This window comes from Ascaphus truei, chromosome 1, assembly GCF_040206685.1.
Source record: "Ascaphus truei isolate aAscTru1 chromosome 1, aAscTru1.hap1, whole genome shotgun sequence".
In the NCBI taxonomy this organism is placed as follows: domain Eukaryota; kingdom Metazoa; phylum Chordata; class Amphibia; order Anura; family Ascaphidae; genus Ascaphus; species Ascaphus truei.
Genome location: NC_134483.1, coordinates 434,761,996 through 434,834,084, shown reverse-complemented (window position 1 = coordinate 434,834,084; position 72,089 = coordinate 434,761,996). Strand labels below are relative to the sequence as shown.

At 43.7% G+C, this 72,089-nt stretch overlaps 2 protein-coding genes across 3 annotated transcripts in view; one reads left to right on the top strand and one right to left on the bottom strand.

Moving 5' to 3' along the window:
- Positions 1-16,090, top strand: part of LARP1B (La ribonucleoprotein 1B) — a 55,831-nt gene extending 39,741 nt beyond the window's left edge. Inside the window, exons 9-19 of one of the 2 annotated variants that reach the window (XM_075615424.1) lie at positions 260-437; positions 4,679-4,851; positions 7,363-7,740; positions 8,495-8,612; positions 9,658-9,827; positions 10,180-10,286; positions 11,708-11,868; positions 12,834-12,978; positions 13,608-13,717; positions 13,805-13,932; positions 14,520-16,090. In XM_075615424.1, the coding sequence (XP_075471539.1) occupies positions 260-437; positions 4,679-4,851; positions 7,363-7,740; positions 8,495-8,612; positions 9,658-9,827; positions 10,180-10,286; positions 11,708-11,868; positions 12,834-12,978; positions 13,608-13,717; positions 13,805-13,932; positions 14,520-14,771 (1,920 nt within the window). In that variant the 3' untranslated portion in view covers positions 14,772-16,090. The remainder of the gene's footprint in view (positions 1-259; positions 438-4,678; positions 4,852-7,362; positions 7,741-8,494; positions 8,613-9,657; positions 9,828-10,179; positions 10,287-11,707; positions 11,869-12,833; positions 12,979-13,607; positions 13,718-13,804; positions 13,933-14,519) is intronic. The other variant, XR_012803960.1, reaches the window with a different exon arrangement.
- A 4,466-nt stretch (positions 16,091-20,556) lies between these two features.
- Positions 20,557-50,167, bottom strand: PGRMC2 (progesterone receptor membrane component 2). The gene is made up of 3 exons (XM_075615438.1): positions 49,518-50,167; positions 24,667-24,822; positions 20,557-22,867 (listed from the first exon to the last, which is right to left on the bottom strand). Exons 1-3 carry the CDS (start codon positions 49,849-49,851, stop codon positions 22,770-22,772), a joined length of 588 nt encoding a protein of 195 aa, XP_075471553.1. The 5' UTR covers positions 49,852-50,167; the 3' UTR covers positions 20,557-22,769.
- Between the last annotated feature and the right edge of the window lie 21,922 nt (positions 50,168-72,089).

The following is a 72,089-nucleotide window of genomic DNA, read 5'->3' as shown; positions in this document are numbered from 1 at the left end:
AAAGCCTTGTTCTAGTTTATCAGTTCCTATAGTCATTGTTATATCTCTGTTGAGTTTTTATTCATCTCTTATTTTTATTTTCAAATGCTGTGTACTGCTTTATTTTACATTCAATTTCACGTGGTCATTGCATGTCATGCCTGATGCAGCATGTTTTATTTATTGCATAGATATTGCACTGTAAAATCTTCAAGTATCAAGTGTTTTTAGTAGGGTCCTGCAGGCATTCATATACTGAATTAAAGTGTTCTTATTTCAGGCCTTAAAAGACAGTACAGTTGTGGTAATAATAGACCAAAAGATGAGGCCAAGAATGGATCCAGAGAAATGGCCAATTCCTGGTGCACCTGCACTTAGCGTTGCACACACTGACTTTTCTCAGTTCATCGAGTGTCCAGAATTTATTCCTGGAAAAGCATTGGAATCTCACAACACAGGTAGTACATATTGTTTTGCACCGCCTTCGGCTGAAACAGATACCAGTTTCAAGTATCCATAATATTCTGTTTCTCAAGTAAAGGGGTCTAATAAGAATTAACAAGCCATGCTCTCATATTTACCAAGTAACATCTTGAGGAGCTAATTATTTTCAATTATAAGCGAAAGCAGTAAAATTCCGGGCATTACTGAAATCCCTGCTCTCTGATTGGTCAGAATTCCGGGCATTATTCATTCAGTAATGCCCGGAATTTTTGACAACTTGCCAACTCGCATCAAAGCAGAGATGCAGGGGCTGGCGCTGAGAAAGAAACCGGCAAGTTTAAATCTTAACTGCAGCACCTCAGCTCCTCTCCTCACTGAGCACACTGAACACCGCAGCACAAGCAGCCTCTCTCCCCCCCCTCTCTCTCTCACAGCTGCTAGTGCTGTCAGAAGCTGCTGTGTCCCAACTGGTAACTTTGTTGCTTGCAACAAAGTAATATTTCTCACCACATCTATTGTCTGTGCTACTGTAAGGTAATTTGTATTTCATTTTATTTAGTTGTAGTTAATATCACAGTCCCCCCACTTCTCTCCCACATCCCCCCTCCACCCACCTCTCCCCCTCCATTCCCCCCCTCACCTCTTTTCTCCCCTCACGTCTCTCTCTCCCCCTCACGTCTCTCTCTCCCCCTCACGTCTCTCTCTCTCCCCCCTCACATCTCTCTCCCCCCTCACCTCTCTCCCCCCTCACCTCTCTCTCTCCCCCTCACTCCCCCCCTCACCTCACTCCCCCCTCACCTCACTCCCCCCTCACCTCACTCCCCCCCTCACCTCACTCCCCCCCTCACCTCTCTCTCCCTCCTCACCTCTCTCCCTCCTCACCTCTCTCTCTCCCATCTCACCTCTCTCTCTCCCTCCTCACCTCTCTTCCCCCCCTCACCTCTCTCTTCCCCCCCTCACCTCTCTCTTCCCCCCTCACCTCCCTCTTACCCCTCGCCTCTCTCCCCCCACCACCACTTCTCTCTTCCCCCCCCTCCTCCACCTTTTTTCCCCCCTCACTTCTCTCTTCCCCCTCACCTCTCTTCCCCCTCACCTCTCTTCCCACTCACCTCTCTTCCCCCTCACCTCTCTTCCCCCTCACCCCTCTAAACCCCCACTGCCCTCCCTCTTCTCGCCCCTCGCCTCCCTCTTCCCCCCCCCTCGCCTCCCTCTTCCCCTGCCTCGCCTCCCTCTTCCCCCCCCTCGCCTCCCTCTTCCCCCCCCCTCGCCTCCCTCTTCCCCCCCCTCGCCTCCCTCTTCCCCCCCTCGCCTCCCTCTTCCCCCCCTCGCCTCCCTCTTCCCCCCCTCGCCTCCCTCTTCCCCCCCTCGCCTCCCTCTTCCCCCCCCTCGCCTCCCTCTTCCCCCCCCTCGCCTCCCTCTTCCCCCCCCTCGCCTCCCTCTTCCCCCCCCTCGCCTCCCTCTTCCCCCCCTCGCCTCCCTCTTCCCCCCCTCGCCTCCCTCTTCCCCCCTCGCCTCCCTCTTACCCCCCCTCGCCTCCCTCTTACCCCCCCCTCGCCTCCCTCTTACCCCCCCTCGCCTCCCTCTTACCCCCCCTCACCCATCTCCCCCCACCACCACTTCTCTCTTCCCCCCCTCCTTCACTGCTCTCTTCCCCCCCCTCCTTCACTTCTCTCTTCCCCCCCCCTCCTTTACTTCTCTCTTCCCCCCCCTTCACTTCTCTCTCCCCCCTCCTTCTACACCTCTCTTCCCCCCCCCCCCCCTACACCTCTCTCTCTCTCTCTCGCCCCTCAGCCCTCTCATCTTCTACTTTATTACTTTTTCCTACACAGGTGTACATACACTGATAAAAATCAATGACTACAAAAATGTATCTTTTTTTATGAAAAATTAAAAAAATAGCCTACATTTAGCCTATAATAGTAATAATCCCCTCAGAACAGGGCATTACTGGCCAATAATGCCCTGGCTTCGCCTCGGGCCTTCAACTCTTCCAGCCAGGGCATTATTGGCCAGTAATGCCCTGTTCTGAGGGGATTATTACTTAAGTGCAGTCTTTTGCATTGGTGTTTTACAGTAGGCATGTGATATTACTCCTTTATGCTGTTGAATAAAATTGAGTTTCCACTATTGGCAGGGCACACATTGGCAATCAGCTGTTTTGGCTAATATCCGTAGGTGGCCAATGAAAAATGCACTGATGATGGAAGGGAGAGATCGGAAGAGCTTTTTCTTGTAGGCATCAAAATCAAATTAGAAGAACACTTCGATTTTGTGATGTCCAAAAAATGTGTGCAGAGAGAGAGACTTGTAAAGCAGGCCGAATTCAAGAACATGGCACATTTAGTAAAAGAACATTGTGGTGGGAGTGGGGAGGAACCAGCACTTATCAGCGAGTCATTTGTGCATCCTTCCAGTTGCTGTGACTGAACCTATGCTAAATCATGTGTGTAGGGACTGACCAGGGCTGCACTGAGAGCAATGCAGGCGATTTATATAGGGAATAATATTTTGCTTAATTAACTTTGTAGCTAATTTTAGTGGGTTTTGCTATGCTCTTATGGATGACCAAGAAATAATGAAGAGCTGTGTTTTATTTAATCAGTTTCATTAATCACACCCACCCTCGGTGGTATTGAAAGCAGCATTTCACGTTTTATCCAGGTTTCATAAACCTTGGCTTATACTGCTACAAATACGTGCGTATTTTATTGGATCACATAAGACCCTCGATACAAAAGTAACGCACCGATGCGTTTCGGGCTAGCACGCTCTTTATCAAGGGTGTGATAAAGGGCGTGCTAGCCCAAAACGCGTAGGTGCATTACTTTTGTATCGAGGGTTTTATGTGATCCAATAAAATTAATGTAATTTTACCTATGTGAGCCTCCTCCTTATATATTTTTGGCAGTGCTCTGCCTTGTTCCTATTTTTGCCTGTTCTTCAGAAGTACAGTGTAATCCACAGTATATTGTGTGGCACTGTCAAGGTCACACAAGTGATTCATTAGAGCTGGTTGCGGTATATTGCGACTTGGCTCTTCCTCTAGCTTCACATAAGTTTTATTCTGTTTTAAGTGTGTGAGAAAAGGTACATTAAATGCATTCAGCTTACAGATGTTACAAATACTTGCCTCACATTTAGTTTGTGGAGCTTCTTCTGGAAGTATTTAAACAGCAAGTGGAAAAAGAAAAATCCCCTCCTCTAGCCTTAAGCAAATAAGCATGTAATTGCTGCTCACTTTCATCTTCTAAAAGAACATAACATCGTAAATCCTAAAATGCTGCTTTTGTGCATTAAAGGAGCAATCCAAGCAATATCCTACATGTGTTTTTTTTTAATCGGTTCTGTAGTTTTAGATAATACCTCTCCCCATTTCTTTTTTTAAATTCAACTCTTAAGGCCATTTTTAATGAGTTTTAATATAAGAATAATCATTTGATTTCTATAGAAGGTTTTAAACACTTTCCCAGCAATGCAATGATAATTTGTTGCCAATATTCCCAGCAGTTTGAGCTGCAAACTGTAACAATAGATAATGTCACCTAAGCAATATAAGAATACATTGTTGCTGCTGAGTTAGGCTGCGATTATAGTGGTGCTGGGCGCCGCCAAAACAAATTAATGTTGTCCAATCAGCGCACACATATTGCACGCGTCCAAGCGCGCAATTTTTTGAAAATACATTTGTAATTGTTCTTGGCGCGCGAGCGGCGAACCGCTCACATGACGCCACGCCTCCGTCGCCTCCCAATGCCTCCAGTGCAGGTTGTGTGTGCGCGTGACATCATGCGGTCGCACGCCTGACGCCAGTATAATCACGGAATTACACTGACTGAAGGACTGATTGAAACTGAAAAGCAGCTATTGTGTGAACCTGGGGAAGCAGGATCTTTGCTGGTCGATCATGGGAGAATGAATTGATCGGCAGCTTAGGCAATTTCATTTTCAATAAATGTAATCAAAGGCTGTATATATTAAAAAAAAAAAAGTTTTTTATTTAGTTTAAGATGCTTGGATTGCTTCTTTAAATAAGATGCTTCTCCATTGTATGGTTTTTGTGGACAATGGTTATATGGCATCAGAGGCATGTAGAAACATTTTGGATTTATTAATTGCTTTAGATTTGTTGAAATTGTCATTGTAATTTTGTATTTTGGAGGTTCCTCAAATCCCATAATTTCTGTAATTTCTAGAAGTGTATTCATTTTAGTGGCTATTTACTTACTAAACTAAAATCTCGTCCTCACAATTTTAGAGTCTGCACCAAATTCTCCAAGGCAAGGAAGCTCTCTCTTTCAGGGTGGAAGCAAAGAGCCAAGCAATTTACAAACCATGTCAAAAGGCCTCTCCACAAGCTTGCCAGAGCTGGAATTTGAGGCGTGGATAGAAGTTAAAAGGAGACATCGGACATCCCCTGTCAAACCAAAAGTAATGTGGCCACTAAAAAAATATTTGCGTTTTGTTTATTGTAATAGTTTGAATTTTGATCAAATATATGAGCGCACCCGTATTGCTTACAGATTCCATTCCAATATTGCTGTCTTGTAGTTGCTGAAAAATTGCAGGTGGGTAATATAGTGAGGACTTAGTGATAAATAAAGCGTAATCTGCACTAATCCAAAGAAAACTCTGGGTACATCCAACATTTGATTTGTGCATTTCATGTAAAATGGATGAAATCTGGTTCATAAAACGGTACACCAGTTAATATCCAGCCAGAAGAGCGCATGGATAATTGCTCCGCATTAAACTTTGGCTGCAATTTTTTGCATGTGTTTAATAGACAACTTGAATTAAGTAAACCATCGACATTTTAGCCAATAGTCTACCAGAACTACACAAATTTAAATAAACTGACCAACAACAAATAACCAAAGTATTTTATCTAAACAAGGTTTATCACACACAAATAGATCATAAACATCAGTTTTCTCTACATTTTCCTACATTACATGTTGCTTAACCACGTTGACCCGAGGACCTCTTGCCTCCCGAGGTAATAACATCTGAAGTGCCTGCCGGTAAATGACTTCACCTGGGCACAGAAAATGTTTAAAGGTCACTCTGATCAATAGTAACATAATTCCTTCTGGCTTCCTATTGGTCCGCATGACATGGACCTTTAAATAGCAATGAGATACCGACATAACCTTCACATGTGAGTATCTCGGATAGAAGGGGGTCCCTGGAGTTAAAATTAACGTGAACCCCCTGTTTCGCCCGCATGTGTTTAATAATAATAAATATATATATAATTTTATTATCATTATTAACACACGCGAGCGAAACGGGGTTCACGGGACCCCCTTCTATCCGAGATACTTACATGTGATGGTTATGTCGGTATCTCATTGCTATTTAAAGGTCCATGTTATGCGGACCAATAGGAAGACAGAAGGGATTATGTATTAGGAATTAGGAATATATAAAAAAAACTTTTCCCAATCTTGAAATTGGTCAAAATTGACCGTGTAATCCTGCAGCTGGAGTAGAGATGGGGTTATCCTGACCCCCAGATTCTAGTTTCTCCTGTTCTCATACATGAGGTTACAATCTCCGTCTGACTCCTTTTTCACATATATATATATATATGGTGTGTTTGGATTCTGAGCTTACTGGGGCTGTGTGCATTTGCGAGCTTGGTTCATAGCCTAGTGTTAGCTTCGCCTGCACTGTGGAGAAGTCACTTGACTCGGGCACCAACAATTGGGAGTGTAAGCTCTCACAGGCACAAACTCCTGGTGCCTGCAAAGTTCTATATACCGCACTGTGTGCACTGTCCGCTCCATTTGAGGGAAAATATATCAATATTAACCTGTTTCCGTGTGCTATAAAAACATGTTAGATGATTTGAATTTACCCTCTGCTCATTCGTTAAACTGGGTCTGCCTTGACGTGGCTTGCAGGCTTACGATGCTTTGGCCAAAGGGCTAAACTAAATGACCCTTTTTCAAGAGAATATATAAGTATTTTACTGTGTTTTTTTTGTCATATTGGATGTAGCATTGGGCTTCTCTGTCGCTTGTTGTATACATTTGCCACGCTCAATAGCTCTCCTTTTTGACACTTTTATATACATATATATTTTGTGAGGGCTCAAGGTTTCCTAAAATGAGTTTGCTGGGGTTCTGTGTGTTGTTTGTTAACTTATGTTCAGCTGTCTCAGCTGTTGGAGGTTAGTGGCTCCTCCTTCCAAGGGTTTAAGCCCGCCCCACTTCCCAAGTCAGCAGGTCTTTTTCATTCTACTGGATATAGATCCAATATTGGTCTTTCTCCCTCCTATTAGAGGTACATGAGAACTTTAATTCTAATAGAGGTATATTAGTATGTTATCTGGTAGTGTTAGGACCTGCAAATTGGGTCTGCCTTGACGTGGCTTGCAGGCTTACGATACTTTGCCCAAAGGGTTAAACTAAATTACCCTTTTTCAAGAGAATATATATATAAGTATTTTACTGTGTATTTTTGTCATATTGGATGTAGCATTTATACTTTTCTGTCGCTTGTTGTATTTATTAAAGTTTGAAATACTGTACAAATTGTTTAAGGCCATAGAACTTCTTGTTGGCTTCATTGTGCAATATAAAATTGAACTAGACAATAGCTTTTCCTGAACGATGATTGCATGTGTTACCTTATTTTTAACTGTACAATGCAATCAATCACTATTGTTCAGTTAGAAATACAGTTATTCATGTATGAAGAGTTCTGAGAATTGTAATAAAAATTCTTTTTGTTGTAAGTTGATGGACTATTTTGATGACATCATAGAATCATTTGTGATGTATGAAGCCAAAGGGGAGAAATTCTGACAGGGAAAAAATGCTCTCTCGTAGAATTAATGTCATTTACCACTACTGTTTTCTGACAATGGTATTGTTGTGTAATCTCCATTACACGTTTTTTTTTATATAAGTTCTATTTCCTCTTTCTATAAAGGAAGAGGAGATTCCCACCCCTCATTCAATCCCCAAACCACAAGTATCTGAAGAAAAAGAACAAGAGCAAGAAGAGTTGGACTTCATGTTTGATGAAGAGATTCAGCACATGCAAGGTCGCAAAAACACCTTCACGGACTGGTCGGACGACGACAACGACTCCGATAATGAAATTGATGACAAAGACCTAAATAAGATTTTAATTGTGACACAGACACCGCCTCATCTGAGAAAACATCCCGGTGGAGATCGCACTGGAAATCATATCTCTCGGGCAAAAATGACTTCTGAACTTGGCAAGGTTATTAATGATGGACTTTACTATTATGAGCAGGATCTATGGATGGTTGAAGGTGAACAAGAATATCTAACAACAAAGGTATGCTTGTTATTAAATTGGACAGCCTCTTTCTATTAGGAATATGTATATTTCAACATACAGTATCATTGGAGAATGCATAGACAAAACTATTAGGTACTATACATGTAGCTCAATGTACTTTAAGCACCGGGAATTAATAACTGAATTGTTCCTGGAAAAGTGTAGGTTGTCTTTGAATGGACCAACATGAGTTTTTCAGATACTAAATTATAGTTTGTATACCTTCAAATCTTTATGGTAACTTTACCTACACTATTAATTGTTGATAAATATAAGATTATTAGATAAATGTTGGCGGGTTTGTGAAATGACATGTTTGTGACGTGAGTCCATGATCAAATGGTGAAGGGTCTGCGCATTAAACCGCAAAACCACATTGGAGACAAAGCATGAGATTACAGAATGAACTATTGAGTTTTGTAAATATTGCCATCCACATAAAAAGAAATCCAGGAAAATGTATTTATTGGAGGGGTCTGTTTTGTGTAAGCAGGTCTTGTCTATTTATTTTTTTAAGTTAATTTAGACTGTCGTGCTAATGTGGTAAATGTTCCTTTCAAATCTGTGCAACGCAAGGAATAATATGGAACCAGGATTTCCACAGACAAAGTCCTACTTTATGTAATAAATTGTAATGTAGCCAACATCTTGACCTAAGGTAAAGGCGCATGCTATCCTTGTCTGCTGATTGGACGCTTTACATGTGCATTGCAGATCTTTAGTCACGTTTATCTTTTCTTTTCAACATCAGCAAGAAATAGAAAATTTCAGGAAGCTGAATGTAATCAGTAAAGAAGAGTTTGACAACCTCGTACCGGAGTCCCAAGTTCTTGCAGAGTCTCCACCAAGCTTCCCTAATTGCCAACAAGGTAGACACTGGTGTTCACATGTTAGTTTTCAGCAGAATCTCTCGCTTTATATGGTCACCATTTTAATGTATGGAGATAAATACTTATATTTCTTGTGTTCTAAAAAAACAACATATTTGGCTTTTATACATTCGAATTTCTGCCCTTTTAGTTTCTGTTCATTCAAAGGAGTTCTAGCAGATCTTTGTTTGTTTTTCCCTCTTGGCTATGATAGTCTGTCTGACAGACAACAGATTGCTGCAGGTGCCTGTTTGTAGTTGCAGAGGTCGGATCAATTAAACAAAAGTAGTTTCCGAATACAGAGTGGAGCTTTGGCAGCTCTGGGTGGGGATACAAACAGTGATGTGACTTTAAAGACAAACCAGCATAGAACAGCCAAAATAATAGGGCATTAAAAAGTCAAATGTTTTCTATTGTTGCGGAATATTTTCACCAAAAAAGCCTTTTTCTCTACACCATTATTATTCCCTTTGTCTCTAGTGTCCCTATCATTGTATTTAAAAAGGTTTTTTATATTTTCCATCAATTGGATCTCTTTAGGTTTTGTTGTTTTTCTCCCCCCCATCCTAAACGTTTGTTTGATTTGTGTTTAATGTTCCCAGTAGAGGAATTGCTGCCACTTTTTGCACTTGGGCTATAAGGGGTTAAGAAGATTTAAAATATGAAACAAGCCAAGGAAAGCATTTTCACATTTGAGATGCCTCTGTAAAATGAACATGTGAGCACTGTTGGCCTGTCCTCTTGAAACTGCTTACAAAAAGGGCACAAGTCATTATGAAATAATAGCTGCATGCCTAATCTATCACAACAATGTTTCCCTTGTATCAAGTTTTGTAATAAAACTTCCTGTATTTCATTTTTACACATTTAACGAGATTGTTTCCATGATTATTTCCTTTTCCAAATCATAAGCCAAATTGTCTTTGGTATGTCTGCTGTAGCCAATTCTTGGTTAGGTAGCACTGTATATGAAACATAAGGAGAGAAAAGAATTAGATGTTGGGAAAGCCTAAAAGATTTATATCTGACCATTGGTTCTTTCCAGATGCCACAGCCTCTGTGATTTCACGCTCCCTTCCAACCGATGTGCCGAACTCGCCAATGGCTTACCCTCCAAGAACACCAAAAACACCTCGTACTCCACGCTTGCAAGATCCCAGCAAAACACCAAGGTTTTACCCTGTTGTGAAAGAAGCAAAATCCATTGATATGCAGGTAAAGTTTACAGTCCATGTGCATTTCATTTAACCTCATGTTTAGCGATTTGTTTTAGCTGTTCATTGTATAAAGCAACGAAAGAAATGTAACCAATTATCCTCCTGTATAGCATTTGTTTTGACAAGCTATGTCTTGACCTTGCTTTGAGCACTAGAGGATGTGTATAATGTATACATCTGGTAGTCACAACACGGCTGTGACTTCACATGACTTCATAATGCTTTTAAGAATAATGGGAAACTGTAGGAGTTTTTTTTCTTTTTCCCCTCCTTAATCTTGTCAGCTGGACAGACGTGATTCCCATGGCCTGTTGTAATAAAATAATCAAACATCACTTCTTTAATTGCAGACTCCAAGAAAGCGGAAAACCCGACACAGTTCAAATCCACCTCTGGAGTGTCATGTTGGTTGGGTGATGGATTCCAGAGAACACAGACCTCGAACCTCCTCAGTCAGGTGAGCCTGTACTTGAGCAGGGTGTAAATGGTGGACTTTTCTGATGTCAAAGAACTGGGGGAGATGGAGAATTTGGGTAACTAATTAAAAAAAGATTCTAAAAACACTTGGGATTATCAAAAAGTTAAAAGAAACAATCCCATGTCAACTTGAATTTACAAAGAGTCTCTACAAGAAGACTCCGCCTTTTCTTATCACCATAACCTAGAATGCTGTTAGACGGAAGGATCTAGCTATGTGCCATAATCGGCTTTCAGGGACACACATTTGGGGTATTCTGGTTCGAGCAAAAAACATTATAGTGTGGGGAAGGTGTACTATACATTTTGTAAGCATACATTTATAGATGACACAGACTTTGGTGTATTTAGTTTGTAGCTTATTTAAAGGTACAATGAATAAGATACTTGTATTTTGTACATTGGTATGTTTTATGGACTGGAACAAGGCTGAATTTCAGTTAATTCTTACCCAAAGGGTTTTTGAACATGGTAGAAAAAGTATTATTGCAGCCTGTATACAAGATGCAGCCCTTTTTTGAAGACCAATCAATAGCAGTGACATGTTTAATGGGAATGTTTCAATGTATTTACTAGCATATTTGTTTTCAGATAATTTGCAAACCTGTTCAGTAGCAAACGGCCCTCCCCAACATAATTCATTGTCTGGTTGACTGTTGCAGTAAACTACATTTTCTCTTTCTATTTCCACATGTATCCGAAAACAGGGTCTCTGAGCTTCAGCAAAAATGAGATTTGCAATTTATAGAAGCTTGTTTAAATGTGAAATTGCAGCTTTGTTGTTAAGACTTTAGCAGCTATTTTGGGAAGGACAAAAAAAAAAAAAGTAAACCTTTTTGATGTTACCTAGACGTTTTCCAGAATAACTAAACACAGGAAGACTTTGGGTTAAGTGATCCAAATGCTCACTATTTGCACAAACAACTGTGCTGATTGTTTGAATCATTGATCTGTTGTTCCTAAAACTGCAGTACATGGTTTTTCTTTTCCCTATAATTCCAAATGTGGAACTTTGTGATCCCTTCTGTTTTTTTTTTTCTAATCATCCTCGCATGATTAGGACAAGAAGCAGCATTTTCTAGACGTAGCTTAACATAGCAAAGGGCACAGAGGTTGAGCTAGCTTTATTTTTCTGTGGAGTAAAAATACTCCTCTAAAAATTCTAGATAAATACATGGAGGGAGAGATTACGCACGCGTCTCCTGTTTAAAATATTTACTAATACTTTTAAGACACTTTTTTGTTTCGATGCATACATTGGACTGCACATTTTAAATCTCCCCTTTCCAAGTTGAAGCTTCTTGTCGCAATGTATGTAATATTTCTGTATGTGATATGATCACTAGTTTAAAACAGGTGTTGTTTCCTTTGTGTCCATTTACAAAATCATTTGTTTTGCAGCAGTTCAAATGCTTCCCCCTCAGAAAGTGCCCCACTTGTAGGAAGCTATAGCTGCACGCCTAACTCTCTGCCAAAGTTTCAACATCCGTCTCATGAACTTTTAAAAGAAAATGGATTTACACAGCAAGTGTACCACAAATATCGGCGGAGGTGCCTGAATGGTAAGAAGGAAACAAACTTGTAGAGTTATGCCTTTTAGTGGTCCTGTAAGAAAAGAAATATGATGTAAGTTGGCTGAGATTAGACCTTTCTAATGGACTGACATAAGAGGTCTTCATAAATGAAATTATAGTTGTAAACACCATAGGTCTTCATGTACTGTATACTGTTTCTGTGTACTTGTTCTTCATGTGTTCTTGTAAGTGACCACAAAAGCTCGTGTTCAGATATGGCAATATCAATATGCAATAATGTGATTTGAACATCGATTAAAAGATGGTACTTTTCCTGACCTATTCATTCAGTAAGTAACCAAAAACGGCAAAGCCAATTCAGATGCTAAAACTATGCACAAAGGGGGAAAAAAAATCTTCGTTATAGAGAACAGAAAGTTAGCTTCCCTGTGTGGACACCTGACACCTTCCATCTACTGAAAATGTATATTGTAGCTATGCAATCAAATTGTTTATTGCATAGCAGATCAGATGCATTGTAATGAACTCCAACCCTCTCAATACTGTTACTGAGATAGGGAAATATTTTTGTTCTACAAGTGACCTATCAGATGACCTTGTATGTTCGTCAGGCCAGTAGTCGGTCACCTTTGTCTCTCCAGCGGTCAGACAAAGGAGCTTCCCCTTCATTTACTGATTTTTGTTATTTGTTAACCATGTAAGACTTGAGCTCCCCCAAAAGACAGATGACTGAATAACAGCTCTTTACGGATTTGGTGTTGCATTCTATTTTAAATTGTAGAAGAGTGCCTGCTGAATTATATACACCGTTTACCCACTGACAGTTATTGGTAGTAGAATCTATAAACATCGAATAACACTAGTGTAATTTTTTTTAGAGTTAATCAATTTGTTTGATTGAAGCCCAAATTACTGGTTATATTAGTCTTACTATACTTAAAATTGGCAAATGCTGATTTGGATCCAACAGATTTCTTTTTTCCTATCCTCAGAGAGAAAACGATTAGGGATCGGGCAGTCCCCAGAGATGAACACGCTCTTCCGTTTCTGGTCCTTCTTTCTCCGAGATCACTTTAACAAAAAAATGTATGAGGAGTTTAAACAGCTTGCAGTGGAAGAAGCCAAAGTCAACTACAGGTAAGAGATTTTACTGTACAGGTTTAGTCCCAGTACATTTCCCTGCCCTGGATCTCGGTGTTTAACATTTCTTGCTGCTTACCTTGAACACTGCCTTTGTATGGTCAATTTTGTTATGAAATAAACACAAAAACAATACGCTTGTACAATGCTGAACCAAATGTCAGATCTGGAGTGAGCAATTCAGAAGGTGCTTCACCGGCACAGCCAATTTTTCTAGGCCAAGTTACAAAGCACCCAGTGATCCATGTGTTTACATAATATCGGCACTCGGTGAATCAAATGTTTTTACAATGTACGATGATTAAAACTGACAATTTATTAAGGACTGTCCTCCAAATGGTACTAAAGGTTGATATTAACACACACAAGACGGCAGCTTTCTATAAGCACATCCGTCTTTTTGGAACATTTGAGCAAGTTAAATACATATAAAAACATTTGTTTGGCAAATGGTTTGTATGCATTTTCCTACCTCGCAGTCAATTTTTTTTATACTGGACACCATCGATGCTTTGAAATCTCTTAAACAGAAGATGAAAAAAGCATCATGTGAACTAGACTGTGTCAGCATCGCACCACTTAACACTAGTAATTTCCTTATCTGGTTTTCAATATGTCACTTCTAGGTATGGGTTGGAGTGCCTATTCCGGTTTTATAGCTATGGACTGGAAAATAAATTCAGACCAGAGATATTCAAGGACTTCCAGAATGAAACTATACAGGATTATGAAGCTGGTAATGTATTAACCTAGAGATGGGGAAAAGATTTAACATTTTGGTTTCTTTCTCTGATTTGATCATCTTTATTTCCTGTACAATTAGGTCAGCTTTATGGGCTGGAGAAGTTCTGGGCCTACCTGAAGTACTCACAAACTAAGAACGTGCCTGTTGACCCCAAATTACAGAACTACCTATACAGGTTTAAGAGGCTTGAAGACTTTAGAGTCGATGTAAGTTTGAATTGTTAATACAGTGATTTACAATACATAGCAAAGTCTCCTTATACAGGTTTATTTTTGCCTTCATTACATTGAATACATTTCTGCACATTTCCAACATTGGCCACATCCTCACAAGTTGTTATACTCCGAATACTTTTGCAACAGGTCTGTATTTGTAACCTGTTCCTCATGTCACTCTGCCCAGTGTGAATTAATAGTTTGTAGAATTGAGAAATGCTCAGCATCTTTTCTCTCAGCTTTCTGAATCATGATGGATGCGGCACGATATAAAAAATGTACAATGCACCACCTGCAAAAAATAAATAAGCTGTTCCTGCAAAGAACCCATTTTGGAAAATTGCATGGTGAAAATTTCCAAAGTAAATCATAACCAAACATTGTGATAGTTTTGCAACACTATGAAAAGGATGTGCAACAAAGCATCTTGGAAAAAAAAAAAAAATATATATATATATATATATATATTTATATATATATATATATATCTGCTTTACCGCTACTGAATTATCCAGAAGCACATTTATTCTAATGCATTTCTGGTCCCTCAAGTACATTGTGTTCTGAATGTGTTACAGCCTCCAATTGCCGAGGAATCTGGACCGAAGAGACACACCTCCACTTCTGCAAGTGAGGACACGGGCCGCCAAAGGCATCGTTCAGGTTCCTCTAAGACGACCCATACTACTAAACCCTCAGCTACCAGCCATTCTCGGGTTCCTTCAGACTTTCCTCCCAAAGTGAAGACGTTGCCGGCAAAACCCAGTGGCAACTCCACGCAGGACTGTGCTGCCTCAAACCAGCCCATAGCAGGGCTGCTGGAGAAATAGACTCATGAACGTTTTACTAACCAATTTTACAGCAGTATTGAAGCTCAAGGAACCTCAGAGGCAACTGTGAAGGCTTTAACACCAAAAGCAAGGAATGCATTTTCTGTTTTGACAGCCAAGTTTAAAAATGTGTCCACCCATTTCTGATGTGATGCATCTTTTGTTGGGATCTTCCTGAGGTGTGGTTTACAAAATTAACATTCCTAAAGAATATGCAAAAAAAAAAAAAAAAAACTGGATGCCTTAAATTTTAACATAGCTTGAGAAATAATTTTCTCTAAAAGTTTGTGCTTCCTCCACCTACTATCATTACCAACTAGTATATATAATTATAAAAATAAACAATCATTTGATGCTTAGAAATGTATGCTAATACTGTAGTAAAGATTCTGTGTAGTAGAAGTCTCCCATCCACCTTAACCTTGCATTTTAAAGTTTTTGTAGCTATACTAGGTTAGGCATAGGCTGCTTCCCACAGACTGTTGTAAGAGTTCTTGGTAAACCACAGCTAATCAAACTCTTGGGGTTTTTTTTTTTTTTTTTATGACTTCAGCAGATGTATATCGGGGTTCTGTGTGAATATTTACTAGGAAAATGCTTGCACTGTTTAAACATTTAACATCTTTCATTGAGTGGAAGCAGGTAAAAAAAAAAATTCATGTATTTTTGTGGATGTTCAAAAAAAAAAATGAAGTCTATTTTTTTACATTTCAAATGCATAGTCAACTGAAAATTATCATTTTTACACAAAATGGCATTTCAATCAATTCACTTTAACCTTTATTAAAAGCACATGTAAGACTTATTTAAAAAAAACAGTATTAATACATCTTTACTGTATTTTTGAGTAACTTTGTAAAAAGATTGTCTTAATTGTATCCCATTGTAATAGCAAATCAGTTTATTTTGTAAAGGTGGTTTTTTTTTTTTCTGACTCAATGATACCTGGAAAGGGATGTTAAATTCTCTGTATCCTGGCTTATGAGCATGAGGGAGCACCTACATTTACAGGATATCAGTATGGTACGTCATTTGTTTTTAACTTAGCAATAAACCTATTGACGTATCATTGTTTGGAAATGGGGAATCAAATTATCGTTCCATGTTAGCTGCATTATACTTCGTCTTCTGAAGATCTCGACTATTATATTTTTAACCCAAGCGTCTTCATACTCACTAAAATGATGCACATGTAAATTTGAATTTAAGCTGTATATACAGTAGTTACATGTAGGACTTTGCAATGTGTGCATATTATACAGTAGTGTAATTTGTGGCAAATTTTCTAAAAATAAAATATTTTATTTTATTTAAAACATGCCAAAGAAGTTGGGCATGTCTGTGAAGAGGTAGTGATTTTTTTTTGTTATGCACTTTATTGGCAATTTTGTTGGTGGCCTGGAATGATTTGAAGCAGGTTTGAAATTACCCTTCTTTAAACAGATTTAAAATAGATTTCCTTTTGTCAGGTAGCTTTCCTCTACATCAGCGGTGTGCAAACTGGGGGGGGGGGGGGGGGGGCATGCCCCCTGAAATTGTCTGCGTGGTTCCCGAAGGCCTCTAAACTGCACTTACCTTGGCTCAGGGTTGTGGTGATGTTGCCATGGCAACGTGACATTGTTGGCATGTTGAATGCCAGAGCCGAGGTAAGGGGCATGCCACGCGTGGAGAGGGGGACAGCCAGCAGGGGGGCGTAGGGAAAACAGATTGCGCACCCCTGGCTCTACATTATGCCCACTTACTATCCATTTATACAACCATGTTCCACCATGTTCTCAATTTTAGGATCTACTTAAAAGGTCACTGCTTACTTCTGTCATAAGTTCTCTCAATGATACTAAAATATGAATCTAGAACATTTTAGCTCTGCTTTTACAGTTAAAATGCCCGCTAAGCAGTAGTTCGGTGAAACTGCTCACATTTTAGACAGGTTATAATCAGCTAATTATAATGCCCTGGTTTGTAACCACTTTTCAGTGGCAAGGTAAGAACTTAGTCAAATAAATAATTAAATAAAAATAGACAGCCAAGTACTCTGAAAAATATCCACGGTTTACAAAAACATCAATTGAGATTGTGCTGGCCGATTTCAGTGTTATTCTTGCCTGGACACCTAATGGGTATAGCACTGTTAATCCAAATGCAAAATTTAGGCAACAATATAAGAATTAATGTGATTAATTCCTCAATTATAAATATCATTGCTACTTATTGTATCATTTGTAATCCTGTCTTAAATACAGTCCTGGTAGGCTCTACCTAGCCTAATCTGTTGCTTGGTTTAATTTATTTGTTCTAATGTATGTCCTAAACCATAATTACTGTTCCATCTCTCAGTAATGTATAGGTGGGAGGGAGGCCATGCACTGGTTATTTTCAACACACTACACACTCCTTCCAAAGGATCAGGGGAGCATAGGGCAGTAGCATATAAAAATGCAGAACAGGCAATAGTTCAAAAACATACAAAAATGTTTGCAGCAGGATCTGAAGAAATCTTATGGAATGATTACTCTAATTTTATAAAAATAAACTTGCATATTCACACAAATGGCGATGGGTCCTTGATGATCCAGGTGAAGGAATAGGATCTCAAGAGAAACGACAAATTGCAAATAAGATTTTCAGATCCTGCTGCCAGCATTGTTGTACTATTGCCTGTTTTTTCTGCCACCGCCCGCCCCCCTGATCTTTTGGAAGAATCTCATCTGTACCCAGGAACTTGGAAATTAGTTCCTTTTTGGGGGTTTGAGTGAAGGGTTTTGGGGTGTGTTCACATATCACTTTAAATATCTATTGACCTAATCACAGTAATTATTACCAAGTCACAATTAATTGTTTTACATTTTTCATATATTATTTAGGTTGGGCACTGCACACTAGAGTAACTTTACACAAATATACATTACAGTATATTCAGTGAATGTCAATACCTGGGAGCACCAAACTTAGACACTTGTTTCACATTGTCATCAACATAACCTGAGAACACTATTTGCATGTTTTAGATCTGTGAGTAAATGCATGTTATCAGAGGGAGTGTTTAGTGCAGCTGGTGCAATCATAAGCAAACTCTGGCCTAAACCGTTATATGGTAGCACGTGGAAAGGACGAATAAACATCTAATGCCTCAGAAAAATACACCGCTCTACCCAGCATTCAAGAGGCTCATTAGTGGACTAATTCAAATTACTTAGACCAGGAATGCGCAAAGATTTGGCCCTGCACTCCCCTGCCTGCTCAGTCCCAGTACTCGCGCCCCCCAGTATCCAGCATCAAATGACCCCGCAGTGTTATCTGATGTCACCATGGCAACGTGTCATCACATGACCGCAGGTCACCCGAAGTGATTGGAGAGAAGGTAAGTAACACCCAAGCCTTATGCACTCATCGGCATTTCATTTATTAAATGCTTTGGGAGAAGAGTGCCCTCTTTTCTCTGCCTTGCTCTTCTCCTCTCCCCCCCCAAAAAAAATACTCACGCCCCTGATTTAGACCACCAACAGTGCCACCACTAGCACTTAAAGCTGCAGTTCAGTCAATATCCTGCATGTGTTTTTTTTAATAAATCAGTTCTGTAGTAAGAAAAAATACTTTTAGCATTTTCTGTTTTAAAAAAAAAAACTTACAATAGAATACAAGAAAATTGGTCTTTCAAACAACCATTTGCTAAGGCACTGCCCCTTCATGTCCTGTCACAAGCTCTGGCACAACCCTTTGTCAGCCCTGCCCTCCCTCTTGCACATGTCAGTGAAGGAATGCTCATAAATATTCACAAGCATCCACTGAGTGACAGAAGCAGAGGAAAAACATATCCCATATCTAAAGATTTCGCCAATCAATACATGGAGAATGAATTGACTGGCAGCTATACAGTTCTTTAGGTAATTAGAGATTGCCCACATGAAACTATTGAATTAAAAAAAAAAAGACAACTGCAGCTTTAAACAGACCATGCAACAATAGCTGTCTGCTGAGCTTATGTCAGTGCCCACAGCAGAGTAGTTAAACTACTCTTACTAGTGGCCACAATCCCCTCTACCACCTACACCATCCATTGCAGAATTGTGGCAATATGGTATCGTGTGTACTGTTGTAGAGCACAGGACACTTTCTACAAAAATTAGTGCGCATTTTATGACATTGCTATGACAGCAATCTCCCCTAGGAAAAAAATAAAAGCCTGCTACATCCATTGCTTCATAATGCTCAGTAATCAGTACAGAAATTAAGCTAATCACGCAGATTTGCTGTATTCTGACGATACCACTTCTTCACTTACAACAGTAGGGTCTTTTGGAAAAGCAGTCATCCATCTCTGCTGCACGACTGCAAACTCTTTCCTCCCCCCCCCCCTTTTTTTTCTATTGCTAAATATTTTCTTTTCCTACTTTAAATTGCCATGCGGCCTATCCTGAATTGATTTAATTTTTATTAAGTGGGACAATTACTCGCCAAGGTATCACGAGGTCTGACACACTAGGAGTCCCTATTCCTGGTTCCACGTATCATGGGAGACGAAGCTCCCGTTTTTCTGCCCTGTCCTCAGATGCAAGGAAACCTTATACCCATGGTTCTACTGAGCCCCAATGTCTGAGGTAGACAGATAAATTGTTGCTAGCTTTGCAACACATTTGCATGTGTCCCTGGCATCTTCAACATGAAAGAGCGTATTGGCCAAAAAAAAAACCTGTATCAATGTTCCAGGCTTCTGCCACCATACACAGTGAAGACATACATATGCAGCGACTGCAGAAAGGAGTGGATAATACATGGTACATTTACTCTCTCCTCCCCCCCCTGAACACTAAATTATTACAGCCCATCATAGGTCTAGAATAGCAGTAGTGCATGATAAGGAGGATTGATGTGTGAGGCCGCGCTTAGTCCCAGCGACGCGAGGTTACGTCAAAACAAAGATTCAATACATGTCTGTGGGCTTATATTTAGGAACGGTGCAACGGCTTGGTCCCGATCGCTGGAAGTCAATTACATTTGATTTTTCAGCAACCACAGCGTTGCTGTAGCAAGGACTATTAAGTGCGGCCTAAAGCTGTGCTTATAGTGCCGGTGATGCCAACGTCACGCTGGTAGCTGGAAAAATGAAGTGACTTCCAGCGATTGCAACCAAGCCATCACATCGCTCCTACTATAAGCACACGCGACGACGTGGATACATTTATTTTGATGCAATGTTGCTGTCACTAAGCGCGGCCTTAAGAGTACTGGGGTTATTGCAGCAGCCACAGTACTACAGCTACTCTGAATAGTTAATATAGTATTATCACGTGAAATTCAGGGAGATAAACTGAAGATGACAAAAAGGGAAGAGTAATCCCAATACTTTAACTGTTAAGGTTTCAAAAAACAAAAAAACACAATATTTTCAAATAAACCAATATTTATGAGCACTGTACAGTGCACATATTTATTCTACTACATTGATTTTATGCCACTTCCAGAAATGGATCCCTGTAGCAGACCAGTAGCTTTGAAAAAATCCCATTATGCATTGGTACAAAATTAAGAGATGCACTTAAAAGCACTTTGCATTATTTATGGAATAAAACCACTTATTCTTTACATAACTATAAACAACCATTACTGCTCTGCACTTTTTTTTAAAACAGAAAGTTCAAAGCCTTTGATGAACTTTTGTAATCCCTTTATACAATCTGTAAAAGCAGGTAACTAAACTGGAAGTATGATGTAGCATTGCCAAATTACAACTGAACAGTAGTTGGTTCAAACTTGCTTAAACCACTCTTAACAATTCACGCCCATCTGAAAAAACAGGTTTTTATTCATGGTAAATACACAATATTACCAATTCCCATTCTGTGAAGCAAACATCAGTTCTCTTCCACGTACAACAAATGTCTCAGCTGCACAATACCCCCAAATATAGATTTACTATAAACATTGCTCAAACATATTGATTGAGGAAAGAATGTCAATGTGCCCAATGTAACAGAGCTCCCTTCACATCTTAAGCATTTCTAAATTCCTTTCTTGCCTTTAGTGCTGGAACACCATGCTAGGCACCTACTATCAGTTTAATGAATACAGCACTGTGCAACCTGGTTCAAAAGAAAAAAATACAGACTACAGCAACTGTAATACACGCTATTGCAAATAGTACATTTTGGAATTACAGCAGTTTAATAAAAATATGAATATTTTATTGGAAAGAAATGAACGTTAACCATACCTTTTTAAAATTACCTGAAATTGTTTAAAATGCACATGAACACTAAAGCAGCTTAACAAAATGACATGTATAATTAAACTATTGAGCTCCGTATTTTCTTTTCATTAATAGGGCGACAACAATCTTCAATCCAGGGAGGCTTTAGTACATTCAAATCAATCATGCTTTGGGCTACATCTTTCCTTGCCCCTGCATGACAACCAGGTTTGTGCTGCCCTAAAAGAAGCAGATGCCAGAGCAAGAAGTATCTCAATGCACTTCAGCGTCTCCACCCCCTTGTTTATAAATGAAAGTTGGCTGCTTCGAAAGTCCTGAGAAGAAAGTATACCTCAAACATTTTATTTTAGTTTTGATTTTCTTATAGCTCCAGAAGAGGTACATTTTAAGGCTAAATTTCACAAATGGTGTAACCTGTAAAGATTATCATAGTTAACTAATATGTATAGATTGGAGCCTTCTGAACTCAGGTGCTTAAGTATAGTAAGGAACTCGCACACACATTGCTAGGTTTTATAGGAAGTTCAACTCTGGCTTTTGGTTTCTTGTACATGCTTTATTAAAATGGAACCCATATTTACAATATCTGCAGAAAATACCTCTCACCTTTCAAACATCCAAACAGACTCACAAGCATACATACTACTCCACATTAACATGAAGATTAAACCTTGAGCAAAAAAATAAATCATTGACGTGGGGAGATGCTGTTGGCCATTATAATGCTACATTTATGTATGTTAACATGTATAAATGGCAGTAACACTGAACATTCCTTTTACATTCTATTGACACAGAATGACATCAAGGTTTTCCAGTCAATACAGAACATCAACTTCAGAACCAAAGCTGCTTGTAGTGACTTTGAACTAATACATATTGGGGGCTTTTCCCTTAAAGCAATTCAAGTCTTTACAAGAGAAATAAGGCACACGTAACTGCTTTGCTGCTGCCGAGATCTGCAATGTGCTGCCCGCCGCCCCCTTGATTTAACGAAAGGAGCGCAGACTAACAATATCTTATCATGTGTTACTGGAAAAGGCTGCTTCTAAGACGTGCATTTAACCCTTTCACTGCCCGCTTTGCCGCTCAGGCAGTGAAAACATTAACCAAGCCTAACCTTTGCTACTCCAATCTGAAGCGATTTTATAAAATAAAACCAGACAGCGATGTCTGATGTCTACTTACAAAACAATTTCTGAACGTCAGTTTAAGTAGTGCAGTCTAATCGTACGATTGTAGAGGAGGGGAGGGGGGGAAGAGAAAGATTTCAACTTCTGTACTTAACAGCGAGGAAACAGAATACAGCATGGTAAGTGTCCACTCTCCCATTCACCTCAGAGCTGCCACTGGTGCCAGTAACACTGCACTTCAATGCATTGTTGGCTCCTCGCAGCAAAGCGGGCGTCAAAGAAAAAAGTGTGTCAAGAACTTGCAAATACAACAGTTTCAATTTACCCATAAAATATAGATGTCTATACACAGATGTGTCTCACAAAGTTGTATCCCTGGATCCTTTCATTAATGAAATTTTACCACAGAAATAGCAACTGCTTGAAGGAGGGAGGTTTGGTGGTGGAGGGGGGGTGGAGGGGGAAGCAAGTTTGGCAGTACAGATCATAATGCCTAGTATTAAAATCTGCATTGCAATATTATACATTATTCTTATTTCCGTGTACAAAACCTGGTGAATAGTGTGCAGCACAAACTGTACCCAAATGGTCCTTGTTTTTTGTGATGGGAGTAAGAAGTTGCAATTTCAGAAAGGCCCTGGCTTTGGTTGTTAAAGTTCATTCCTGCTTTGTATGATCTCTTGCATCTTCCTCGTCCGTATATTCAGATGGCTCTTCTCCTGGTTTAAGCAGTCGCCCTACATATTCATACTTTTCTGTTAAAAAAAAAAAGGAGGGAAGATTCAGTTTTTTGGACAGTCACAGAAATTGTGTCCAGTGAAGGAAGGAGACAGCTACTCATTCAGGCTAGAATTTTCTCTAAAAGTGGTCGCGTTGCAAGCTCGTCATTTTATTTCTAGCTTCAGTTCCCTGTAATGTGTCGTAGGAACATACAATGCAAGAGGGGCTAAAAACTTGAACAAAGTGTTTGAGTATCAACAAATGTTTCTATCAATCCTGAAACACTGTTCAACAGAGATATACAGAACAGGACTACTAAATCTCACATCTATAGAGAAAAGAGCAGTAAATACATTACTGGGGTCCTTCACGGTTTCTGCCGTTTCCCCAAATGCCGTAAGTCCCTCTAAGCATTATGAGAAATCCCAGCTGTCAAGTGTAACTTTTCACTTTGTTATTGCTGTGGAACTGAAGGTGACACTGTCATGATAGAGAGGATTTGGCCTAGGATTAAAGGGGTTACACCCCCATTTGGCCACCCTCTACTCATCAGGGAAGCAAGGGGTTAACTGGACTGGGGTCCAGTAATGTGGTTTTGCCTTGCTTCAGACATCCAACTGTTTATTCCCCTGTATAAATGTACTGTTTCTGGGCCAGTGTCTGCACCACACACACACTGGGGCTTAGGGGGTTAATGAGCTGCAGTTTAGGAAAATACATTAGGATGCGTGGTGTCTTTTCAGAAATCTCTGGGCTTCAAAAGGCTTGATTGAAGTTGGGTGTGAAAAGGTACAGAGGGGGTTTGGTGTATGTTAACACATATTGCTGGTGTAGACAGCTAGGACCCCGGCTGGGGCATTGGGTGTGAAAAATAGCACCGGTGACAAATGGTCACTACCCACAGCCCTGCTTCAAAGGATTTCTTGATGGGGGCCAGGGGTGCGGTTACGCAAGGAGATATCAGAATGAGTGACCTTATTAAATATAAGAATATTATGAGATGTCCTCGGCTGAACATGCTAAGAGTTACATATGTGTAACCGGGGGACCGAGCCGCAAATAACGATTACAGACACGATGTCTCGCCGGTTCTAAGAGACAGATATTAATATCTCTCTTAATTTTAATATTACACGGTAATATTTAGTCTTATTGGGAGCGTCATGCGTGCCGGAATGTATTAATATGTCTTGCGTGCCAGTAAGTATTACTGAACTGAAGTTATGAAGTTATTTAGATAGGAAAAGCAGTTTTTAAACGTCCTTGGGTGGGAGGAGTTTTACTCTGAGGAAAACTGTGAACCTCACCACTGATTTATGAGGGGGGCTGGGTTTAGGTTGTGTTCAATGGGAAATAATTGTATAAGAACCAAGCTCAGCCTATGGCTATAGTCTTTCGTGTCTTGGTGATTATGAAGATTGCTGTATGAACTGCCAGTCCAGATATGACTGTTTCATCATTCCATTTTAAGTGAGTGTCCATATTTTGTCTGTTATTTGTATAATCTGTTGTGTTCACCTTTTTCAAGGAATAAATTATATTTTATCATATCTAAGTCTCGTTCAGTTCAACCCAGTTATATTTGGTGGTGTATTATTCATAGCCTGTCACAAAGCTCCCGTCACAGACACCATGCAGTATCATCAAACCCGACTTGTCAGGGGTCAGTGCTCTCTTTATAAGTGGGGTTTCCTGGGGCATGAAGTATACAGACGTCTCTGTATACAATGAGGCATGTTCCCTCTTACCTGAGGCAGAAGCTGTTCTTTTATGACTACTAGAACCAATACAACCCACCCAATGACAATGCCTTTCACATGATTAGTTGCTTTACCTTTAAACTGCATTTCCCACTCTCGCACACTTTCCATTTGTACAGCATTTAGGTCTGACAGGTCATCATATTCATCGCCAAGCGCTTCTTTATCTAGGCAAAATGTTGCTAGTCCTCTGGAAGCATCTCTGCCAGCAAATATTCCATATGGGCCATCTGAAAAAAAAAAAAAAAAAAAATCAGCCATATTGAACACAGAGGCAGTCTAAAATACCCTACGTCATATTAAAAGCTGAGAATTACTTATTTGCTAAATATTTAATGTGCTACCTAAAAATATAAGTTCTCTATTACACCTTTTAAATGGCGCATGGAAAAATGTATATTTAAACAGACCCAGCACACCCAAGACATGCTTACCACTATATGAACTGACCAACTTCTAATTGCAAGCACCGTGACCTAAGTATTAGAGGTAAGCCCCATTTCGCAGAAAACAAAACATTAAGTGAAAGCGTTCCTTTGTAAATCTTTTATTTTTAAACTGTCATAGTAGGTCTTGGATGAATCTTGAAACCTTGGCCATCTAGATAAAAAGGACCTAATTCTTCTTGGGAAATATGACGCTTTGCCTGTGAAGAGAAAGATCTTCTGAAGAGAAAGAAGGAATAAAAGACAGCAACATCTCCCCAAAAGGTATCTACAAGAGCGCTTAAAAACACTATTCAGCACCTTCATTTCAAATACGGATGTTTAATCACCCAAGTTAAACCATTTGAAGGTGCAACCCCATGTACCCGACCAAAACAAACACTTGTTAAAGCGTCTTTACTTGCTTCCCTAAACAAATCCAACATTAATAGCAAAGGTTAGGTCTGTTTAATTATTTTGGCAATTAGAATTTCTCAGAGAGTTTGTCGATCAAGTGTTTTCTTTATTTACCGTTATCCCAACCCTATCCTTACAGAGCATGTGTGCGCATGCAAAGCCCACAGCTGTACTTAAAAGGTACAAACTCAAAAAATGGCCTGCCGCTCAACCTATGCTAAATAGCCTGAATAGATATGGTGTGAAGGTGGTGCATGAGGGAATAGGGCAACGATAATTCCAAATTACTTTATGAAATCCAGACGGGTTTCACAAGAAAGAATCCCTCTCAATCTGCACGCTACATATATAATGGTCTATTTCGCAGAAATATCTGCAGAGTCCAATACTCAAACATATCAGACTAACAAAGGGAGTAGATAGTTCAAGAGACCCCACTAATAAGAAAAAATTATTTATTTATTTATTTATTTATAAAATATTTTACCAGGAAGTAATACATTGAGAGTTACCTCTCGTTTTCAAGTATGTCCTGGGCACAGAGTAAAACAAATAATACATGGTTACAAATACAGTTACATAAATGAACAAGGTATACATTTATATACAAGACATTGCATGCACAGTTAAAGAAAATATATATTATGAGCTTATGAAACAGTTACAGACCAGATTAAAGTGTGAGACAGCCTTAGATTTGAAAGAACTTAAGCTGGTGGTGGATATGAGAGTCTCTGGTAGGTTGTTCCAGTTTTGGGGTGCACGGAAGGAGAAGGAGGAACGTCCGGATACTTTGTTGAGTCTTGGGACCATGAATAGTCTTTTGGAGTCTGATCTCAGGTGATAGGTACTGCATGTGGTAGGGGTGAGGAGCTTGTTCAGGTAGCTGGGTAACTTGCCCAGAAAGTATTTGAGGGTGAGACAGGAAAGGTGAACTTTGCGCCTAGACTCTAGTGATGACCAATCTAGTTCTTTGAGCATTTCGCAGTGATGTGTGTTGTAGTTGCATTGGAGAACAAAACGACAAATTGAATTGTAGAGGGTGTCAAGTTTGCTAAGGTGGGTTTGAGGAGCCGAGCCATATACTATGTCTCCATAGTCAATAATTGGCATTAGCATCTGCTGTGCAATACGCTTTCTGACCAGGAGACTTAGGGAGGATTTGTTCCTGTAAAGTACCCCTAGTTTGGCATAGGTCTTGGTTGTCAGGGTATCAATGTGCATCCCGAATGTTAAGTGGGAGTCAAACCATAAGCCCAGGTATTTAAAACTAGTGACAGGTGTTAGGGTGGTTTTAGCGTTGGTTCTAATCAGGAGCTCAGTCACTGGAAGCTTTACAAATTTAGTCTTGGTCCCAAATACCATTGTTACAGTCTTGTCAGTGTTTAAAAACAGTTTGTTTTGGGAAATCCAGTTTTCGAGTCTCAAAAAGTCAGACTGAAGTATGTGTTGAAGGTCAGAGAGGCTATGGCTGTGTGCATACAGGATTGTGTCATCTGCATACATGTGTATTGAGGCTTCCTTACAAGCTTACAATTATTAACATATATTGTGTGTTAAAAGTGGCATACAAGTGATAGTGTACAATGTGAAGAAAATCCCCTCAAGGGATTTTCACAAAGTCATTTGGAATTGTACTTAAAAGGTATAATGGTCATTAGCTAAAAAGATCCCACAATGTCTGAGCTGTGTTTTCCTCTAAAATCTTTCAGTTTTCTACTGCAGGAGAGCCCAATCTTTTTTCACTGCACCCCCCTTCCGGCTGTTCCCCTCTCTCCGTGACCCCCCTTCCCATTGCTCCTGTGTCATTACGTCACGTTGCATGGCAATGTGATGGCACAGCGTCATTTGACGCCGCGTCTCCAGAAGCAAGGTAAGTGCAGTTTACAGAGACCTTCGCTGCTTCCCCAGCACGTAACTGAAGTGCCTTTGGGAAGCGCGTGGGGCCTCGGTAAACCCTGCGCCCCCCGCCCCCCCCCCCCAGTTTGCACACCGCTGGCTGGCTGTATGTATGTATGTATATATTAATAAATTCTCTTCTGCCACTTAATGTATGTATGTCTTTATTTATATTGTGCCCACAGCTATACTCATCACTTTACAAGAGCTACAATAGAGCAGGGAAGTGCAAACTTTTGCTGCTGCGCCCCCGTGTCTTGGCTGCCTGGTGCTCGCGCGCAGACCCACCCACCTTGAAGCTGCGTCAAATGACGCGGTAGGGTCATGTGACATCACATGACGTCGCGTTGCCATGGCGACGCGTAACAGTTGTCTGAATCAAGGTAAGTTGAGAGTTGTAGAGGCTCACGCGATCCTCTGACATTTAATTTCAATGCCTTGGAGAGGAGCGCGGGGCTTCTGTAACCGCCGCACCCAGCCAGAAAAATCTCCCGCCCCCAGCAATAGATTACAGGGAATTATAATACAATAAATGCAAACAAACAAATTCAGAGAATAGGAGAGCTTACAATCTAAGAGCTATGATGGGAGATTTAGAGCGAAACAGCAGATAAGGGAATAAGTGCAGTATATGCCCGCCGTTGGTAGGAGAGACTGGGGGACAATAGCCATGAGTCCAGGCTATTGCAGCATTTCATTCAAGGGGTGGGTTTTAAGGTTTATCTTAAAAAGGTGGGGAGAGAAGGTGCTTCTCCAATAAAGTTATGGGCACGTGGGTAAGGGGGACTCGGGCTGTACAAACATTTACTGATCACCCTGTGACATCCCACAAAAGGGAGTAACTGGAGGAAATCAAACCCCCCCCAAGTCTAATTTAAAAAACAAATCTGTTCTTAAAGACATTAGAATTGGGTAAAAAAAAAAAGGTATCACCCAGATGAGACCCCTTAAACAGGACACTGGAATTAGTTCACATTGGTCCTAGGAGGGATTGCCCATTACTGCTTTGCATGTCCTAGGACGCCGCTGCTACATCATAGGTTCTGCCCCATGACCGCTACACCCCCCTTTCCCCCAATTGTTTTTTTATCGTTTTCCTAGGGGAAATAGCGTCTTGTGCGTTGGAGGGATAACTCCTCTCCTGTCGTTATGACATGGGTGGCAGAGGAGTCACGTGATTGGAGTGCGGGTGGGGCTGTGACACTGGCCCCATGGCCCCTCCAGCACTCAAAAAAGGTTAGGTATATCACTGCCATTAGTTCACGTCGGTCATATATGGCCTGTCCTGTGACGTTTGTTAAACTAGATACTAGAACAATCACATGCCTCTCTGCCGTCAAGAGCAGCTTTATCTGAAAGTTCAGTGTCTACGAAAGATGATAACCGGAATTCAAGATAAAGCTGCTACCCTGTTGGACTGCAATGTAGAGAAGGCGACTAAAGAAAATGCATGAACATTACCACCAGGAAATAAATAAATAAAAAAAACACAGAATAACTTTGTTTAAAGTACTGCAATAATGTATACCCAACAGTTGTTACTACAGGAACAACGAAGGAAGCATGTTAACTTTGCAAACATTACTAGGAACAAGATGGTGGTAGAAATTGGAGCTGTCACCCCCTCCCCCCAGACATCAATTACAGAGTTATTCACATAAAAGTTCCAGGTGTGTCAAAACTATGGGAATATGCACCTCTGACCCCTGGTTACATGGCAAATAAATCTTCTATGACATAACAAAAACAGGCCAAACTCCTTCCTTTGTCATGACAATAAGCAAAAGCCCAAGTTATTATTACAACACACCAGAAAATGCATTGTAGGCACACAAACATTTTAAAAAAAAATAATAATAAATGTAAAATAGATTTTTTTTATTTTAAACCAGCAACCACACATAGCCGGCTGCAGAACAACCTTTTGTGAATAATTTAACAGTCTTATTGGCTTCCTGCTACAAGGAACTACATAGCAGTTAATTTATTTTATAATTAACCCGATGAGGTAGCCACTACCACAAGGGTCTGGCACTCCAGGAGTCCGTGACGCCGTGGCTACCTTATGGGTATAACAGCCTTTTTTTTGTGTAACATTTTTATTACATTTTTCAAACAAATGGGAGGGGAAAGGGTACACAAAAAAAAGGGGGGGGGAGGGCACAACCATTTTGATTGGAATTCCTTACAAGCATAAACAATCACATATCATACAATATCTTATAAACATAACATTCCGCACAAACCACTCCCAAATCATCTCTTCCTCCGTGGGCACCCCCTGGCCGGCCTCCCAGACCTCATCATACGTCTCAGTAGTACGATTCAGGAACGAGGTAAGTTTCTCCATCAATTGGACATCATTAACCCTTCTAATAACCTCTTCTGGAGGGTGGGAGTGTTTTTTCCCCATGCTGCTGCTACAGCACATCTATCCGCCATTAGTACATTCAGGATCAATTTAAATGTATAGTGGTTCACATCTTCCATGTGTTTAGCCAGAATAATTAAAATTGGATCTCAATATACGTTACATCTTTTATTAATTTCAGAACGCTTTTCCAATATGTCTTTATTACTGGACAATACCACCAGAGATGTGCCAGATCAAGCTGTCCACATCCCCTCCAACACCCGTCCGAGGTCCCCGGGAACATCTGCTTCAATCTTTTGGGGGTGTATTACCAGCATAACAATTTTATAGATCTTCTCTTTAGTTACTGTACAAATGGCGATTTGTCCCAGATATCCTTCGGTCATCCTGTTTCGGGACTAAACCCTTGTAGAGATTATATTAAACCCCATTGATATAGGTTTGTTTTACATAGATCTTCAAAAACAATTAAAAATCGTGTGTAATTAGGAAATTCCTCCTCATACAAACCCTGACGGATAAAATGACGAACCTGCATATACTTAAACAACTCAGTTTGGGGGAGACCCTACTCATCAGTTCCTCAAATGACATTATCTTATTCTATCACATCTCCCGCCTCCAGGATCCCTCTGTCTCCAAACTGCAAAACTCTGTCCCTGAAAACCTGGGAGAAACCCGGGCTTACCAAACAGGGGAGCGAGCTTAGATGGAACAGACATAAGCCTATACTTTTTGGGGCCATGTGCCAAAGTAAACCCGATTACTGCCGGTTCCGATTGTCTCCCAGAACCAGTCCCTGCACCCGACCATAATAAAGAGGGCAGCCCGACCGGGTTTTTGAGCGAGCTTTCTAAATCCACCAAGGCATAAACCTCTCGGGGAAATGCAAGTACACTGTTTGTTTCTTATAAGAGGCTGTATAGGCTTTTAAAATATTTGGGACTGCCAGACCACCACCTCCTTTAGTATCTAACAATTGATCTGGCTATTCTCGGTTATCTGCGCTTTCAAATAAATAGCATAATTCGATTTTTGATATCTTTTGGGACATATATTGGTAAAGTCTGAAAGTAATACAAGAGTCTAGGGAGAATATTAATCTCAACCGCAATTATACGCCCTAACCAGGAAATACAATGGCGGTTCCAAAATTGCAAATCTTTTTTTTATCTTTGAAAAAAAAGGTTAGAATAGTTATATTTATATTTGTTATAATCTCTAGTGAGATATATCCACCAAATACTTCAGGTGGGTCTTTTTCCATTTATAATCAAAATGCAGTTTGAGAACCTCGACCTCCTTTTCAGTTAATGTCAAATGTAAGGCTTCCGACTTTCCCATATTAACTTTATAACCAGACAGTTCTCCAAACCTCTGAAGAGAAGACTGTAGATTCGGGAGGGATGTCAATGGATTAGCTATAGCAAGAATATCATCTGCAAATAATCACATTTTATAATACTCATCGTATTTTGAATCCGTATGCCTCTAGCGTTTTATCCAGAAAATCCCATCATATCCTATCAAACGCCTTCTCCGCATCATGGCTCAGCAACACAGCTTTCAATTTGGACTTATGTACCTGGTCAACAACATTAATAATTTTGCTTGTATTATCCGACGCCTGGCGTTCACTCACAAATTCCACCTGGTCATAATGTATTAATCTAGGAAGTATTGAATCTAACATGTTAGCCAGAATGTTACTATAGATTTTCAGATCCGTATTAAGAAGCGAGATTGGCCTGTAGCTACCACAACATAAAGCATCCTTTCCCTCTTTAGGGATCACCAATATATTGGCCGTCATCTGTGTGTAGGGGAGGGGGGGGGGGGGGGAGGAAAGACAATTTGTTTCCCGCAGAGGACATTATTAAATAAATCTAACAGACAAGGCCCTAAAATTACTATACAATTTTTATAATACAGGTTTGAAAAAACATCTGAGTCCGGTGCCTTTGAGGGCTACAATGAACTAACCACCCTCCCAAGCTCGACCGGAGTTATTTTTGCATTTAAAAGTTTTTGATCCTCCCATTAATTTTGGGAGATTACAATCTCAGATAATTCTCGATATGGGACCAGCCAGGGATATTTGCATTCGGGGTTGAATTATCTAGATCGTAGAGGTCCGCATAAAATTTAGCAAATTCCTCTGCAGTCTTTGAGGGACTGTATGTGACCCCTCCTTTTGTCCTAATAGCAGGAACTGAGGCCCTTGCCTTGATGCCTCTGAGTTTGCCAATAAACGGTCTGCCTTATCATAGTATGTCTGCTAGATCCACTTAAAGGATGAAAAAATGGGCAGCGCACTGCCAACAAACCAGGAGGCGGCTCAGGGGTTAAAAGTAAAAGATTATTTATTCCATAACAGGATCATGACCCCAGCCATGTCCAGCAGCACCACACCTACGCGTTTCGGGCTATATGCCCTTTATCAAGGTGATACAGGGCATCCTTAGGCTGCAAAAAAAAAAAATCCATCAGAGAGATAGCAGGAACATTAGGAGTGGCCAAAATCAACAGTTTGGTACATTCTGAGGGGAAGGGGGGGGGGGGGGGGGGGAGACCACACACCACACTGGTGAGCTCTGCAACACAAAAAGGCATGGACGTCCATGGAACAAAACAGTGGTGGATGATCGTAGGATCTTTTCCATGGTAAAGAAAAACCCCTTCACAACATCCAGCCAAGTGAAGAACACTCTCCAGGAGGTAGGCATATCATTATCCAAGTCTACCATAAAGAGAAGACTTCATGAGAGCAAATACAGAGGGTTCACCACAAGGTGCAAACCATTCATAAGCCTCAAGAATAGAAAGGCAAGATTAGACTTTGCCAAACAATATCTAAAAAAGCCAGCCCAGTTCCAGAACAGCATTCTTTGGACAGATGAAACTAAGATCGACTTGTAACAAAATGATGGGAAGAAAAAATTATGGAGAAGGCTTGGAACGGCTCAAAATCCGAAGCATACCACATCTGTAAAACACGGTGGAGGCATAGTGATGGCATGGGCATGCATGACTTCCAATGGCACTGGGTCACTAGTGTTTATTGATGATGTGACAGAAGACAGAAGCAGCCGGATGAATTCTGAAGTGTATAGGGATATATTGTCTGCTCAGATTCAGCGAAGTTGTTTGGACGGCGCTTCACTTTACAGATGGACAATGACCCAAAACATACTGCGAAAGCAACACAGGAGTTTTTTTTAAGGCAAAGAAGTGGAAAATGTATACATAACTTGTGGTCTACCGCTCACCCAGATAATGTATATGATAATGTATAAAGTATGATAATACTTTTGTACCAGCCGGTGCAAAGAGGATAGGGTTAACAGACACGAACATATAGAGGAGGCATAGAGTCCTCACCAAAAGATCCTCAATAGCTGCACACAAGGCTAAGGTAAATGCGTGGGTTTAAATACCAAATATATACAAGTGGTTCAGTCAACCATTCAGTACAGGTAAGTAATCGCTCTCATCACTGTGAGAGGACAATTACCACTAAAACGCCAATTGGCAAAATAACAAATACTTTAATAATAAATCCAGGACTAACAACATAAAGCGCTCGCTCTAAACTAAATAAAACCAATTAAAATGTGAACGTAACGGGCACAGTCACAGTGGTGGCAGTCAAGGTAAGTTACCAATAAGGCTGGATGTGAGTAATACAGCACACAAATGGTTAATGCATAGATGGGTACTGTGGATAAATCTCCACTCACATAGGTAACTCTAGTGTGCATATGTTGGTATTGGGTATGTGCCTGTGTGTAAAGCACATATATTCCTGGTGGTGAACAGGCAGTCAGATGTCCCTCTGATTCAATCACAGAGTATACACAATATCTATGACATTAAACTGTTGGCACAATACCCTATGGAGGTGAATGCTGCACACTAATAATGGCTAAAATCGTGGGGTAAGCAGTGCATGTGGTGGTAGGTATATAATATATACAATAAATGTTAGCAATATTAACCCATATCCACATGAAGGCTGATGCAAACCAAAGCATATAGCTAGTAGAAATAACGATATATGCCCCACAGCTGCCGAGTAACACGGACTGATCTCACCCAGTTACTTCCTCCTCCACGACGTCAACGCGATGACGTCATGCCGACGTACGTTTCGCGCGTAGGGGGACCTGCGCTTTCTCAAGGTGGAAGTGGAATATTCTGCAATGGCCGAGTCAATCACCTGATCTCAACCCAATCGAGCATGCATTTCACTTGCTGAAGACAAAACGTAAGGCAGAAAGACCCACGAACAAACAACAACTGAAGACAGCTGCAGTAAAGGCCTGGCAAAGCAATACAAAGGAGGAAACCCAACGTTTGGTGATGTCCATGTGTTCCAGACTTCAAGCAGTCATTGCCTGCAAAGGATTCTCGACAAAGTATTAAAAATTAACATTTTATGATTGTGTTAATTTGTCTAATTACATTTGAGCCCCTGAAATAAGGGGACTGTGTATGAAAATGGTTGCAATTCCTAAACGTTTCATACGATATTTTTGTTCAACCCCTTGAATTAAAGCTGAAAGTCTGCACTTCTATTGCATCTCGGTTGTTTAATTTCAAATCCATTGTGGTGGCGTACAGAGCCAAAATAATGAAAATTGTGTCAGTGTCCAATTATTTCCAGACCTAACTGTACATTCGATAGAGTGATATGTAGGCATGAAAGGAGACCGTGGATCACGAGGGACCTCCTCCCTTCCTGGTCTCTCAATCACCAATATCTGGAACGGGATACCATGCTTTATCAAAATCGCTGCACTTCTTTTGCTTGTAAAAGACAAATAGAGTGCTATGGGGTACACCCCGTTAAAAGTGTTTGGGGGATCCTAAGTGTCAAAGTGCGTCTCTTGCAATTTTTTTTTATTTTTCTGCTTTCACATTCCTAAATTCTTTTAGGGCCAATCTACGTTTACCATCACTGTTCAGACCCTTAACCTTCATAGATATTACCTTCAATGGCGTTTGACCAGTCATTTCCAGTATCGTAGTACTCTCTATTGTGGAAGTTATGCTCCAAAAAAAACTTGATGGTTGCAGAAAACACACCGATGAACAGGACAAAAAAAACAGGGGGGGGGGGAGGTAGGGGGAAATTTTCCCAAATCGGGAACGTGGAGAAAAAAAATATAAAAAAAAATAAATAAAATTGGAAACATATTTGCGACCAGTCCCTATATGGATTGGCCTGGCGGGCATATGGCCCTACTGGGGTCGCCCTTACATCTGCAATGCTGGACTTTTTACTCACCCCCACAACTATATCTCCAACTAACTCAGGAGATACACCATCAATTTAATCTTGGGGGCCTCCCTGCTTCCAGAGACAATGACCTCCGTAGGTGCCAGTATCTCTGCGGTTTAAAGATTCAGCGTCACATGGGTCAATGGGAAGCTGCAGCGTGTGATTCACAGCGTCCAACAGGCCCGGATCCTACAGGATGCGGGAGCTTTGGAAAGCAGCTATATTGTGAACCCAGGATGCGAGCTGGACCCTTATCCCACCCAGTCCTTATCAAAGAACCAAGATAAGGCAAACTGTTGTTGAACACAAACATCACACTCAAGGGAGCGGCCAGAGGAGATCAAACCGCTCCCAAGTAGTTTGTAAACCTATACTTAGAAGTGTCTTTTTGTTTTTGTTTTTTTTAAATCAATTACACATATTTAAGGGATTAGATCTGTCACTGCTATCCATATACTTTGATACTGTAAAGGACCAATGACAGATCATATACAAAAAATAAAACACAATCCAATTAATATATTAACGTCACACAGTGTGTATTTCAAGTACCAGGGTAACAAGACAGACAACATTTAGCAGAAAAGGAGTTGTGAAATTAATCACACCCGCTTAAAGACAATTATTCACCTACTACATAAAACAGTAGCAAAACCTAAAGAGCTGTAACAAAATGACACACACATAGTATCACAGAGCAGAAAAGTAGGTAAGAAAAACAATTACAGTAGGGCCCCGCTCATACAGCGGGTACCGTTCCAGGTTGCCGCCGTAAAGCGGAAATCGCCGTAAAGCGGGGCCCTACTGTATTGGATCTTTGAAAACTGAGATGCAGAGCTATAAACCGACTGTTTCGCTGACAAATGGCATCTGACAAGGAGATGCGCAAGCGCTAAAACTGTTGCTTAGTGACATCCAGGTACTCAACTGCTGAGCGCGTCATGCCGAAAATCCTGGAAAAACGGAACAAGCGCCGAACCTAATGAATATGAGTATACATTGGGAAACGCTGTATGAGCGGAACGCCGTAAAGAGGAGCCCTACTGTACAACCTTAAAGTGCCAAAACATTTGAAATGTATTAAAAAAAAAAAAAAAAAAAATCAGTTCTGTAGTATTAGATAGTGAGGTTTTATTTTTATTCAATGAGTTGTAATATACTGAGCATGCTTTGATTTCTATAGTAGGTTTCAAGCAGCAGTCCAAGCTGCCATTTTTATTTTTTCCCCTTTAATATGTTCACCAATACAATCCACACAATAAGTAATTAGCTGATCGATCCATTCTCCTGTGATCGATCAGCGAAGATTTAGCTCTGGGGTTCACTAAATAGCTGTCAGTGCAGCAAAAGAGTACCAAAGATGCAAAGTCCTGTGGGGAAGATCATGTGACCAGGGGTGTGACAGAGCCTGTTTCAGAAGAGGAGGGGGGGGGTGTGTGACTTTGTAAATGGTTGCTATAGAAACAAAATGCTTGTTACATTATAATACATTAAAAAATTTCCCAAGTGGTTAAAAAAAAAAAAAAAAACAAGTATATTCCAATAGTACAGAATTGATTTAAAAAAAAAAACCACGTAGGATATTGCTTGGTCTGCAGCTTTAGGCCTGTTCTATAGTGCCGGGTATGTATGTATAGGTAAATAAATAAATAAATATATATATATATTATAATCACCCAGCACTTCCACTGCAGCAAGGGATTCTGGGAAATGACATGCAAATGAGCACACAGTGCCACTTTTTGCTTCAAAACCCATTTTATACATAGTTCCCTATAGGCTTAAGCTTGCTGCATGGTCACAGCTTTGAGCACAGCCAGGGTTAAGATGCATAGCCAGAAAACCCACCCACAGACAGCCGTTTCAACCTTAATGGGTCTCAGTGTGGGGTTGGTTAACTGGCTATGCAATGAAGCGAAAGGATGGGGTTTACCATACTGAGTTAAGTTATGGTGAGTAAAAAAAAGTGACAAAAACCCTCCACAGCAAAGCATATAGCAAATGTAAATATACTGTATGCTCATTTGCATGTCTTAGGCAGGTCGTAGGCACCATAACTTAACTCAGTTAAGTAAATTTAATTTGACTAACATCAGCCTTTCAATAATGGCGCCGCGCGCACGGCAAGGAGAGTAGAACCGTCCGACAGGGGGAAAGAAGACAAAAAAGAAAGAAATTACGCCGCTACCGCCGCTGAAAATGTATGTCTATGAACAATGTATTAAAAAAAAAAATTCAGGATTTTAACACACAAACACCACACACACACCTTTAGCCCACCCCATCAGGAGTGCAAGATATTTCCAACACTTTCCTGTTCGTGATAAATGTGTTGCCAATGTTCCCAGCAGTTTGAGCTGTTAACTGTAATAGATAATGTTACCTTAGTAATATCTAGATACATTGTAGTTGCAAAACATACAAAACCCATATAAGCTCATAAGCAACAGCTTATACATATATATAAGTGTCAAAGAGGAGTGCTACTGAGCATGGCAATATATATTTAAAACCAGTGACAGAACATGAAACACAGACAGAGCCCAGTGCTACATCCATTGACACAAATACACGAGAGAGAGAGGAGAGAGAGAGGAGAGAGAGAGGAGAGAGGAGAGAGGAGGAGAGAGGGGAGAGAGAGAGAGGAGAGAGGGGAGAGAGAGAGAGGAGAGAGAGGGGAGAGAGGGGAGAGAGAGGAGAGGGGAGAGAGAGAGAGAGGAGAGAGAGAGTGTGTATGTATGTATGTATGTATGTATGTATGTATGTATGTATATATATTCTGAAAGCCAGGGTCATATGTAGATGATTTAGCCCAGATAGTGTCAACTCGGCCCTCTTTTCCAAACACAAGTAGTCTGTTTCTTTCTTTACTTTATTTGTGGAAAGCAGGTAAAAAACAGGTACTTGTGTAGAGATGTAGATGTTGGGATAGTGTCTCTCTGTGGGTGCTTGGTAGTTAAAGGCAGGTGAAAAGATAATCCTACCAGTAGAGGAGTTTACAGCAGTGCTCACTCATCCAGAGGTAATGGTGGAAAAGGAAGTGAGGGGCAAAGGTCACACTAAAATGGAGTGAGACTGCACTACTGTCAGCAAAAAGACAGGGGAGAAAATGGGAAAGTCCATTAACTGGAGGACTGGAGATGTTGCCAGAGCAACCAGGGGTGTGTCAGCTTGGAAGGAAAAAGGCTACTTAATGTATCCATTCCATCTGCACTGGGAGTAAACTGCAAGGAAAGTAAATCCACGTACAGCTAGCAAGCAGAACTGCCAAGGGAGAGGGGGGCTGAACAGAAAAGGCAGACAGGGGTATTTCTGTTCCATGTCAAAGAGGAGTGCTACTGAGCATGGCAATATATATTTAAAACCAGTGACAGAACATGAAACACAGACAGAGCCCAGTGCTACATCCATTGAGGAGAGAGAGAGAGAGACAGAGAGATGCATAGTTCCAAGTCTGATGAAGCTATTAACCTGTACAATACCAGAAAAAACGCTCTATTTGATTTGTCGCAACAAATTGACAGATTTATTATAAATCATTCTTCCTGGTAATGTACAGGTTAAGAATTTATATTAGTGTTAGGACCCTTGAGACGTGGTCTGCCTTGGAGGGGCTCTAGGGCTTACGACACTTTGGCCAATGAGTTAAACTAAAAGACCATTTTATTCAAAAGATATCTATATATCTCTATCTATATATATATATAGGCACTGTACCGTGTATTTGTGTGAATGGATGTAGCACTGGGCTCTGTCTGTTTCATGATATGTCTCTGGTTTTAAATATTGTATGTCTTTTTTTATTTTATGTATATATTAAATATACATTGTAGTTGCCAAGTTACACCAACTGAAGGATTGATTGGAAATGAAAGGCAGCCATTTAATTAGGCACACAATCAGGAGTTATAATAGGAGCACCAAATCATTTCCAGTTTAGTTAAAAATGTATAATTATACATTGTCACATGCTTTACATATAAAAATAAGAAACAAAAGGAGGAGGGGAGGCGGAAGGAGGGGGTTGTAGTATTCTTGCTTTAAATGTCCATATGCGTCACTGTGTGTGGCAACATTGAGTTGGTATGCGTTTGTCACCACTGACTGAGGTGGTCACTGTGTGGTTCAATCTGTGTTGACTGCACATGTCTTGATGTGGCTGTATGCACTGGTCACAGCGTGGCTGTATAGTTAGCCAATATACCAACCAATATTATTATTTTTTACCATCATGATATTCCGATCATAAGTGAAGTCATATTCCGATCATAAGTGAAGTCTGGCATTTTTTATCACAATACTGCGGGCTCCATGTGATTGTATTTGTGCCGCAGTGTGTCGTGATATTGTGCAGTTTTCCGTACGTGAGGTTATGTTCATGTTTGACCATTTCACTGACCTACAAGGGATGTTGTGCATGACTACGCATTTTGTTCCCTAGCATAAGCATTTGTGACAGTTAAAATAATATACCAGACTTCAAATTTATACTTTTAAAAGTAAACTGGTAAAAGTCCGTAGGGTAGATTTGAAGAAATACTTTACAAGAAATCAAGTCTTTAAAATACCTATTAGAAAATAGGGTTTAGGCTCAGAGGAATTGTACCAATGCCAGAATACGTCAGAACATCCCCTCTGTTTCTTCTTCCCATTCTACACCTCTTCCTAACTCTCCTCCTGCCTTCCTTGACTCTTTTTCCACTGTCTCAGAGAAGGATGTGTCGCTGTTGATCGCCTCTTCTCCCTCAACCACTTGCCCTCTTGACCCCATTCCCTCCCATCTCCTAAAACCTCTTGCTCCTACTATAATCCCTACGCTCACACACATTTTTAACTCCTCCCTCTGCTCTGGAACCTTTCCATCCTCCTTCAAACATGCAACAGTCATACCATTACTCAAAAACAGCAAGCTTGACCCTACCTGTCTTTCTAACTATCGACCTGTCTCCCTCCTGCCTGTTGCCTCTAAACTCCTTGAACGTCTTGTATTCTCTCGCTTGCTCCATTTTCTCAACACCTATTCTCTCCTAGACCCTCTACAATCTGGCTTCCGCACTGCTCACTCCACGGAAACAGCCCTTACTAAAATAACGGACGACCTCCATGCTGCCAAAGACAGAGGTCATTACACTCTACCTCTCTGCAGCATTTGATACTGTGGATCACCCTCTTCTCCTTCACATTCTCCATACTCTTGGTATTCGGAACAAAGCTCTATACTGGATCTCATCCTACCTCTCCCATCGTACTTTCAGTGTCTCCTGCTAACACCTCCTCCTCTATTGATCTCTCTGTGGGGGTACCCCAGGGCTCTGTCCTGGGACCTCTTCTCTTTTCTCTGTACACACTCTCTCTAGGTGACCCAATAACATCTTTTGGGTTTAAATATCACCTCTATGCTGACGACACACAAATATACTTTTCAACACCCGACCTTACACCTACTATACAGACCAAAGTTTCTGAATGTCTCTCTGCTATATCATCCTGGATGGCCCTCCGTCACCTTAAACTCAACATGGCTAAAACAGAGCTCCTCATACTTCCTCCCAAACCTGGCCCTACTACCTCCTTCCACATTACTGTTGGAACTACAATCATTCACCCAGTAGCCCAAGCACGCTGCCTAGGGGTCACACTCAACTCCTCTCTCACATTCGCCCCTCACATTCAAAACATTTCTAAAACTTGTTGCTTTTTCCTCCGCAATATAACAAAGATACGCCCTTTCCTCTGTTGCTCGACTGCTAAAACTCTGACTCAGGCCCTCATTCTCTCCCGTCTTGATTACTGTAACCTCCTGCTGTCCGGCCTTCCTGCCTCTCACCTGTCTCCCCTACAATCTATCCTAAATGCTGCTGCCAGAATCACTCTACTCTTTCCTAGATCTGTCTCAGCATCTCCCCTCCTGAAATCCCTCTCCTGGCTTCCGATCAAATCCCGCATCTCACACTCCACTCTTCTCCTCACTTTTAAAGCTTTACACTCTTCTGCCCCTCCTTACATCTCAGCCCTAATTTCTCGCTATGCACCATCCCGACTCTTGCGTTCTGCTCAAGGATGTCTTCTTTCTACCCCCTTTGTATCTAAAGCCCTCTCCCGCCTTAAACCTTTCCCACTTTCTGCCCCACACCTCTGGAATGCCCTTCCCCTCAGTACCCGACTAGCACCCTCTCTATCCACCTTTAAGACTCCCCTTAAGACACACTTGCTTAAAGAAGCATACGAATAGCACTGTGAATATTCTGAACACATGATACATAAAGCTTGGCCCCCTGCAGACGCACTTACCAGAACTCCCTCCTACTGTGTCTGTACGTTCTCCCTACCTACCAATTAGATTGTAAGCTCCTCGGGGCAGGGACTCCTCTTCCTTAATGTTATGTTTATGTCTAAAGCACTTATTCCCATGATCTGTTATTTATATTATCTGTTATTTATTCGATTACCACATGTATTACTACTGTGAAGCGCTATGTACATTAATGGCGCTATATAAATAAAGACATACAATACAATACTGAAAATGTTAAACGTTCTACTGAACTAAAATCATGAGACCCCGAATGATGCAATCTGAGAATATCAGCACAAGATGCCATTTGCAACTCTAACTGCACCAGTTGTATTTAACCGTGCAGCCTTCAACTCGCAGTAAATAGATTTTGAATAGCAATACAGTATAAGTACCAAATTAAATATAAAATTTTAGCCCCGAGGTCCTTTGTATGAAATTCATTTAAACAGGGATGGAAAAAGTAATCTGCCAGATTGCCTAAAATTTGACCTATGGCACCTCCCACGACCAGCAACAGCGCATCTGATCCCGCTTTACTAGCACAACGCAGGATCGGGCGTGCTGTTACCGGCCATGGCAGTGACCGATAGTGCGAGGTGAGGAGGGGTTGTGGATCAGAGTCAGAGTAGGACTCCGAGCGAGGCACAAGAAGTGGGGGGGTGGGGAGCAGGGGGGGGGGAGAGGGGGGCAAAGAGTGAGATGGAGAGCTCCAAGGCTGACACCCCCCTCTCTAAATTATGATAGCATCAGGGGGAGGAGTGTCAGTATGCTGTGTCATAGATGTAGACACTTACTGTAAATATAGAGAAAAAATAGATTGTAAGCTCTACAAGGCAGGCCCGCAAAAATTATATGTACAGTGCTACGTATACTGTTAGCGCTGTACAAGAAAACCTATTAGAGAGAGACAGAGTTTTACAGAGGAGAGAAGCAAGAGACTTGTTGAGGGGAGGTGAGTGAGATTATCCCGTCAGCAGCCTTTTGAATGTAGATTGGAGGGTAGAGAACGGGGAGGCCAGTAAGGAGAAGGTTGCTGAAGTTCAGGTGGGAGTTCTAAAGGTTTACAAACGGACAGAACAGGGAGCCTCCATGTAGCCATTTGGTGATGCGATTTATGACAAACTTTCATAGGCTCTCATGTAATTTAACAGAACTTTTCAAGCCTCGCCGGAGAACAATATGTGAAACTAAATTACCTATCTGCCTCCAACACTGGTGTCCCCTCAAAAGCCCAAAAGGGAAAAAGCAACAATTTGGAAAACCGTTCTTCCAATCCTACCCTCCACTGGTGCCAAATGGTACTGCACTCGCATACACACACAAATGACATCACTGGTTGGGATGGTGGGACAGTAGACATGCACAACACGGACCATGAAAAACACACAGCGGAAACCCACCCAGTCCATTACTTGGTATAATTACACTTACATGTTGTTGATATTTATGCCTTTAATCACATTAGCACAGTCATAGTCTTACATGAAAACATTCAGATTACACTTATTTTACATTAAATGGTTAAGATATAAACCTTTTTACTATCATTTAAAGTACTTGAAGGAGTTTACAACAGATTGCCTTGCAATGCTACGCAGCAATCCCAGCTTGCACTTACTCGCCATTACCAGCTGGCAACACATACGTCCGAGTTGCAATAAAATTAATGAGCTCAGACATGTAACATGTTCTATATAATTTAGAATAGTTTTATAGCCAAGGATAGGTCTATTAAAATCTGAAAATGATGCCCAAAATAACAGTTCTAAGTCTGTATACAACACATACTGTCTTCCGACACAAATTAGGTAGATTTTAAGATACCACAATTTAGACAAAATTGCACACAAAGTTTATATCAATGTTTCCCCAAAACAGAACATGAAAAAATATCACAATGAAATATGTGAAAGTGTTAAAAAGGTAAAGAAAATGATCTTTTTCCAATAATTTTTTGACCAGGTACAAACGGGAGCAGGGCTTAACAAAACTCAACGGTTGCATCAGCAAAAAACAAGCAACCACCAGTATTACCAGAGAAATGTTAACGCAAAACTATTGCAAGACAATTAAAAAAAAAAAAAAAAGGACATGCTTCTGTGTTTATCTTCTATTCCTGTTCAAAGCACAGAAAAGCTCCGGTATGTGATAAATATGAGTATTGGAGAACATATGTTCATACATACCGATCAAACTCAAAAGTCAGAGTTCCACTGCAACATGACAGTAAGGCATTAAAAAAAATATATGTTATTTAGCACGTAAATCTTGGTAGATGAAATTCCAGAATTGGACACATTTAAATATCTCCAAAATTAGGCACTTCACACAAAAAAAATATCCCCAATATCAGAATTCCCCCCTCTCACTAAGTTTGAGACACTATGTAGAGACGGCACTCGTCAAAAAGGTCTAACAAAAATTTACGCTGAAATGGAGACATCAGCGGACCCCCAAATCATGACTATATGCTCAAATGGGCAGCGGATTTAAACATAATTATTGACAGAGAGGATTGGGAAGATATTTGGGAAGCGGCCTCAGGAACCTCCATATGTACCACAACGAAGGAAAATGTTTATAAAATATTATTTCACTGGTATCTTACCCCAGTGAGATTAAAACAAATTTACCCTCCGGCATTTGAGGCTGTGGACAAAAAGGAGACATGGCTCACATTTGGTGGACATGTCCAGAAATTAAGAAATATTGGGACACTGTTCAAACTTTAATAAAAAAAGAGGCTACTGACCTCGAAATACCTATCGATCCACTGACCTACCTGCGGCCAGGCCAATGAAAGAAATTGACCGACCAGTGAGGAAATTAATCTCATTCATTCTCACAGCGGCGAGATGTGAGGTAGCGGCCACCTGGAAGAAGGTAACTACCCCCTCCAAAGGAACGATAAAAAAGGATCAACGAGGTGATGCTCATGGAAAAGCCGACCACTTTTCTTAGGCAAAATACAACAGCTTTCTATAAAGTTTGGGAACCATGGATAATTTTATAAGAGGAGTCTGGATCCTCACACTTGATACGAAAATAGAACAATTTGAAAAAGGAAGACAAAGACACTTCGACCTCAAACCCAAACTGATAGACTTGGACACTCGGCGACCTGGAAGGGTATCCCCCTCCCCCTTTAGGGCAATTACTGGCCCTATTTTTTTCCCCTTACACTAAAATAGTTTTTGTATTAGGCTGTATATATTGTACTATGTATGTATATCACACAATTGCCTAATAAAACTATTTGGGAATATATATATATATATATATATATATATATATATGCAAAAAGTGGCACTATGTCATTTGCATGTCATTTCCCAGAATCCCTTGCTGCAGTGGAAGTGCTGTGTGATAATGGGGAAAGGCAGGGTTGCAGACCTGCCTAAGACATGCAGATGAGCATTCAGTTGTATTTACATATACACATTATATATATATATATATATATATATATATATTACACACACACACACGTGTGTGTGTGTGTGTGTGTGTGTGTGTGTGTGTGTGTGTGTGTGTGTGTGTGTGTGTGTGTGTGTGTGTGTGTGTGTGTGTGTGTGTGTGTGTATATATATATATATATATATATAGTTAATTTTGCCAGTAAAACTCTATAACACTTGCATTCCCCCCCACCCCCCAATTAAAGCAACAAATTTGCACAGCCAACATAATACATGGGGGTGGTGGGGGGGGAGAAATCGCCCTTGTACAAAGTCTTCATATCATTTTGTACTAAACACATGCTGCTAGGAATAGATTAAGGCTACGCTTATAGTGCCGGCGACGCGACGGTCGCTGGAAAAATCAAATAGAGATGACTTCCAGCGATCGCGACCAATCCGACACGTCGCGCTTACTATAAGTGCACGCGACAGCGGCAATGCATTTGTTTTGCCCCGACGTCGCTGTCGCCGGCACTGTAAGCGCAGCCTAATACAGCTAGCAGACATTGTCAGAGACCAGAAATAACTCCTACTTTTTCTGAGAAACTTTGAAAAGAAGAAAAAAGTGCTTGCATGTGGTAAGGCTGTAACGCAATAGCAAAGCACAGACCGAAAAGGAACATTAGGAAAACTAGACAAGCAAATCACGTCACTAAAAACCCAGAAACATGCACCCAGGAGTCAAGAGCTTAGATGCAATATGTAGTCTGTCAATGCTCTCTGGGATCTGCAGTGATTATTTTCCTTTCACTTCTGACAAGTTGTTTGACCACTTCTGAAACAGCTGCTGCTTCTGGAAATTACACCTGAATAATAATAATAAAAACTTACAATGACTCTTGGAAATATATATTCCCTATGTTTTAGGCTGTTTGTGGGGTCCTCCAATCCCAGGTCACCATGTATATTCACTACTGGAATCACATATTAAAACATAGTCGAGTAGAGGAAATAAGTAGACAGAATATGCTAACTGACAATCTTCCTCCTCCCCTACCTGACAGTCAACTCGATGACAACTCCAAAACATAACATGTCTCCAGAAGACAATCGTGTGTTTCTCCTTTCCCCTCCCCATTAAAAGCAGGAAAAATAGGACCTTCCACAAGAAGCAGCTACCTTTTTGCTCTCTCATAATTGAGTTGGGCTGCAGCTCCACACTCTTTAATCTTTACAATATGTATTAGGCCGAGTCCCTGCTGACGCTGAGCGCGCTCATGCTTAGAGCATGAGCGCCGTGTGTCGTGCAACTTGCACGCGCGGGGGGGGAGCGCAATTGCGGGCTATCTGAGCAAGCTGGAAAGTTTAAAAATTTTATTTACAAAAGCGCCGAGTGTGTGCCTGCGCATGCGCATCGCGTGAGCCGGAACTTGCATATGTATATATATGCAAGTAACCGCGCCTAGCACGCCCGCGGGGACTCAGTCTACGGCTGTGGCCATAGAGCGTGGGACGGCATGTCCAAAATACAGTAACTATCAGGCCGGCCGTAGTGCGCGAGACAGCATTTTGAAGAGAAATTAAAAAAAAATTTTGGGGGGTTACGGCCGCGTCATGCGAGCCAATCAGAGGGAACCAGCCTGGTGATGTCACGGCCACGCCCCACAGTCACAAGAACATCCGAGTTCATAGATCGCTCAGGCGACAGGCATGCGCACCTCCTTGCGCTCCATAGAGAGCACTATGTCCAATGCCCAAGTCTTTGGTCCCGCTTGCTACTGCAGCGTCCGCCACGGACGAGAGCCCTCCCCTCAATGGTGCCGGGCCCACTGCGAGGGGGGGCCGCAGCGCTGTGGCGAGAGTTTCTCCTGCTCTCAATACACAATTAAGAGCAGGACTCGTGACGGAGCGCTAGGCCACGCCCCCGGCGGTTCAACCAATGAGAACGAACCTGCCGGGTGACGTCATGACCGCCCCCCCGATCTCTCTTCCTGCAGACCGGGGAATCGGCTGCGGGCGCGCGTGCAGCGGAGGCACTGGGACCTTAGCCTTAGTTTGCTTTGGCAAGGTCACCTCCCCACCCCCATGAGCAGCAGCATTTCATCTAAACGCTTTTCTCACAAAATGGTGTGATTTAGAAAAATGGTATAAAGCGACAGCAGAAAGTTTAGGCCAATATTGAGAAATCCTATTGCTCCACATTACACAGGAATGAATCCTGTCACACAGCCAAAAGCACGATTTGCCGCCTCCTCTGACAGCACAGAAATATGCAGGTTGGTGAAATGTTCTCAAAATTGATTGCTCAACCACACCCAGTGATCACAAAAAAGTGCCTTCCTCATGCACAAGCTCTCTTACTATTAATCTATGTAAAAGCACACGGAAAAGGGCTCTTCATAGATCAGCAGGCCAAAATTAAGACAGGGCTCCAAAGAATAATTTTGAATGGAGATGCCTGTACAAATTTTAACAAAGTGGGTCCTCCCTACACATTTAGCATAATTCAATGTCAGTACAAAACAGCACTGCATCAATGCTTCACTCAGAAAGCAAAAGATGAGTGGGAAACATTCCTTTCCCAATTGCACATGGATGTAGTCGTAGTAAGAGGTCCATCACATGTACTGAAGGGCTCCTTTTCTCAGTCCTGGAAAGCGGTGCCTCCAACATCAACTGACTGTCCTTACTTGTGTATTACCTGTGAGAAAAGTGAAATAGCTACCAGCGAACTTTTACATGTTCATTACAACTTGTCTACAGAGAGAAGCAAGAAAAACAAAAAAGGAGCAGGCTAACTAATACCACAATATTTTTATTACATATTCACCTTACAAAACTGGTTTTGGCATGAATACTCATTGAAAAAAAAAAAAACGAAAAAAAAAATACACATTACACAATACTGGAGCATTTCCAAACCTGCATGTATTTTAAGACCGGTTTTTAGAAATCCCCAGTAACAGCCAAAAATAATACCCACAAAAAACGTACCACTTCTCTTCATCAAGATGTGTCCAAAAAAAAACCAACTGATTATTTTAGAATGAAGTGTGTGGTCAGTGTAAAAATAAAACTAGTAAGCAAACTAAGTTTTAAATGTAGAGATAATGCCAGTATAACAATGTGAACTTCTACTGTAAGATGACAAAAAGGATCAGATGGGCAGGCTCTCTCTCTCTCCATGCATGGCGTTGACTGCAGTCTCAGCTTTTAGAAAAAACAAAACAAAAAAAAACATTAACTTCTGACCTTCAAAAAGACTTTGAAGTGCCCATACAAGGTCAGCAGGATGAATACTATATGCATTTAGCATATTCCATATATAATGTGGTCGGCAGTAAGGACTCATCACAGACAACATAGGAACAACTGGCAAATGCATAAGACAAACATAGCAGCACAAGTTATTAACATATTTAATGCAAAGTCATGGATACCTATAAAACAGCTACCAAAGCACAAGTGATATTACTGAAGGGCAGATTCCAATAAAAAGTGACCTCTGTACTTGCAGTTCACTGACCTGTGTACAATGCATGAAGTAAAACAATATTGTGGCACACCAATCTTAAAAATAAAATGGAAAGTGTTTTTATAATATCAAAGTTTCAAAGTCTTATTTTATACTATCGTGTCCTGGTGTAAAATAAGACACCAACATTAAAATGGAAAATGTATTGGAAAAAAAATGGCAATGTTGCAGTGTCTTATTTTCACCAGGACACGATGGTATAAAATAAGACTCAAAGTGATTTTTTAAAAAAACTTTCCATTTTATTTTTAAGACTGGTGTACCACAGAAGTTTGCTGTCTTAGTTCATGGATTGTACACAGATGCGGTATTTGTTGCACACAGCAACTTTTCATTTGCTGCTATTACAGTTTGATGTATGTTTTGTTCCAGTTCAGTGACACGCTGCCGCCCCCCGCATACCAGTGACCCGCTGCCGCCCCCCGCATACCAGTAACCCGCTGCCGCCCCCCGCATACCAGTGACCCGTGTTCTGCAACTCGTTTTCCAAAGGGCCGAAATAGTTAATATTGTTTACACAGGGGTCAGAATTGTACCTTAATGTAACTAAATATATCTACTTACAAAATGTAGGATTACGGCAATGTGTAAGCATTTATAAACACCTGTACCATAGTGTATGACCTCAGTGTGATAAAATGTACTTCTCTCCTTGCGCACCTACACTGAGATTAGCAGAGGCCTCCTCCTAGCACTCCGGGATCTCCTACTCTCTAACCCAGGGGTGGGGAACGTCAGGCCCGAGGGTCATAAAAGGCCCTCGTAATCATTTGGTCTGGCCCTGCTAAGGCAACTGCTATAACCGGGGTCGCGCTAATTTTTAAAACATGGCTGCCGCGCGCCCGATCGGGAGGAGATGGTGTGAGGCGCCGGCAGCAGTACACGATCCCCAGCAGCCACCGTACTAGCCCCAGCATTCACCGCACTTCCCCCATGCTTCTCCAGCAGCTCCCCCCGCACTTAACCCAGCATCCGCCCTACACGATCCCCCCAGCAGCAGCAGCAGCAACTACCAGAGGTAGGGGGGCGGGGTTCTGTGTGCCTACATGCCTGCTGTGTTCCTGCCGTGTGCCTGCCTGTCTGTGTCTGTATGGCCTGCGAAAGATGTTATAAATATCCAAATGGCCCTTGGCAGAAAAAAGGTTCCCCACCCCTGCTCTAACCCAACGCCCCCCTAGTATCTCATCTTGTTCTTTAATACCAAGCTCCCCTGTCTCCCACTTCCCTCACCCCTCCTCCCACTTCCCTCTTCACCCGTCTCCCACCCCCCTCATCGCACCCCTCCTCCTCACCCCGTCCGTAAAACTTGCTCCCCTCCGTCACGTCGAAGATTTTCCCGTTAACAGCCAACAGGATGCGTGGGTTTTGCGCCCCGTCGTATTGCCGCAGCTGCTGCAGGCTGAAGTCTCTGCGCTTCATGCGGGGCAGCGAGGCGTCCACGGGCCTGGCTCCTCTCCCGCTCCAGCGGACGTACAGCCGGTACACCGCGTACAGCAGCAGTATCAGCAGCACCGAGTTTAACACCAGCTCCCCGGCGTATATCCAGCCGCTGGCCGGGCCGGGGAGCTCCTCCTCACGGCCCGGGGAGGGCCCTGCCGGCTGCTGCTCCTCCCCGCCCTCCGACATCACCCGCGCCGGGCTCCTCCCGGGTCACTGGACACCGCCGGGAAGAAGAGGGGCACGGAGGCGCGCTCAAGGGGCCGATTCCAACGTCACGCGGGGCAGCGCGCGCTAGGACCGAGGAGGAAGGGTGCTACCAGCCACGCGGGATACACAGCGCGAGACAGAACCCGAGTACAGGGCACACATTCAAAGGGAAATGAAGGTAGCAGGAAAGAAAAGCCCAGCGTGCAGGAGGAGGAGGCGGGGATACCTGCGCTGCGGTGACGTGTGTGGGTACGCGACGGCGCGCGCGGTGTGGTGACGTAAGCGTCTCGCGGGCGGCCGTTGAATAGCAGCGTAGGAAAGAAAGAAAAATCATTGGCGCGTGTAGATAGGGCGTAGACAGAGGATGGAGACGGGAGGGAGCGTGTCACGTGGAGGCGCGAGGGCAAGGATCGCTATGCCACCTGCGCTGCGGGTGCTGCTGGTCGCAGCTGTTGAACTTCTGATGACGTAACCTGCCTGGCGCGCGGCGATTGCGGGCCGTTGGACACCTCTGGTGGCCATGTTAGCTCTTGCTTCTGTGACTTTAACCCCCTTCAGCGCTGGGCAGGAGAAGGGCACACCCCTCTCTCCCTTATACATGTGTATTTATAGATGTAGTGTCCAGGGTGCTGAGCAAAGTGGATCTGATTTTACCAGATGTCGATATTAATCATTGTTTTGCCGCCCAGTAGCGGCTCTGGCCCATGTGTCGTTGAGAGAGGGGCAGCTTCTGCAGTACCTCATGGGACCAGGACCATTTCTGCTTAAAGTTTTTTTAATATCCAGTGATAAAATTTTTTTTTTTTTTATTAATGCTAGTCTGTGGAATGGCAAGGGCAGTTTCTCATAGAAACCAAATAACCTGCAAATATATGGCGCCCTTAGAAAGATTAAATCGCACCTCAAGTAAAAATGTTACAAAATAAATGTTTTTAATTTTCCCGAGTCTTCCTATACTTATTGAACCACTGATCTGTTTCACAAATATATGGCATCATTCATAACTGCTTTGAAAATAAACGACAAAAGGAAAAGAAAATCACGTTGATTCATATTCTGATATAAAGGCATCAAAATGAGTGAACTATTGAAAACCAGTACCTCACGCACAAGCAATAATACCATACCATATGACTGTACCTATTTATCAGGTACGGTATCTGTTTTTGATGTCTTGTACCTATTCAATTCAGCTGTACCTATTTCCGCCAGAGGTTGAATCTCAGCCTTTAGCTAATGAAACCATCTGGGAGATTGAGGACGTCTCCGGTAATGATTATCTGGTTATGGGTGACATTACACCACTTATATTGTGTGTGTGTGTGTATATATATATGTATATATATATAAATATTTATTTACATAAATAAAATCAAAAGCTCTTTTTCAGACAATGTTTCCGCTTTGCGGTTTTGCGGTTTGGATGGCTGCCAACCTATTCCTGGAGATCGCCGTCGAGGAATCTCCATTGAAGTCAATGGGCCCATTGACTTACAATGGGAAACCGCCGCTTCTCCTCTCGGACGCCACCTGCTGGTCTTCGAGGGAAACAGGTCCAAAACCACTAGATCCGCCAGTGAAATTAATGGAGCTCCAATGGCGACCTATTGGACTCTGCAAAATGGTGCCTGAAAAGGCGGGAAAATTAAACAAAGGGCTATAATCACTTCCTAACTATTAACCCTTGTCCTCCCGGATGGATCCCAGTGTGTGTGTGGTGCAGACACTTACATGGTGATAATACACTAGAGCAGGGGAACACACATTTTCATGTTGCAACAAGGTAAAAACCACATTCCTGGACCGCAGTCCAGTTAACCCTTTGCCTCCCTGGTGAGGTCAGGGGGTGGCCATATGGGGTGCAACCCTTTTAATACCGGGCCAATCCCCCTCTCCCTCTACAAGGGGGTTCCGTTTTTTTACCGTAATTTTGTTTAGTCCACGAAAGTCGATAGAGGGTCTTAAAGAGCCATCCTTCTTCTTCACGAAGAAGAAGCCTCCCCGGCGGGGGAGGTAGAATTCCGGATGAACCCTTTCTTAAGATTCTCCTGGATGTATTCTGTCATCGCTTCCGTCTCGGGCACTGATAAGGGATAAGATTTAGATTTGGGGAGAATGGTTCCAGGAATTAAATCAATGGGACAGTCATAAAGGCGATGAGGAGGTAACACTTCGGCCTGAGTCTTATTGAAGACATCTAAATATTCATGGTATACCTTCGGCAAAGCAGAGTTGGAAGAAGAGGTGTCGAGGCCAGCTAGCATGGCAACAGGAGGAGGAACCGTCTTCTCTGGGGAGTTAGCCCATTGGATCGGCAAAACATTGGTCCAATCAATACGCGGGTTGTGAAGCTGTAGCCACGGCAATCTCAGGATAACCTGGACTGTAGGGGAATGGAAAACATCGAAGATCATTACCTCGGTATGACCATCCGCGGTGGTCAGGGTAAGTGGAATGGATTCCCAAATGATGAATGCTGGTTGAAGCGGTCGACCGTCAATGGCCTCGAGACCGATGGGTGACTTTTTCTTGACTAGCGGAATTTGGTTGTTACAAGCGAAGGCGTGATCAAGAAAGTTGCCACCAGACCCGGAGTCGATGAAAGCTTCAACTTCTATTTGGAGATCAGGACCCACAAGGGTTATGGGAAGGAATGTCTTCTTCGGTAGTTCCTTAGGGAGAGAGGGGCAAGAAGAGATAGTACCCAGTAGAAGCCCCTCTACCTTTACTGGGCATTCCCGTTTCCCGGTTTCAAGCGGAATTGGCGAAGTTGGTGTTCTGGGGAGCTGCAGTAATAGCAGAGACCCTTCTCCCGACGTCGTGCTTTCTCAGCGGCCCGAAGCTGTTGGCTACCAATTTGCATCCAACGCAGGAAAGGGCAGTGGAGGACACCTAAGAGAAACATGCAAGGAGGAGAGAGAATGAGAGCGGTGACGCTCGTGGCGTCGTTCTTAAGTGCGCTGATCCATCCGGATACTGAGAGCGATGAGTTCCTCGAGGGATGAAGGCCAAACCATGCCAGTATGCAGCAGCGAGAGCTTCATCATTCCACTGGGTCTCTGCGGCGATGGTGCGTAACTCCACCGCGTATCTTGCAGCTGACTTACGAGCCTGGGAGAGATGAAATAAAGAGAAAGCAGCAGTCTCCCTACGCGCCGGTGTATCAAAAACTTGTTGGAACTCATGCCGGAATTTGAGATAATCTTGGGTTAGTCTGATCGGTGCTCCCAAAGGGGAGAAGCCCAAGCGAGGGCATCGCCAGTGAGTAGGGCATATACGTAGGCCACCTTGGAACGACCACTAGGGAAGTGGGACGGGGACATTTCGAATTGGACCTCACACTGATTCAGGAATCTGCGACATGCGAGGGGGTCCCCGTCATACCGATTGGGGGGTGGAATACGTGGTCCCGGATTACTTGGGGGCATTGGGACCGGGGTAGGTGGTGTCACAGGAGATTCCCGGAGAGATGAGGTAGAAAGTTTCTCAGTGACATCAGTGAGTTGATTGCTTAGAAATTGCCAGTGTTCCATGGTAACACCTTGGCCCACCTCAGGGGGGTCTGCATTTGTTGGGCTCTGCATAATGTAACGCCTGTATGCCCACAGACCTGGCCAGTACTGAGGTGGGTAAGGGTATAACATGCACCCACAGCAGTGAGGGCATGCCGGAGTGTGGTAGTTGCGTTGCCAGGCCTGGTGAGTAAAGGTTAACGTTATACTTGCTGAGTCCGGGGCACCAGAGGTCGGAAGGTATTGTCCATGAGCCAGAATCCAGGGATATGAGTGAGCAGCGTAGTGATGTCCAAAAGCCAGAGTTCAAGGGCAGGAGAAGGCAGCGTAGTCAAAGTCCAAAGCAGAGTTCAAGTTCAAACCAAGGGAATCCAAACGGGCAGGGACAGGAACCAGAGCTGAAACAGATAGGGGAGCTAGGCATAGACACTGCACACGCAGGAGCTACAGGAAAGCTATGCAGAGCAAGGAAAGAGAGGACAGACTGGGGTTATAAAGGAGGGAGGACAAATAGCAGGAAGGGGTGGAGCAGGGGTTTGTCTGGGAGCTTGCAGGAATAGGTGTGAGAGAGCAGGGGAGGAGACAGGGAGGTAATCTAGGGTAATGGCCTGCAAGCTCCGGGGGGCGAAGTCAGTACCTGAGGAGGATTGGTAAGTAGAGCGGGTGCGCGCGCCCTCTGTAACACAGTCGCGTGCGTACCAGAGCGCGGAGGAAGGATCGCGGAGGAGGTAATCGGCTGGTGAGTATGAGAGGGGGAAGGAGCGGCGGCACCAGGTAGGGAGACGGAGGTACGCCGAGGGGCGTGAGTCCCCTGACGGGATACTAGGGACAGAGAACGCGCGCGCACAGTGAGGGGGCCGTGCATGCGCGTAGACCGCGAACGGGAGCGTGACCGTGCCGCGAGGGAATGAGGCAGAGACCGGGAAGGCAAGTAATGGGGAGGATTAGCCGGAGGAACCAAGGTGACGGGGACACGCTGGGAAGAGCGAGTCCCCCGATCCGTTACACTAGTGCACCGACCACTAACCAACATTTCACTGTCTAGGTCGAGCAGGCATCACTGTTCTCTTTTGTTATCACAAACTATGGGGCAGGTTCACAAAAGCGCAATAACCACAACTATACATTATGTGCCATTCAAGTGAATCGCCATCTCAGACCTTTCACACAGTAGATAGATCCGTAGTTGAACCTTGGACTCCCTTCATGTAAACATTGGGATTACAGTTTATATTAGGGTGTAGTCTGGCTGGCTGAGTATTTCATTAGGGTGATGGACAGGATTTATTCTTGGCCACTCTTGTGTTTTCTGCCCTTTTATGAGGGGGTGTGGGAGGTTTTGACGATACACCTTCCTGTAATAGCCTGTGTTTTACAGTATGTGTGACAGTTGTGATCTGTGCCTCTGTCAAGTAGGGGGATTTTTATAATCTATAAACTGCTTAATGTATGGAGTCCATCTCACCGAAGTTCAGCATAGCCTGTCCCTTAAATGAAGTGTTACTGATAAAAAAAAGAAGTACTTTTCCGTGATAAGCCATATTTTGGAAGAAACCCCCCAATTCTTACCAATTTTGGACCTTGGAGGTTGAAAGCTACAGTATGTAGGCACTGTATAATGTATTCTGTTATTTTTCTTATTAAACTTTTTACATTTAGGATTTGCAACAGGTTGATCTGGGACTTGAAGCTTCTTGCTGCTATAGGGACTTACAGCGTAGCTGTAGAGTACTGCAGAGCTGAACGCTGTGAGGGAGAAGGCAGGGAACGGGCTGACTTGGTTGGTCCGGGCTGTGGTGAGATCATCCCTGCAATTGCCGGGTTGCTGCGACGCCGTACGGAGGAGGAGGTCACGTGGTGACGCACTAGGGAGGCGTCACGAGAGGCTGAAGGAAACTCCTGTCACCGGAAGGGCGGAAGCAAGCAGCGGACGCGCTGTAGCAACAGGCGGATTATCCCCACGTGAGGACAACTCTGCACATTTCCAGCAGGGATCTGCGGACTACTGCTTACTGCTTATTTTATTTGGATGTTTGTGAGTGTATTACCACTATTTGTTTGTCTCATTTACAAAGTAAAAAACGTTATTGCACCAGGAAATGTGCGCTTTCTTTTCTTCTCATCCTATTTAGTTTCCACTGAAGTGCTGGGTTAGCACTTCCAACTGAGAAAGCGGCACCTTGGAACTTTTTCTTTTGGACTGTTTCTGACAACTATTATTCAGGATTGGACTCTAAGGTTGTATTTAAACCTCTTTGGGGTTAACTCAGGGACATATTTACATGTATATTTGCTTGGTGATGAGCGCCTTTAGCTGAATTGTATGTATTGTGATTATTTAACACATGTATCTGCTTATTTTGAGATTAACCAGCTAATACACATTTTTTTGTTTATTGCTGTAGGGACTTGCAATGTATTGCAAAAGACCCCGCTCTGTAATGTGTTGCGAGAACCACTGGCAGAGGGGGAGATACCGTAACAATGCTTTATTTACAGAGCAGGAAAAACCTAAAACCTGAAACCACGGGCACATATGGTCATATGCTGCGTACACAAAATGGTTCCCTTATTTAGGGAGGTATGGCAGTTACTGTTTCCAAACCCATGTTTTTACTTTTTTGCTAACTTATCTACCAGGGCTGTTCTCCGCAGTGCTGCTTTAGTGGGATCTGCTCACAGCTGCCTGTTATTGATCTATATTTCTGCAGATGCTGCACCAGTCAGCTACTAATCCTGGGATGGCTACCATATGTACCCATGAGGTCACATCCTGAAATGGAGAATGACAAAAAAAGATTTTGAAACCAGTTATCAAAGCCTACAGAGAAAAAATAAGAAAAATTACTTTGCTCAGCAGGTATCTCACATTATAAAAGCCCAGATATCTTTCTGTTTGCTGAATAAGTAATATAGAAGGTAATTAGAATGCCAAAAAACAATATTGTTCCTCAAATGTTCTATATAGTATAGTGCAGATTAACTTTTTGTAAAAAAAAAAAAGGCTTCCTACAGCCTTGTTTATATTCCTATAGCTTTCATACTTTGTTAACAAAACCTTATTTATCAACTGAAAAATAATGTCTTGCAACGGTCTGCCATAGTTAGGGTGACCATATGTCCCAGTTTAGCCGGCACAGTCCCGGTTTTTAGAGCTCCGTCCCGACTTTTCGGGTGCTTCCCCTTTTTTTGGGTCCCCCTGGCGAGCGCCGACAGCGCATGTGCGAAAAGAACTTGCCGGCTGCTCATGCGCATGTGCAATCAGCAAGCTCAGATGCGCTTGTGCAGTCAGCACTCGCCGACTGCGCATGCGTGACATTTGTCCTGGTTTTTGCCGAGACAAATCTGGTCACCCTAGTCATAGTATAAAGAAGTAGAGGAATATAAAACAAATTTTAACCATATTTGCTATAAAATAAGACAAGCAAAGGATTAGGGGTAAGTCAATTAAAACTCCAATCCATTATAGTTTGCAAAACATATCTTAGATTAAAAGGATTACAAGTGACAAGGGGAGTAATAATTTTTCATTGACTTACTCTTCAAGATTTCTCCTTGTTTAATGTGGTCAGTTTATTTTATGGTGTTATTACTGATCACATAAACTTCAAAAACTATTTTATGTTGGCAAAAAAGATGTCATTACTACATTTACCAATCAAGGATTTTTGGTGTTGGCTGTGAATACGGAAGTGTAGCCCCCTGTAAACAGCACAGGCTATACCTATCTTCCTTCTACTGTGATAAGCCCTGTTAAGATCAGGCGCCAGTAATCATCATGGGTTTTCCCCCTTCATAGCCCTAACCTGAGTGGTAGACGCAGGCCTGGACTCTGCTGCAGGCGTGAGCAAGAGGGGAGGTTCTGCTGACACCATGAGGGGAGGGGCTAGCTCTATATTTAGCAGCCAACTCCGGTGAGTGGCGTGCCCTTTTTGTCGAGTTCGTCTCTTCTGATGGTTCTTCGGAAGAGAGAGTAGCTTAGGAAGAGTTCGAGTGAACAGTGATATCGAGAATCTAGAATTGCGGGTTATTATGCCGTGAGCCACGAATCCTGCGGAACGGTCCGAGGAGTATCAGGAGGCTGCGGGCTCCCCGGCGCAGAGTGCCGGAAGAGAGAGAGAGGAACTGAAACGATCAGCGTCTATAAGTAGAGCTGATAGAATTATATACTGGTGGACCAATGCCCTCACCCCACTGCCAGGGGTGATGGGGGGAGAATTCAAGACCCACCTCGAGGCTAACCTCGGGGGTGGGCCATGGGGTATTGATGCCCTAGCTCAGACCATCCTGTCGGAAGAGTAACTTGGAGGGAAGGAGAAGAGGAAGTATTTGGGCGGAGGTGAGCTGTGTATACCCCGTCCTGGGGATTGTGTTGCGGCTGCTGGAAGCCTTATCGTTGGGATATTTTTGCTCTGTCAAATAAAGACACTATTCTTCACCCGTAAAGACTGTGTGTAATTTGGAGAGTATAACCCTGGGACCCGAGGGGTTCTTCTATACCGGTCCTGTCCCATTACCCTGGGAGTATAGAAGATGGAGGCGCTGCACCACTGAGAGATCATGGAGGCTATCACCCCAGAAGCCCGGTCCTGGCTCCCCCACAACACCGCGGGAAGCTCAGGCCCTCCTGTTCCTAACAGGTACGCACCACACCGCATGTAATCAGCCCCCATGTACCCTAGACACCACCGTAGAGTCGGGGGGGGGGGGAAGCAGGGTTACAGAAGTATATAATTTTATTCCACCTATCAGTTTATACAGGATGTCACAGTCCACTAAATATATTCATAGTAAACAATTTCACCTTTAAGGCCTGTAAATAAAATGTTAAAATATACCCTTAAATTATATTTTAAGCAACTTGAATTCTGAAAGCCTCCGCTGGGACATTTTTACATGAACTGACAATATATTGAAGATAAGAGGCTGCTTAAAAATGTGACATGCGATACTTTCATTAAAAGAAAACATTTTTATTTATTTATAACAACATTTATAAAGCGCCCTTATCCAGGGCTCTGTACAATAATTAGTAAAACTTGTTTGGTTGGTGGGCAGGAGAGTGAACATTATGGACCGGGCTATGGGTTAGGAGCATTAAAAAGCTTGCTTGGTTGGTGGACAGGGTTTGGGGTAAAGTCTCTGGATTTAATCTTGTCGGTGGCATGGTCTCTCTTCTGCCTCCAGATCCCGACTTGCGTGCTGCCTCCAGCGTGCCAAATGTATCTCTCTAGGGCTCCGTGGTTCCAGCAGCCTTATTGGCTATGCTGACCCATGTGACCAGCAGCCCCTGAGGCTGCTGGGATGTGGATTCCCACGCGGATCCTTAATCTAAGATGGCCACAGCTGTTGCTGATGCACGGCTCATGCGCTAAAGCTAAATCGCGCATGCGCGACTATCCACAATATGTCAGTGCCCTGGGATTGGTACCGTTGCGGAGCTCCGGCGACCCGGTCGCCCCTCTAACTGCCCACAGCTCCTGCAGCCTCCCGGACTAGCCAGAAGCACCTGCGTGCCTCCGCAGCCAGCCACAGCTTCCCCCTTTGCCGCACCACATCGGGAGGTAAGGGGGGGAGAACCAGAGGGGGACCTGACTACATCCTTATCCTGGTGAAGAAACCAACGTTCCCACTTGGGAACGACATAACCATACACACAGAATTTATATAATGGAAAATGCATGAAGAAATATACAACTTATCTGATGCAGACTCTTTACAAGATTAAACAGTTCCATGAACATAGCAATGATCGAAGCCCGCTTGTTCTGAGCCAGCTGCTCAGCCTCATAGTGGGGTGCCCCTAATGAATCATTGGCCACTGTAGTGGGAGGGCATCTCACTCACTGACTTCTACGGAGTACTTCTTTTGCGTCCCCCTCTAGGGAGTAGCGGTTGTGAGCTTGAGGCTCTGACTCTGTCATAGGGGGTGCAACAGTCTCTGTAAAGTCTCTTATTGGTACTAAGTTTGGACTTCTGGGGTCCAGAGGATGGCTTGTTAAAGCCACTGGTGTGGGTATATGTGGCATAGGTTCATTACCTGTTGTTCCTTTGGGAGGTGCCCATTGGTCTCCCTTTGCGCTAGAAGAGGGCCCTTCCATAGGATCCTGACTTGGTTCAGACACGGACTCTGAGTTCTCGTCGGACCCCTCTGGCTCACTGGCCAATGTTACTGTCTCTGGTTCACGGTCATCTTCTCCAACTTGAGGGATGGGCAGTAAATGGTTTCTGTGCAAGACCTTTACCCTGCTATTCGCGTCTTGTATGCGGTAGACAGGGAGGTCTGGCATCTGTGACTGTGCAGGAGAACAGCATCTCCGGGCCGAAGTTCCCGATAGTGGACCTTGTTGTCATACCGTTGCTTGTTGCAGGCATTTAGATGGGCTGAGGCCTTTTCCACTAGCTGATAGGCACGGTGCAGGCTATCCTGAAGTCGCTTCACATATTGGTAGTGCGTCGTGTTGGGTACCCCATCGGTAGATACCCACAGATGGATATCCACAGGCAGTCGTGCCTCTCGCTTGAACATCATATAGTACGGGGTGAACCCCGTGGATTAGTGCCTGGTGCAATTTTATGCATGCACCAGTGCTTCCACGTGCTTGCTCCATTCGCTTTTCTGGGAGTCCTTTAGTGTACCCAGCATATCGAGCAGGGTTCGATTGAATCTCTCCGGCGTCTCCCTCTGGGTGATATGGAGTGGTCCTGGACTTCTGAATGTTGAGCAGATTAAGAAGTTTACTCTCAAAATCTCTTTCCTGATCGGAGTGCATCTGATTCGGCAGCCCATAGTGTATAAAGTATTTCTCCCACAGCACTTTAGTGACTGTAAGAGCTTTCTGATCTTTTGTCGGGAATGATTGGGCGTACCGTGTATAGTGGTTGGTCACCACCAGCACATTGCCGATGCCTTGGGAGTCAGGTTCTGTGCACAAGAAGTCCATGCAGACTAGATCCATGGGGCCAGAGCTTTTTAGGTGACCCATTGGGGCTGCACGTGTGGGCAGAGTCTTCTGCTAAATACACAATAATAATAATACATTGTGTACCACAACGATCGGGGAAGCATAGGGGCTACTGGATTCAATCACGATGCCCGCTGTCTCCAGGTCCTTGAGGACATCCCTCATGTCCTCCACATCTCTGGGAGTGATGCGTCTGGAACGCTCCCGGAAGGGCGGGGTATCATTCAGCTGGATCGTGTGCTGGGCATTCTTGCTGCAGCCCACATCTATCTCACTGGTGGAGAACACTTCCCGGCGCTCTTCCAATTTGGCACTTAGCCGGTTCATCCAGTCTGCTGATAGGGCCGATTCCCCGAAGTTGAACTGCAACCCGGCAGGCTCGTTTTGCACGGTGGCGGCGTTCACATGAGCCAACGTTTCTACGGGTGTAACTGGGTATCTCCAACCTAGCCTTTGGCCTTGGTCGAATGGCATATGTACTTCACTCCCCCTGGTGGAACCATGGTCAACCCCATGGCGAGATTGAATAGGTCACCATATCCCTCTTGGGCCGAGACCCTACAGCACACTTCCTTTAGTACTGGATGGATCCGTAGAGATGATAGAGGTGTTTCATCCACCTCTTGGAGATAATCCTGGATAACTGCCTGCACCACATCGGCGTTGGTCCCCAATATGATTGGATAACTGGGGTGATCCTGGGACTCGGGACAGATCAGGGCCTCCACTTCCATGGGGTGGCTCTTGTTAGTGTTTAGTTTAAGTATGTTCAACCGGACTGGTACGACATCGTCAATGGGATAGCTATTATTGCTGAGACCCCACAGCTTCATCTTCTCTGCCGACTGCATGAGCAGATGCTTCAGATGCTGATCATAGAATGGTTGTTACTTGGACCCGGTATCGAGCAAGGCTGACGCCTTGTTACTCCCGTAACCGATGTTGGGCATCAGGATCTGTCCCTTGAACCTCCTGCGGACTCATATAATGGTTGCTGGTCCCACTCAGCTGTAGGCATCCGGTTGGGGTGCTTCATCGGGGCAGGGTGCTTTAGCGCTCTCTGTGGGGGTGGAGGGTGTTTCGGTCGGCTGCACCGTGAGGGTCATGACCCTAGAAGTGGATGTCTTGGGCTTCGGACAGTCTCTGGAGTAGTGATCCTCCTGGCCACAATTGAAGCAGCAGTTATTTTGGTTCGCACCGGTCCTGGGGGTAGGAAATACTCTCCGGGACATCCTGGACATGACGGCAGGCACCCTGGAAGGAGGGTCATCCTTGGCACTTTCTGCCTCCTTGGGCTTCAGGGTCGACGCCGCCTTGGACTCTTCCTTGCGGGACTCTTTAGACTTCTTCGGTGTGTGGAAGTGTAATTGAACTTCCTGTTTCCTTATGTCGCTCATCAATGCCATTTAGCTGGGGGGGGGGTGGCGGACTGAGGGGTGCCTCACATCATGAGGGCTACAGGGTGTTAGGGTAGAGATCCCTTCATGAATTGTTTAAATCTGTACTGGTCCACCACTGCGGAAGGAATAATTCTCTTAGATAGTAGCTTCCATAAGGATAGTTGTAACCGTGGGACAAACACGGACAGTTCTTCTCCTTCCTTTTGGCAGAGAGCACGGAACTGAGCCAGGAGTTCATCCTCGTCATCTTCGTCAGTATAAGATTGAGTTAGGAGTTCAACCAACTCATGGGCGGTGACTTCCCCCGCGGTTTCACAATGCATTCGCACAAGTTGCGCGTCCGGGGGCCAGAGACACTTGACTAGTCACTGCCTCTTAACGTCCTCGGAGAAGGACCACTCGTTGAGCATGTGGAGGGCATGTTCCTTCCAGGCCTCGAATCCCTCCTCATCCACGAGTGTGGATGTTATCCCGGATAAGGCCTTGAGCTTTCAATAGCTCTTGGACTGGGAAGACATCATAGTTACATAGTTACATAGTAGATGAGGTTGAAAAAAGACATACGTCCATCAAGTTCAACCTATGCTAAATTTAGAACATCGTTAGGGCTTCTACTAGTTGGGATAGAGTTACTCCCAAATCGGTGCTCCCAGTGGACAGGTGACTCTGATGCTCTGGCCTTTGGCTGGGGGCTTGCCCAAAACTAGTCCCATACAGGCAGGGGGTGTATGGGAGGTGTGGAGCTCGGAAGGGTGCCTCCAGCGTAGTCCCGGGCTGAAGGTTACTTGGGGTATGGGTAAGTCTGTCTTTGTTGGTGAACTCCATGCTGGGGCTGTAGTTCTCCACTATCATGGAATGTAGGAGGGGGTTAATGCTTCAGCCTGATAGGGTAGCTCTGAAGAAGGTCCCGGGGTGGAAGTTGACAGGGGAGCTGGTAGCGCAGGGTATAATAGTGGGCAATGACCCGCGGGTAGGGCCTCGGGTAGCATCAGGGCCCGGGGGGCATTTTCCTCACATATCTCTTGGTCCGTGGCCTGTATTAGTGCACTCTAATGGAATGTGGGCTCATATCTTCGGCCTATGACCCATGCGCAGACTAGGACAGGGAGTTGTGGTCATGGACGGCACTCTTGGGCGTGAGGGCGGGAATTCCACCCTCTGTGACCACGTGGCGGGGAGGTACATGGAGCTCCAAGGCCCAGTCGTGGACCTCTTGTTTGGAGGGTACAAACGTGGTTTTTGGCAAATTTTACTATTGGTTCGGGCACCCCAGGTCTGAATCACCAGTTTAAGTTCTTTCAAAACTAAGGCTGTCTCACATTTTAATCTGGTCTGTAACTGTTACATAAGCCTATAATATATTTTTTCTTTAACTGTGCATGCAATGTCTTGTAAATAATGTATACCCTGTTCATTTATGTAACTGTATTTGTAACCATGTATTATTTGTCTTAACTCTGTGCCCAGGACATACTTGAAAACGAGAGGTAACTCTCAATGTATTACTTCCTGGTAAAACATTTTATAAATAAAATAAATAAATAAATCTCAGCAACGCCTCCAAATGTAGCCCCCTTTCCCCGTGTCTAGGGAAACTACGTGTGATGCGTTACCTGAGTTGTTCACTGGAGGCCTGATCCTCCTCTGCAGGGAGCCTGGAGTGATTACAGTTGATCTGATGACAGCGCCTCCACCTGGGAAGGACCCAAGCGCAGTTGGATAACCCCTTCCCAGGAACACACAGTAAACAATAAATACACACACGGTTATATAACAACTGATCTTTACTGGTAACACAATACCACCACCCTGGTGAAACTCCCAAAGTACTGAGGTGCCCTGGGAACCTAACCACCCGATGTCCACAGGGTCAAACCCACCCAAGGTGTGTGGTAGTGCTACCCATATAATGTGTGTATGGCCATTGGTGCACGTAGATGATGATACCCTCTAACTGCCCGCAGCTCCTGCAGCCTCCCAGACTAGCTGGGTGCACCCACGTGCCTCCACAGCCAGCCGCAGCCAGCCGCAGCCAGCCGCAGCTTTCCACAGCATCGGGATGTAAGGGGGGGCGGGGGGAGAACCAGAGGGGGACCTGGCTACACAAGCCTTTTATGTTACCCTGTATTTCTTTCATATTGAGGCTTTTCTACAGGCCTGTGTGAACTGAACCATCCCACGTCAACCATTATGTTGTTTGGTAAGTTTGCATAAAAAAATATCTCCACACTATCGCAGTGTAATGAATAACCCTCTAAATCATTAATCAGACTTCTGAATCCTGAAACTTGAGAATAAATGTTTTTTCTGTACGGGCTGTGACACTTTTAAAGCAAGGTGACAAGAGAAATAAAGATCTTTATTAAATTTGCAACACATGCACAATATTAGCCAACATCACCCAATTTCATGCAGAGAACGGCAGATTAGAATTCTCAGTTGATAACATGCGCACATAAGAGCAGCTTTTATCACCCAGATAGGGTTTCCAGGTGTCCAGCATTGAACCAGACTGTCCTGTATTTGGACACTATCCAGTATTTTTTTTTTAGAGATAATACTGGACATGTATGTGTCCGGTATTACCTCTCTGGACATAGTGACCTGATCGGCTTGGTGGGGCCGTGGTATTTCCCCGAGCAGGGAGAGAGCAGGGCTGTTGCTAGGGGGCTGGGCTGCTTCCTCCTACTGATTGGCTGCATTACTGAGCAGTAGCCAATCAGTAGGAGGCATTGAGAGCCTGGGGGTGGGGCCAATGAGAGGAGGAAACAGCATGGAGGTGTGTGTGTGTGTCTCGAGCGCATCACACTTTTCACCATTGAGTCTAGGCAACCCTACTCCCAGGCATGTTACAAAAAAATTAATGAAGCCCAAAATTAAAGTGAATTGCCAAGAGAACTAGAATCATTAGAATCGGAACATAAAAAGAGACCAAATAAAACCTCAAAGGAACATATTAATAATAAGAGATTTTAGGCAACTCCTAGATGGATGAGGTGTAGGAAGCAATTAAATGGACAAAACAAAACAAATCTACTATGATAAGGGAAATAAGGCTCATAAATGGCTGACTAGAAAATTAAAAGGGTTGAAGGGAAGATCAAAGGTGATATCAATAAAAAAAAAAAGCGGAAGATAACGTATGGCCCCTTACACATTGCTGATGTAAAGATTCAAAATGATATAACTTAGATAAGGGAATCCCTACTGACGTAAATACAAAAGCCAAAAGCCAAAACGACCATTTATATCAGAGAATACTCTCTCCCCATATTAATGGAAGATGATCTGAGTTTATTACATTTGAAAATAACAATATCTTGAATAAAAGAAGCAGTTAAACACAGGTAAAGTCCCAGGCACAGACGGACTGACCAATGTTTATTACAAGGGAAACATTAATGAACTTTCCCCTCACACAGCTATGAGTTTTAACTCCTTTTGGGATTGAGAGGATATACCGCAGTAGATCACCAAGAAATGTATTACAGTCATCTATATAAAAAAAAAAGGGGGGGGATAAGACTCGATGACATGCGAGAGCTATAGATCAATATCATTATTAAACACAGACTTAAAATATATAGTAAAATATTAGCAAACATTAAATTCAATTCTTCCAAGGCTAATACACATAGACCAAGTAGGCTTTATTAACCAGAGACCAGCTACAGATAAAGCCATGGCAACGCGATGTCACGTGACCCCGCAGCATCATTTGATGCCGGGTTACCATGGCGACTTGTCGCCGAAGACAAGGTAGGAGAAATGACAGAGGCCTCGCGTGGAGCCCTCGGCAATTAAGTTAGATGCCTTGAGGGAGAGCGTGGACATCTGTAACCGCCGCGCCCCCTGGAAAATCTCAGGAGGCGCACCCCCCAGTTTGAGCTTCCCTGAGTTAAGAGACACCCACTTGAAATATATAGGAATAAATGTAAGAAACTACCAATGCCTATTTAAACATAACTTTCCTGACCTATTTAAGCAAATTTAGAAAGGTCTAAATCCGTGGAACTGGCATATTTAGTCAATAAAAATTAATTATTTTTTAATTTCCAAACACTACCAGTAAGAGTTACAAGTAAATATTTAAACAACATACAAAATAAAAATGTTCAATTCATGTGGATGGGGAAAAAAAAGACCACTACTGCCAAATTCATTGCTTTTGGCAAAGAAATTAAGGGGGGGTTAGCAGTCCCTGACATTAAGAGATACTACTTACTGTAGCTACTCACATGAGGCAAATACATTTAAAAACTAATAGAAACTTTTAAAGAGGTATTGATCGGGAGACTTCCGGTGACGTCATCCAAGATGGTGGGTTAGTCAGGGAGCTCTAAGAACCCTCACGCATAAAACGATCAAAAAAGACCTTTACCCCCTACAAAACCAATAGAGACGAGCCCTAAAAGACGTCTGAACCTCACAGCATGCCCCAGAAGGCAAAAGCGCCAGCTTCTAAAGGCGTCCCGAAATTTTTTCAGCCGCAACAAAAACGCGGCCCTGCGAGCATGCAGGGACCCCAAGATGGCGTCGGACACCACGCGGCCACATCCCCGCAACGAGACGGAGGCACACCAGCCGAGGAACCAACCCTGGAAAGGGAAATAACACGCACCTACCTTGAGGAACTCCTCTCAAACATGCACGACAGACTCCACAAAACCCTCAAGCAGGACCTCAGGGAAATGGTGACAGGCCTGCGAGAAGAGATGGGAACCCTCACACAGAGAGCAGATGACCTAAAGAGCAAATTAGAAGAATCATTGCAAGCTCAAGCGGTGGCAGATGATGAGATTATGCGCCTAGGTGAAGAAGTCAGACTCCTGAAGGACAGCATAGAAGATCAGGAGAACCGGGACCAGAGGCAGAATCTCCGGATTCGGAATGTCCCGGAAACGGTTCTCCCTGAACTAATAAAACCCTATTTGATTGATCTCTTCAATACACTCTGCAAGGGCCTGGACAGAAGAGACCTAGAAATAGATCGAGCGCACCACGCACTAGGTCCCCGCTCAAATGACCCGAAACAAAGGCGGGACATCATAGTACGCCTCCATAGTTACTCCACAAAGGAGAAAGTGATGGCGGCAAGCAGAGAGGCGAACAACCTGACCTTTCAGAATGAGCCGGTGCAAATATTTAGTGACCTCGCTAGGATCACAATTGAGCGACGCCGAGAACTCAAGCCCCTCACTCAACTACTGCGGGAAAACAACATACCCTACCGGTGGGGATTCCCGTTCCGGCTTGTTGTAAGCAGAGGAGGAAAGCAGAGATCTATCAGGCTACCAGAAGAGATGCAGGGATTCGCCCGCGAACTAGGCCTGACGCTGCCACCTGCACGGAACAACGCGCGGAGGGAACCACGAGAAGCAAGCCAGGAGCGGAGACCCATCAGAGCATCTGAGAGATTGGCCGGCCAGCAGGAGCAACAGACCTGATCGCCCAGAGGAGAAGCCCTGCGACCCAGAACCCCTGTTTTCCTTTTGGGGGCCACGGAGGAGGCTGGAGTGCCTACACGGATCCATTTGTTGTTGTTGTTCTACTAACCAGTTGATCTGGGAGACCCCGGCACCCCATGGCTCGGTCAGCAGGAGCCAACATGTACACCTGTGTAAGCAGAACAGGCGAGTTGACAAGCGCGGAGGCGGGAGAGGGGAAACCCGATCCACCTGGCAGCCTTACCTGCCATGCCCCGCTGGGAACTCCTCGACCTACCCGTGGACATCGCCCAGACCAGGTTTGCATATCCTCCCCCCAGATAAACGTTATATCTGGGCCCGGCAAGAAATAGCTGGCCCCCCACTTAGACTGATACAAGAACCACTACCCCTGTTGAGACTGTTGAGCTCTCCTTCCATGCCGTGAAACCCACCCCCCCGCCACTCTTATGTGCAGTTCAAACCCCTGTTAAGAACCAAGTTATAGCTACGTTATAATGTCTTTCACTATCTGCCACAATAAACTAAAAAGCGGACCAACCCACCCCCCTCTCCCCCCATACACCCCCTCCCTCCCCATGGCCCCCTCCCTCCTCTTCATCACCCCCCCCCCTCTATTCTCCCTTCCCCCCCCACCATCCCCCCCCCAGCACGCTAAGAATACCCACCATACTACAACTAACACCGCACTCCCAGAAACAAACAGCCAATCAGGCACCACATAGGGTTCCCATCAAAGAGTCTCCTACCCCCCTCCCCCCTCCGCTCTTCTCCCCCCCCCCTTTTTTTTCCCCCTGCCTTCCCACCCCCTCCCCTTTTTTTCTCCCCCTTGCCTTCCCCCCCCCTTTTTCCCTTGCCTTCCTCCCCCACACCCTCCCCCATCCCTTCCCTTCACTGTCCCTCCGCCCTCCCCCCCCATCTAAAACGCTCCCCGCTTAACCACACAGCACACAGATCGACTCACCTGCCACTTCAAAACGCAAGGTGTCACGTCCCCCGAAGCACTTCAAGACATAATAATGAGCGGAACAGTGCCCTGAGACGACCGCACTGTTTCAAGCAGCTGCTATACTGAGCGTAGCTAGCAAATCAGCCTACACACCCACAGGTGCTCAATCACGGTTGCACAATAACCCTCCCACGGACCTACCCTCTATCACCCCCCCCTCCCCCATCACCCCCCCCTCACTCCCCATTCCTCCCCCCGCCCCTCCCCCCCCCCCCGGATATGACAATAAGTACGAACCCCATCATAAAGGTTCTCCACCTCACTACACGCAATCAAAGCTGAGGCCATCTCGATATAACTGTCTATATGAATTACCAATGTGAATAACTGTATACCTACTGTATAAGTGACTTAAAGCAATGTGCCGAAATACTCCCCGTTACCCCTCCCCGCTACTCCCTATTCCCCCCCACCACCCCCTCCCCCCTCCCCTCCTAAAACCCTCAATCACCCCCCCCTCCCCCCATCACCCCCCCCTCCCTCCCAGTTCCTCCCCCCCCCGCTCCTCCCCCCCCCCCGGATACGACAATAAGTACGAACCCCATCATAAAGGTTCTCCACCTCACTACACGCAATCAAAGCTGAGGCCATCTCGATATAACTGTCTATATAAATTACCAATGTGAATAACTGTATACCTACTGTATAAGTGACTTAAAGCAAGGTGCCAAAATACTCCCCGTTACCCCTCCCCGCTACCACCTACTCCCCCCCCACCCGCCCCCTCCCCCCTCCCCTCCTAAAACACCCCCCACGTAGCCACCCAGCACAAGGATCACCTCACCTTCCACTTCAGAAACACAAGGTGCCACGTCCCTCGAAGCATCCCAATGAAGAATAACGAGCGGAACAGCGCCCCGAGCTTACCGCACTACTTAAAGCAACCGCTACGCAGTATGTATCGAGCAAGCCAATCCGCATACCCAAAGGTGCACAACCACAGACTCACCTATCCCCAATCATCCCCTCATCTCCCCTCCCCCCCCACTCACCCCCTATTCCTCCCCCCCCCAGATACTACAGTGAATACGAACCCCATCACAAAGGTTCCCCACTCCCCCCATATGCAACCAAAGCTGCCATTATCATGATATAACTGTCTGTATGGCTTACCAAGGTAACCAATTGTCTACCTACTGTACAAGCGAATCAAAGCCCTACGCCGCAATCACAATGAATAAGAACCCCATCACAAAGGATCCACACCCCCCTATATGTATCCAAAGCTGAGGTCTTCATGATATAATTGTTTGTATGACCTACCAAGGTGAATAACTGTATATATACTGTACATGTGAATCAAAGTAAGGTGCCGAAATGCTCCCCACTACCCCTCCCCACCACCACCTACTCCCCCCACACCCCCTCCCCCCCACCCCCCTACCCCCCCATCCCCTCCCCCCTCTCCCCACTGCCACCCTTTCCTCCCTCTTGCCCTCCTCCCCCTCATCACCCCTTCCCCCCCTCTCCTCCCCCTCATCCCCCCAAGATCCATGCGTTCATAAGACCCAGCGACATGCAAAAGTACCAATGTACACACAGGAGAAATGTAAAAAAAATTCTTTTGATCTCCCTCACAAAGTACCTCTCCAAGATCTGGACGTATCTAAGAGAGTACCCATTCCTGTTTACCGAGAACATTGATACATAAAAGTATGCATGATAGCCTAATGTCAATACCTGTCTACCTGCTGTGCACATACCTTCACTTGTGATGCGGAAACGCTCTCTAGAATCTCTTTTTTGTCTTACCTATCCCCCCCCCTTCACCTCCTCCCCCCTTTCCCACCCCCCCCCCACCTGCCACCTTTCCCCCCCTCCCCACCCCTCCCCCTCTCCCTCTTTTGCATACCCCAAGACGAAAAGGCCCACAACCCACAGCCCCCGAGAGGGCAACCCTTACCCCAGGAGAACCCCTCCCTCCCCCCCCCTCCCCCTTGTATGAGAACAAAGGGCATGATTGAGATTTCAGGAGGAAAAAACAAAGAACCAGAGGGTTCAGCCCCCCCCCCCCCCCCCCTACACTGCCCACCGGCTGCCGACACCGGAGTCAACCCCGATGGACACGATTGCCCAAACGCCGGTCGCCCAAGGACCAGGCAAATACCTGTTAGGTTCAAACACGAACCTCATCTTCTTCCTCTCTTTACTGCTGACTCTGTCCCAGTGGTCCTACCCCCCACCCTCCTCTTCCCCCCCTACCCCCCTCCCTCCTCAGCCCACTCAGTTAATCTCTCAAAAAAACAAGCTACCCGAGATGTTTGCCACGGCTAAGAACACTCTTAAGCCATTCAAGCAAGACCCCCCCAGATGGGAAGGGAGGGATCTTAAAAACCACGACCACAAAAGCTACACATGACTTCTAACGCCCCAGTGAAGATAGTATCACTTAATGTCAAAGGACTTCAAAATAATAGAAAAAGGAGGCTTGCCCTCCAAGACATGAAGCAGGCAGGGGGAGACATCGTATTCCTACAGGAAACCCACTTCACCTCACAAGACCCCCCAAATTTATTAAAAAAAGTGTTTCCAACATGCTTTTTCGCATCATTTAGTAGTAAGAAGCGGGGAGTGGCTATACTAATCAGACAAGGAACTCCATTTAATCATGTCAAAACAACCATGGATCCAGAGGGTAGATTTCTCGTGGTATATGGCTCCTTAGCGGGCTCAGCAATCGCTCTAATCAATGTATATGCCCCAAACGAAAATCAAACAGAATTTCTGAAAACAGTGCTTGAGGGCATCGACCCGGGATATCTGTCATCGATGATAGTGGGGGGAGACCTAAACATGATCTCTAACCCCACCGAGGACAGATCAACCGCAATGGGTCACCCCCATACAACCCACTCCCAAATCACGGGGAAAAGGTTCAGGGAACTAATGGACGAGTTCTCATTAGTGGACATATGGAGATCACAACATCAGGGCCAGAGAGGGCCAACATCAGGGCCAGGGCTTTACTCAGCACCTCACCAGACCTATTCACGCATAGATTATTTTCTGCTGACCAAAAACATCCTAGAGGCAACCACGAAATCAGACATCGGCCCCATCACGTGGTCAGACCATGCCCCAATCACCTTGACCCTATCCACACCATTCGAAAAGACGACATCGTATTCCTGGAGATTGAATGAATCCCTATTGAACCACCCCGAGATAGAGAGAGAGAGATCAGAGCCTCCCTTAAGGACTATTTTTTCTTTAACTCAGGGTCGGTGTCATCTCCAGCGATCCTATGGGAAGCCCATAAGGCGGCAATTAGAGGCAAATTCATCTCTATTGCCTCTCATAGGAAAAAGTGAAACAAAAATTGATTTCAGAACTCACTGATAACATCCTAAAATTAGAGCAATCCCATAAAGCTAATCCTGCAAAAAAAACCTATAAAGCCTTAACAATAGCCAGACAAAAGCTCAAACAGACCCAAATGGAAGACGTGGAAAAAGCCCTTAAATGGACTAATCAACATTATTATGATAAGGGTAACAAGGCGGACAAGCTTTTGGCCAGCAGATTACGAGGCATCCAAAAAAGATCTCAAATAACAGCGATCAAGAATAGGTCTGGCGAAACACAATACAGTGACAAAAAAATAGCAGCGGAGTTCACAAAATATTACACAGAACTTTATAACTTACGACCCAAAACTGGTCGACCAGAACCAAAAGCATCAGAAGCGATCAAAAAATACTTAGACAAATGTCAACTCCCTACCCTGACCGAAGAGGAAAATGAGGTCCTCAACGTGGAGATCACAAAAGAAGAATTGGAAGGCGCAGTAAAAGCACTAAAGATCTCCAAGTCTCCTGGCCCCGATGGCTTCACTAATGTCTACTATAAGAGATACTTGCCCATACTATCCACGCATCTACTAA

What these genes read in the sequence shown, in the direction of transcription:
- PGRMC2 (XM_075615438.1), bottom strand. Translation starts at nt 49,851, where the DNA reads ATGTCGGAGGGCGGGGAGGAGCAGCAGCCGGCAGGGCCCTCCCCGGGC. An exon ending in GAGCAAGTTTTACGGACGGG is followed by an intron (nt 24,823 to 49,517) that starts GTGAGGAGGAGG and finishes TTTTTTTTTCAG; the next exon opens with ATGGCCCATATGGAATATTT. An exon ending in GTGGGAAATGCAGTTTAAAG is followed by an intron (nt 22,868 to 24,666) that starts GTAAAGCAACTA and finishes TTTTTTTAACAG; the next exon opens with AAAAGTATGAATATGTAGGG.